Genomic DNA, 72,089 nt, shown 5'->3' with positions numbered 1-72,089 from the left:
TTGATGATGTTGTCAGATGATGACGTTGCACTGAGAAATAAGTAGTTCGGTCAAAGTTCACCGTGTCCGCTTATCAGAATGCGTACAGACTTTATGTCACGTGTAGTATAAACAAATTGTTAATCAACAGCCATTGTGGTAAACAATGAAATGTATCATCGATTATGTGAGGACCTATATTTGATTTTACTTTTCTGTTTATTATATCATAAAACTTATGAAGGAATCATCTTTTTCTCGTTGATTATTAATGTATGACTATAGGAATTACTTGAAATTACTTAGGAAGCAAGTAACTGTTATACGATGATTAGAGGACTTATACAAATGCACATATATCATATTAACCTGAAATCATAAACACTGAATTTTATCTGTCTTATTCTATTAATAAAGGTATTTTAGGCTGAAGTGTCAGTGCTCTCAGTATTTTGATTTATATATATATAAAAAAATTCTTTTCGTGTTCATCTTAAAATACAATGAACTTATCATCTCAGAAAATATGTTCATAGCTCATATTTGGTACAACAGTGATATTTCAGGAGGTTTATTCCAGAACCACATTTAAAAAAAAGATGAATGTTAATAAAGGTTTTAATAATTGTCTGTCATTTCTCATTAGTTTGATAGAGTCTTCCTGCCCACGTTAGTTTGAATGGGTTTATAAAAGCTGCAGGATTTATCATTTTCAATTCCTCATTAGCTTTATTTCGTGCGATTGCCTTTTTATTTTATCAGGTTTTCCATTCCATAAATACACATGTAATAATACTGAATTGAGTTGGCTTACCTGGATCGGGTAAAGATATGAAAAGATGGTTCCATTGAGAGATAAATGAAGAATTGATAATGTGCAATTTAATCTGATCTTGTCTAAATTCCGTTTTGGTATTTCAAGGAGATATTTTTAAAATCCTAGCAAATTAAATTTTCACTTTCCCGACTGTAACTTACTGTATAGTTGTTCATTCAGCAAAATACACCCCCCGCTATTATTAGCAACTACACAGTAAGTTCAGGTAAAAATGAGTCTGCATTTATATTTCTTGCTACCCATCCAAATCACATATCAACATACATTTTAAATCAAGACATTTTACAAATCATTAAGTTCCTAAATAGACTCTTTTAAAATCTGAACCGTCGAGTATAAGTAAAGTATCATCAGCATACTCTGGTATAACAAAATAGGTCAATTTTCAACATTTACACCTTTTAAATCTTCACATATATATATAGCAGTAAGTTTTATAACTTTAGTCCAAAGAATCATCTGTGATTTTATTGCTTGTTTCAGGTATCAGAAGTCATCACGGAGGCTTACAACGCCATCTTGTCTGCTAACCAACTCCTAGGTAACACGGACGAAACGTTCTGTATCGATAACGAGGCTCTGTTCGACATCTGCCACCGGACACTGAGACTTACGGCCCCAAGCTATGGGGACCTTAACCATATCGTATGTAACACCATGGCAGGTGTGACGTCTTCTATGCGCTTTCCTGGTCAACTTAACACGGATCTTCGCAAATTAGCTGTCAATATGGTTCCTTTTCCTAGGCTCCATTTTCTAATACCTGGATTTGCTCCTTTGACGTCACGAGGATGCTTGCGGTTCCGCGCGCATTCCGTAGCTATGCTAACTCAAGAGATTTTTGGGAGTAAAAACATTATGGCGGCTTGCAACCCCAGTCATGGGCGATATCTTACTGTATCAAGTATATACAGAGGTCGTCTATCTATGGCGGAAGTTGAACAAGAAATGATGAGCCATAAAAACAAACATTCCAATAACTTTGTCGAGTGGTTACCAAGTAATATCCAAATGGCTGTATGTGACGTGCCGCCAACAAATCTAAAAATGTCGGCTACATTTATCGCAAACAATACTTCTATTCAGGAATTGTTCTTACGGATATGTAAACAGTGTAACAGAATGTACCGTAAACGGGCCTACGTACATCTGTACACCGGAGAGGGTATGGACCAATCGGAGCTCATAGAGGCCGAGTCTAACATCAACGACTTGGTGTCCGAGTATCAACAGTACCAGGAGGCATCGTGTGATGCAAACGACCTGTCGGACGAGGAGGAATAATGAAAACGACCAGTCGGACGGGGATGAATGATGAAAACGACCTGTCGGACGAGGAGGAATAATGAAAACGACCTGTCGTATGAGGATGAATGATGAAAACGACCTGTCGCAGGAGGATGAATGGTGAAAACGACCAGTCGGACGGGGATGAATGATGAAAACGACCTGTCGGACGAGGAGGAATAATGAAAACGACCTGTCGTAGGAGGATGAATGATGAAAACGACCTGTCGAAGGAGGATGAATGATGAAAACGATCTGTCGTAGGAGGATGAATGATGAAAACGATCTGTCGGACGAGGAAGAATAATGAAAACGACCTGTCGTAGGAGGATGAATAATGAAAACGACCATGCAGACGAGGAGGAATAATGAAAATGATCTGTCGGACGAGGAGGAATAATGAAAACGACCTGTCGGACGAGGATGAATGATGAAAACGACCTGTCGGACGAGGAGGAATAATGAAAACGACCTGTCGTTGGAGGATGAATGATGAAAACGACCTGTCGTAGGAGGATGAATGATGAAAACGATCTGTCGGACGAGGAGGAATAATGAAAACGACCTGTCGTAGGAGGATGAATAATGAAAACGACCATGCGGACGAGGAGGAATAATGAAAATGATCTGTCGGACGAGGAGGAATAATGAAAACGACCTGTCGGACGAGGATGAATGATGAAAACGACCTGTCGGACGAGGAGGAATAATGAAAACGACCTGTCGTTGGAGGATGAATGATGAAAACGACCTGTCGTAGGAGGATGAATGATGAAAACGATCTGTCGGACGAGGAGGAATAATGAAAACGACCTGTCGTAGGAGGATGAATAATGAAAACGACCATGCGGACGAGGAGGAATAATGAAAATGATCTGTCGGACGAGGAGGAATAATGAAAACGACCTGTCGGACGAGGATGAATGATGAAAACGATCTGTCGTAGGAGGATGAATGATGAAAACGATCTGTCGGACGACGAGGAATAATGAAAACGACCTGTCGTAGGAGGATGAATAATGAAAACGACCATTCGGACGAGGAGGAATAATGAAAATGATCTGTCGGACAAGGAGGAATAATGAAAACGACCTGTCGGACGAGGAGGAATAATGAAAACGATCATTCGGACGAGGAAGAATAATGAAAACGACCTGTCGGACGAGGATAAATAATGAAAACGACCTGTCGGACGAGGATAAATAATGAAAACGACCTGTCGCACGAGGATGAATGACGAAAACGATCTGTTGGACGATGAGGAATAATGAAAACGACCTGTCGGACGAGGATGAATAATGAAAACGATCTGTCGGACGAGGATGAATGATGAAAACGACCTGCCGGACGAGGAGGAATGTGAAAACTATCTGTCGGAGGAGGATGAATGATGAAAACGATCTGTCAGACGAGGATGAATTATTAAAACGACCAGTCGGACGAGAAGGAATAATGAAAACGACCTGTCGGACGAGGATGAATGATGAAAACGACCAGTCGGACGGGGATGAATGATGAAAACGACCAGTCGGACGGGGATGAATGATGAAAACGACCTGTCGGACGAGGAATAATGAAAACGACCTGTCGTAGGAGGAGGAATGATGAAAACGACCTGTCGTAGGAGGATGAATGATGAAAACGATCTGTCGTAGGAGGATGAATGATGAAAACGATCTGTCGGACGAGGATGAATGATGAAAACGATCTGTCGGACGAGGAGGAATAATGAAAACGACCTGTCGTAGGAGGATGAATAATGAAAACGACCTGTCGTAGGAGGATGAATAATGAAAACGACCATTCGGACGAGGAGGAATAATGAAAATGATCTGTCGGACAAGGAGGAATAATGAAAACGACCTGTCGGACAAGGAGGAATAATGAAAACGATCATTCGGACGAGGAAGAATAATGAAAACGACCTGTCGGACGAGGATAAATAATGAAAACGACCTGTCGGACGAGGATAAATAATGAAAACGACCTGTCGCACGAGGATGAATGACGAAAACGATCTGTTGGACGATGAGGAATAATGAAAACGACCTGTCGGACGAGGATGAATAATGAAAACGACCTGTCGGACGAGGATGAATGATGAAAACGACCTGCCGGACGAGGAGGAATGTGAAAACTATCTGTCGGAGGAGGATGAATGATGAAAACGATCTGTCAGACGAGGATGAATTATTAAAACGACCAGTCGGACGAGAAGGAATAATGAAAACGACCTGTCGGACGAGTAGGAATGATGAAAACGACCTGTCGGACGGGGATGAATGATGAAAACGACCAGTCGGACGGGGATGAATGATGAAAACGACCTGTCGGACGAGTAGGTATGATGAAAACGACCTGTCGGACGGGGATGAATGATGAAAACGACCAGTCGGACGGGGATGAATGATGAAAACGACCTGTCGGACGAGGAATAATGAAAACGACCTGTCGTAGGATGAGGAATGATGAAAACGACCTGTCGTAGGAGGATGAATGATGAAAACGATCTGTCGTAGGAGGATGAATGATGAAAACGATCTGTCGGACGAGGATGAATGATGAAAACGATCTGTCGGACGAGGAGGAATAATGAAAACGACCTGTCGTAGGAGGATGAATAATGAAAACGAACATGCGGACGAGGAGGAATAATGAAAATGATCTGTCGGACGAGGAAGAATATAGAAAACGATCTGTCGGACGAGAAGGAATAATGAAAACGACCTATCGGACGAGTAGGTATGATGAAAACGACCTGTCGGACGGGGATGAATGATGAAAACGACCAGTCGGACGGGGATGAATGATGAAAACGACCTGTCGGACGAGGAATAATGAAAACGACCTGTCGTAGGATGAGGAATGATGAAAACGACCTGTCGTAGGAGGATGAATGATGAAAACGATCTGTCGTAGGAGGATGAATGATGAAAACGATCTGTCGGACGAGGATGAATGATGAAAACGATCTGTCGGACGAGGAGGAATAATGAAAACGACCTGTCGTAGGAGGATGAATAATGAAAACGACCATGCGGACGAGGAGGAATAATGAAAACGATCTGTCGGACGAGGAGGAATGATGAAAACGACCTGTCGGACGAGGAGGAATAATGAAAACGATCTGTCGGACGAGGAGGAATACTGAAAACGACCTGTCGGACGAGGATGACTGATGAAAACGACCTTTCGGACGAGGATGAATGATGAAAACGACCTGTAGGACGAGGAGGAATAATGAAAACGACCTGTCGTGCGAGGATGAGTAATGAAAACGACCAGTCGTACGAGGATGAATAATAAAAACGACCTGTGACGGACGAGGAGGAATAATGAAAACGATCTGTCGGACGATGAGGAATAATGAAAACGACCTGTCGGACAAGGATGAATGATGAAAACGATCTGTCGGACGAGGAAGAATAATGAAAACGACCTGTCGGACGAGGATAAATAATGAAAACGACCAGTCGGACGGGGATGAATGATGAAAACGACCTGTCGGACGAGGAGGAATAATGAAAACGACCTGTCGTAGGAGGATGAATGATGAAAACGACCTGTCGAAGGAGGATGAATGATGAAAACGATCTGTCGTAGGAGGATGAATGATGATGAAAACGATCTGTCGGACGAGGAAGAATAATGAAAACGACCTGTCGTAGGAGGATGAATAATGAAAACGACCATGCAGACGAGGAGGAATAATGAAAATGATCTGTCGGACGAGGAGGAATAATGAAAACGACCTGTCGGACGAGGATGAATGATGAAAACGACCTGTCGGACGAGGAGGAATAATGAAAACGACCTGTCGTTGGAGGATGAATGATGAAAACGACCTGTCGTAGGAGGATGAATGATGAAAACGATCTGTCGGACGAGGAGGAATAATGAAAACGACCTGTCGTAGGAGGATGAATAATGAAAACGACCATGCGGACGAGGAGGAATAATGAAAATGATCTGTCGGACGAGGAGGAATAATGAAAACGACCTGTCGGACGAGGATGAATGATGAAAACGACCTGTCGGACGAGGAGGAATAATGAAAACGACCTGTCGTTGGAGGATGAATGATGAAAACGACCTGTCGTAGGAGGATGAATGATGAAAACGATCTGTCGGACGAGGAGGAATAATGAAAACGACCTGTCGTAGGAGGATGAATAATGAAAACGACCATGCGGACGAGGAGGAATAATGAAAATGATCTGTCGGACGAGGAGGAATAATGAAAACGACCTGTCGGACGAGGATGAATAATGAAAACGATCTGTCGTAGGAGGATGAATGATGAAAACGATCTGTCGGACGACGAGGAATAATGAAAACGACCTGTCGTAGGAGGATGAATAATGAAAACGACCATTCGGACGAGGAGGAATAATGAAAATGATCTGTCGGACAAGGAGGAATAATGAAAACGACCTGTCGGACGAGGAGGAATAATGAAAACGATCATTCGGACGAGGAAGAATAATGAAAACGACCTGTCGGACGAGGATAAATAATGAAAACGACCTGTCGGACGAGGATAAATAATGAAAACGACCTGTCGCACGAGGATGAATGACGAAAACGATCTGTTGGACGATGAGGAATAATGAAAACGACCTGTCGGACGAGGATGAATAATGAAAACGACCTGTCGGACGAGGATGAATGATGAAAACGACCTGCCGGACGAGGAGGAATGTGAAAACTATCTGTCGGAGGAGGATGAATGATGAAAAACGATCTGTCAGACGAGGATGAATTATTAAAACGACCAGTCGGACGAGAAGGAATAATGAAAACGACCTGTCGGACGAGGATGAATGATGAAAACGACCAGTCGGACGGGGATGAATGATGAAAACGACCAGTCGGACGGGGATGAATGATGAAAACGACCTGTCGGACGAGGAATAATGAAAACGACCTGTCGTAGGAGGAGGAATGATGAAAACGACCTGTCGTAGGAGGATGAATGATGAAAACGATCTGTCGTAGGAGGATGAATGATGAAAACGATCTGTCGGACGAGGATGAATGATGAAAACGATCTGTCGGACGAGGAGGAATAATGAAAACGACCTGTCGTAGGAGGATGAATAATGAAAACGACCATGCGGACGAGGAGGAATAATGAAAACGATCTGTCGGACGAGAAGGAATAATGAAAACGACCTGTAGGACGAGGAGGAATAATGAAAACGACCTGTCGTGCGAGGATGAGTAATGAAAACGACCAGTCGTACGAGGATGAATAATAAAAACGACCTGTGACGGACGAGGAGGAATAATGAAAACGATCTGTCGGACGATGAGGAATAATGAAAACGACCTGTCGGACAAGGATGAATGATGAAAACGATCTGTCGGACGAGGAAGAATAATGAAAACGACCTGTCGGACGAGGATAAATAATGAAAACGATCTGTCGCACGAGGATGAATGACGAAAACGATCTTTTGGACGATGAGGAATAATGAAAAGACCTGTCGGACGAGGATGAATAATGAAAACGATCTGTCGGACGAGGATGAATGATGAAAACGACCTGCCGGACGAGGAGGAATGTGAAAACGATCTGTCGGAGGAGGATGAATGATGAAAACGATCTGCCAGACGAGGATGAATTATTAAAACGACCAGTCGGACGAGGAGGAATAATGAAAACGACCTGTCGGACGAGGATGAATAATGAAAACGATCTGTCGGACGAGGAGGAATAATGAAAACGATCTGTCGGACGAGGATGAATTATTAAAACGACCAGTCGGACGAGGAGGAATAATGAAAACGATCTGTCGGACGAGAAGGAATAATGAAAACGACCTATCGGACGAGTAGGAATGATGAAAACGACCTGTCGGACGAAGAGGAATAATGAAAACGATCTGTCGGACGAGGAGGAATGATGAAAACGACCTGTCGGACGAGGAGAAATGATGAAAACGATCTGTCGGACGAGGAGGAATACTGAAAACGACCTGTCGGACGAGAATGACTGATGAAAACGACCTGTAGGACGAGGAGCAATGATGAAAACGACCTGTAGGACGAGGAGGAATAATGAAAACGACCTGTCGTGTGAGGATGAGTAATGAAAACGACCAGTCGTACGAGGATGAATAATAAAAACGACCTGTGACGGACGAGGAGGAATAATGAAAACGATCTGTCGGACGATGAGGAATAATGAAACCGACCTGTCGGACAATGATGAATGATGAAAACGATCTGTCGGACGAGGATGAATAATGCAAATGATCTGTTGGGGACGAGGAGGAAAAAAAATGAAAACAACCTATCGGACGAGGAGGAATAATGAAAACGACCTGTCGGACGAGGATGAATAATTAAAACGACCAGTCGGACGAGGATGAATAATGAAAACGACCGGTTGGACGAGGAGGAATGATGAAAACGATTTTTCGGACGGGGATGAATGATGAAAACGACCAGTCGGACGGGGATGAATGATGAAAACGACCTGTCGGACGAGGAATAATGAAAACGACCTGTCGTAGGAGGAGGAATGATGAAAACGACCTGTCGTAGGAGGATGAATGATGAAAACGATCTGTCGTAGGAGGATGAATGATGAAAACGATCTGTCGGACGAGGATGAATGATGAAAACGATCTGTCGGACGAGGAGGAATAATGAAAACGACCTGTCGTAGGAGGATGAATAATGAAAACGACCATGCGGACGAGGAGGAATAATGAAAACGATCTGTCGGACGAGAAGGAATAATGAAAACGACCTATCGGACGAGTAGGAATGATGAAAACGACCTGTCGGACGAAGAGGAATAATGAAAACGATCTGTCGGACGAGGAGGAATGATGAAAACGACCTGTCGGACGAGGAGAAATGATGAAAACGATCTGTCGGACGAGGAGGAATACTGAAAACGACCTGTCGGACGAGAATGACTGATGAAAACGACCTGTAGGACGAGGAGAAATGATGAAAACGACCTGTAGGACGAGGAGGAATAATGAAAACGACCTGTCGTGGGAGGATGAGTAATGAAAACGACCAGTCGTACGAGGATGAATAATAAAAACGACCTGTGACGGACGAGGAGGAATAATGAAAACGATCTGTCGGACGATGAGGAATAATGAAACCGACCTGTCGGACAATGATGAATGATGAAAACGATCTGTCGGACGAGGATGAATAATGCAAATGATCTGTTGGACGAGGAGGAAAAATGAAAACAACCTATCGGACGAGGAGGAATAATGAAAACGACCTGTCGGACGAGGATGAATAATTAAAACGACCAGTCGGACGAGGATGAATAATGAAAACGACCGGTTGGACGAGGAGGAATGATGAAAACGATTTTTCGGACGGGGATGAATGATGAAAACGACCAGTCGGACGGGGATGAATGATGAAAACGACCTGTCGGACGAGGAATAATGAAAACGACCTGTCGTAGGAGGAGGAATGATGAAAAACGACCTGTCGTAGGAGGATGAATGATGAAAACGATCTGTCGTAGGAGGATGAATGATGAAAACGATCTGTCGGACGAGGATGAATAATGAAAACGATCTGTCGGACGAGGAGGAATAATGAAAACGATCTGTCGGACGAGGAGGAATAATGAAAACGATCTGTCGGACGAGGAGGAATAATGAAAACGATCTGTCGGACGAGAAGGAATAATGAAAACGACCTATCGGACGAGGATGAATGATGAAAACGACCTGTAGGACGAGGAGGAATAATGAAAACGACCTGTCGTGCGAGGATGAGTAATGAAAACGACCAGTCGTACGAGGATGAATAATAAAAACGACCTGTGACGGACGAGGAGGAATAATGAAAACGATCTGTCGGACGAGGAGGAATAATGAAAACGATCTGTCGGACGAGGATGAATAATGAAAACGATCTGTCGGACGAGGAAGAATAATGAAAACGACCTGTCGGACGAGGATAAATAATGAAAACGATCTGTCGCACGAGGATGAATGACGAAAACGATCTTTTGGACGATGAGGAATAATGAAAAGACCTGTCGGACGAGGATGAATAATGAAAACGATCTGTCGGACGAGGATGAATGATGAAAACGACCTGCCGGACGAGGAGGAATGTGAAAACGATCTGTCGGAGGAGGATGAATGATGAAAACGATCTGCCAGACGAGGATGAATTATTAAAACGACCAGTCGGACGAGGAGGAATAATGAAAACGACCTGTCGGACGAGGATGAATAATGAAAACGATCTGTCGGACGAGGAGGAATAATGAAAACGATCTGTCGGACGAGGATGAATAATGAAAACGATCTGTCGGACGAGGAGGAATAATGAAAACGATCTGTCGGACGAGAAGGAATAATGAAAACGACCTATCGGACGAGTAGGAATGATGAAAACGACCTGTCGGACGAAGAGGAATAATGAAAACGATCTGTCGGACGAGGAGGAATGATGAAAACGACCTGTCGGACGAGGAGAAATGATGAAAACGATCTGTCGGACGAGGAGGAATAATGAAAACGACCTGTCGGACGAGAATGACTGATGAAAACGACCTGTAGGACGAGGAGAAATGATGAAAACGACCTGTAGGACGAGGAGGAATAATGAAAACGACCTGTCGTGTGAGGATGAGTAATGAAAACGACCAGTCGTACGAGGATGAATAATAAAAACGACCTGTGACGGACGAGGAGGAATAATGAAAACGATCTGTCGGACGATGAGGAATAATGAAAACGACCTGTCGGACAATGATGAATGATGAAAACGATCTGTCGGACGAGGATGAATAATGCAAATGATCTGTTGGACGAGGAGGAAAAATGAAAACGACCTATCGGACGAGGAGGAATAATGAAAACGACCTGTCGGACGAGGATGAATAATTAAAACGACCAGTCGGACGAGGATGAATAATGAAAACGACCGGTTGGACGAGGATGAATGATGAAAACGACCTGTCGGACGAGGATGAATAATGAAAATGACCTGTCGGACGAGGATGAATGATGAAAACGACCTGTCGGACGAGGAGGAATGACGATTGTTCCCTTAACGCGTTTCATTCTGCATTGTTTGTTGTGTGTAATGACCATACTGTTAAAAACATTTTTATAATGGAATCATAACCTTACTGAATTCCTGGCAATGAATATAACGAGAAAACTATATATATAGCGTAGAACATTTCTACTTTCACTTTAAGCAAAATGACGTGACTTCGGCTGTATACATCTCGTCTTCATTCTCCGTTACCGGTAGAGTCACATAAACGGCATTGAAGTTAAAATGTCAAACGAAATATCAATGTAAGATTAACAATCCCTTATGACGGATGCAGTTAAGATGAAAGATAGACAAAGAGTTACCTCCCCTGACGATGATTTATAGATGGTACATAATACAGAAAAATATTCAAAGACTGTATTTAAGAATCTGAGAATTAAATGAATTTTAGATTTTTGCTGAAATAACCCAGAAAACATGAAGGAATAGAACGAATGCATGTACATGGCCTTCTATATAGCTGACCTACTATCTAACTGACCTACTGATGACCTGACCTACTATGTACCTGACCTACTGTGTACCTGACCTACTATGTACCTGACCTACTCTGTACCTGACCTACTATGTACCTGACCTACTATGTACCTGACCTACTCTGTACCTGACCTACTCTGTACCTGACCTACTATGTACCTGACCTACTAATGACCTGACCTACTAATGACCTGACCTACTATGTACCTGACCTACTATGTACCTGACCTACTTTGTACCTGACCTACTATGTACCTGACCTACATGTACTCTGTACCTGGCCTACTATGTACCTGGCCTACTATGTACCTGACCTACTAATGACCTGACCTACTAATGACCTGACCTACTTTGTACCTGGCCTACTATGCTTTCCGGCAAACTTTATTTTTTTCTCGTATTCTTTATTTATTTCACTATAGCTGTAACATATACATTTGTACAATGCATGAGACAGCTAGTTGCATTACTGTCCCATTTCCGATTAGGAATTATGACGTCACAAACGAAAGCTTAGAGTCGTCAGAAATGTCATTGCTTTACCTAACGGAAAGCTCCAATAAGTAAATTATAAGATAACGTTAACGTTGATTTGGTATCTTTATTACGTGTCAAGCAAGAACATTTAAACACATAAGGATTAGCATATACACCATATTGACCTAACACTCACAAGTCTACGTAAGGGACGTGGTACCATTTGACAATGGTTGGATCACCACAGGTATTGAACTTTTAAGCCAAGATTTCGAGTCATTATTTAGGATACATTTAAAATCTGATTTACGATGAAAAACACTTCATGAACTATAAAAAACTACATTAAAATTGTACCATTTTTAAATAATTCTACGACAAGTTTTCGAATGATTATCTATTGGTATTCTTTAAAACTGATGCAATTATTGAATGATGTTTTAGATTTCTGTTTTTATTTTTATAATTGTCGATATTTTTGTGCTTTTCTCATTGTCTTCTCATTTGTTTGCAATTTGATATTATTTATAATATAATTGTAATCAAAATGTGATAGCATTTATAATATAACTGGAAGTTTTATAAACAGTTATAGCTGGTTTTCTTTTACCTCTTTACATGCGATTTAACATGATATACCAATTAATTAAATACGAAAACAGGAAACTACACTATAGCCTGGCAATCGGTACAGGGAGTGCCATGATTACCCTTGTTCAGACTTCGGCGGTTCTAAGTCAACTTTTCATAAGATTTACCTACATTTCAGTTCATCAAGCTGCCAGCTTCCTGAATTTATTGCATCAATACTTTTTTATCATTCACAACGTCTTTTGAAACTGAAAAAGTTGACTACAAAACCACAAAACATGGAAATCGGCAAAAACAATCAGTAGATAACCACAGCTTTATGTAAAAGGCGCGTTTAAGCTTTCTTCGTTATAGACAGCATTTGCCATTACGTGTTTTTTTTTATCTTATTTCATCTACAAAATAATGTATATTTTTTGCGTTTAAAGGATAACACAGCACATAAAATTCATGTCTACTTCCGGTTCTTGTTTCTTAATCAGGGGCGATGACTCCTCGACCTTCTTCCCATTCACGATCTTTGGTGGCTCCTCTCTGACCTGAGAAAGACAATATATTTGTGAAGTATAGACAGTCTAGTATGTAATGCTACATGTATGCAACACATTGGGACTAGTGTGGTTTTTCAGAAAGAATAATACTTTTGGTATTTTTATACCTCACCGATAAGTCACAGTCGTTATTGGTCGAGAGACGTCACGCGTGAGGGCGACAAAACATCGTGTATCCCATAGTCTCGCATTCCCCAGACTCTCGCCGCCAAACGAGACCAGCCAAACGAGAGTCTGGTCCGGTTCTTATTTCCATTTTGTGATTTCAAAACGAGGCTTCCCGAAAAATCGATAAAGCTTTTCTTTGGCTAATAGCTACATACCCACAAATATGACGGATACAGAATTTGAAAAAAACGTTGTTAGCCACACTTAAACAACAAAAATTAAATTTTCAGTTAAAAAGAATACAAATGACTTTTCTTCAAGATATTGTTATGCACAAAGAAGATACATTATACTTTTCGTCTGCTGCCGTCCATATTTGTTTACCGTTTCAGCGCGCCCTCTACCGTTCGCCAAATTCAAACACGAACCGGACCAGTCTCTCATTCAGGGCGGCGAGAGTCTGGGGAATACGAAACTATGTATCCCATCGTCATGTTCAAAAATCATGTTGTCGTTCGTGTAACGGAACTCTCCCAGGTATTCCGATAACAAACAAAATGGACGAAAGACGATGCTTCCGTCTGCCTTTGACCTACGAAATTACTAATAGTTTTATGATAAAAGACATAACACAATTACACTCGATGTAATGTTTATATGATGTAACATGCTAAAGGGAGTTGATTTGGGCTGAAAGATACGGTTGGTCTAACTTATGATTTAACAATAACTAGCCTATAACGTCAGCTCAACAGTGTTTGAGCAAACATCTTAAATTCTAGCCATTACGTTATACTTGTATTCTTGCGCTAGAAAAACTTTATTTTTTCGGTATAATAAACAATTTACTGCCCTGGCGATAACGATACATGACACTCAGTTTACCCGCGGCAAGTCATATATTTATAAATATGACATGCCTTGGGTAAACAAAGCGCCATGTGTCTCCCTACCGCCAGGGCAATAAATGTATAATATCTTCTTAGTGTCTTTTTCATGCATATTACACATTTACATTTGCTTATCAGATAACCAGTATCTACATTATGTAAGCTTTCGATTTTTATCGAATAGCTCGTCATTAATTCAAATAAAAAATGTGTAGCGGGGTTGGACTGGGTCGATCATCGGTGACCAGGTAGCTCAGTCGGTAGAGCACTCAGCTAATGTTCTGAGGGTCCCGGGTTCGAATCCCGGTCTGGCCGCTACATTTTCTCCTCTCCTGTTACAAATGTATCACTGGTCTTTTCAAAGTCAATAGTCTTATTGGTTTGATTGGAATAACGTCCTATTAATATTCATGGTCATTTAAGAACGTGCTATGTTAATTTGAGAAGAAAAGAAAAAAACATGGAGTACCAGAAGAAAAACCACCGATCAGCAGCCAGTACCTTGCAACCGTCCCATGTGGAATCCTAACTCACTGCCCACAGTTGGATGGTTTGTGTGGTAATATGTCAGGGCGTCATTTAAAATCACTCGGTCACCATCGCAAGGAATTGTAACATATATCATAAGTTTGGAAGTGTGTTTAACCTAGATTTCAGCGGATAGACATATATGTAACTACAGTATAGATATCCAGCTCATTCTTTCGCGTTCAAAGTAAAATTAAAATAAGTCTTTTGTATTCGAGGTTGTAATTTTCACATAGCTATTTTATTTGTGAATATTAAAGATATTGGTCTGAATGCAGATGACTTTTTTTGGAGTATTTCTTTCGGGCATTCTATTGGTTCCTTTGTCCTTCACATGGTTTATTTCACAGGGTACCGACCCCTCTAAACCTCCAAACTTATAATATGTTACAGTTCCAGGTTTCATCGCGGCTCCCCCAACTAAATAATGTTTACCTCTGTCCCAACTTGTTCTTCAATTGTAACACTTTCATTGGGCGTTCCGTCCTGGCTATCGTCTGCTTCTTGTTGCCCAGGGATCTCCTGCTGTGAATGCTCTGTTACGGGGTCTACTTCCTCTACGGGCGGCACCACTTCATCAGCGGTCTCCACATATGCCTTTTGAACGCTAGCCTCGGGTTTTGTCTCCAGAATAGCAGGCTCCTCTGTAACAGTCACGGTAACCGTTGCATCTTCTGCTTCTGGTATTTCTACCTTTTCTTCAACAGTTTGGACGTCTTGGACAGTTTCATCGCATACCGAGTCTTGTTCTTGTTGTTGATTGTTTATGTCTCCATCTTCCGGATGCTGTTCAGAATTGGCTATTTCCTCTTCTGCCACTGCTGACTCATCAACCATCTTAACCTCCTCCTCCTCTAAAATGACATCCTTATCAGAATTGTCTTTGTTCTTCTTCTTCAGGAATCCGAAAGGCATCTATAAAGTGAAACAATTTATATGCAGAAATCGAATCTCTGTTTTGTTGTCTGTTAAGCATCCTAGCTATTACAACTATAGAAAATAAAAAAAAGTTTCATTTGAGAGCTTTCATTTAAAGAGTTCGTCTCGATTTGTGTAAAAAATAATAAATTACCATGACAAATAAATTGGAACGAGCCAATTGAAATTTTGAACTTATATAAATCTGTAATGAATAATGTGAGAGTATATAGGCAAAACACTCGGAACTCGGTTTAAAGTTATACATGAGATGAATTTGCCAAGGTGATACCCCAGTATTTGTTTTACAGTGTAAACCTATTGATAACTACCTCCTCTGGGTGTACGTTTTCCTGATCCTCGGTGTCGATAAGGGGAGGTAAATCATCCACGTAGTGCAAGTCGTCAGTGACAGCTAATGATAATGTGGAGTCGAAGTCCGACTCTATGAGGGGCCGCTCGTCTACCGGCACAACTGTTTGTTCTGTATGGGAAAAATGGGATTTAGTCTATAACATACAAAAACAAAAACATGTTCAGTTCAAATATATATTCTTAACATTAAATTTACATTTATTGTGTGTGTTCGCTATATAACGTTATCAACGAAGGACTTTGTATGGTTTAGTCCCTTTTTGGCCCCGAAATTCATTGGATTTTTAAACTAAGTGTAAAGATATGAAAGTATTTGCCCCTGTTAAAACTTCTTATGTGTACTTGAACATAACTGATATGATTAGAGGTGCGTTTGCTTCTGACTCGTAAATTCTTGTGTAGCTTGACAATTTTGGCAAAATATCCCCAAAATTGTACATTTTAGGAAAACAAGTATACAGAGTTAAGAATACATTTATGTCACCAAATAACCATGCCGTGATGCTTACTAGGCGATAGCAAGTACATTGTGTACAAGTAACGCTTATTTGACAAGAGTCAACTTTACAAAAGCATAGACATTGAGTCCTTTTTGACATTTTCATGCAAATGGCGTTTGTAAATTATATCATGAAACATGTACAGAACCCTGTTTATTTGTTTTACTTAAATATCATTGATTTTTATTTGTTTTCCGACTTTCTGGTTGGCAGATACTTTTTCTTCATACACCATGACGTCAAATTAGAGACGTCGACGTTGCGTATTGATTTTAAAAAAATAGTACGTTTAAACTATTTTATGCTATCGTGTAGTCTGAAAAAATTAATTATAACCATTGATGTAACTATTTTTTTAACTCCATCGGAATATGAAATAAATTTGTTTGCAAACTTTTGTGAGAACCCGCTATACGGATTCACACACTTTGCAAACAAAATTAACTGCATGTGTCCATACGTCAGGGTCACATACATGTATATGACCGTCATTAAAATATGTACTACATCTATCTACAGTATATGTCCACACGTACTACATCTATCTACTCTAAGTGTCCACACTACACTATCTATTAGTGTCCACCTACTAAGTGTCTCACTCTACATCTATCTACTCTAAGTGTCCACACGTACTACATCTATCTACTCTAAGTGTCCACACGTACTACATCTATCTACTCTAAGTGTCCACACGTACTACATCTATCTACTCTAAGTGTCCACACGTACTACTATCTACTCTAAGTGTCCACACGTACTACATCTATCTACTCTAAGTGTCCACACGTACTACATCTATCTACTCTAAGTGTCCACACGTACTACATCTATCTACTCTAAGTGTCCACACGTACTACATCTATCTACTCTAAGTGTCCACACGTACTACATCTATCTACTCTAAGTGTCCACACGTACTACATCTATCTACTCTAAGTGTCCACACGTACTAAGTCTATCTACAGTATATGTCCACACGTACTAAATCTATCTACAGTATATGTCCATACGTACTACATCTATCTACAGTATATGTCCACACGTACTACATCTATCTACTCTAAGTGTCCACACGTACTACATCTATCTACTCTAAGTGTCCACACGTACTACATCTATCTACTCTAAGTGTCCACACGTACTACATCTATCTACTCTAAGTGTCCACACGTACTACATCTATCTACAGTATATGTCCACACGTACTAAATCTATCTACAGTAGTATATGTCCACACGTACTAAATCTATCTACAGTATATGTCCACACGTACTAAATCTATCTACAGTATATGTCCACACGTACTAAATCTATCTACAGTATATGTCCATACTAAATCTATCTACAGTATATGTCCATACGTACTAAATATATCTACAGTATATGTCCATACGTACTAAATCTATCTACAGTAATGTCCACACGTACTAAATCTATCTACAGTATATGTCCACACGTACTAAATCTATCTACAGTATATGTCCATACGTACTAAATCTATCTACTGTATATGTCTATACGTACTAAATCTATCTACAGTATATGTCCACACGTACTAAATCTATCTACAGTATATGTCCATACGTACTAAATCTATCTACAGTATATGTCCATACGTACTAAATCTATCTACAGTATATGTCCATACGTACTAAATCTATCTACAGTATATGTCCATACGTACTAAATCTATCTACAGTATATGTCCATACGTACTAAATCTATCTACAGTATATGTCCATACGTACTAAATCTATCTACAGTATATGTCCACACGTACTAAATCTATCTACAGTATATGTCCATACGTACTAAATCTATCTACTGTATATGTCTATACGTACTAAATCTATCTACAGTATATGTCCACACGTACTAAATCTATCTACAGTATATGTCCACACGTACTAAATCTATCTACTGTATATGTCTATACGTACTAAATCTATCTACAGTATATGTCCACACGTACTAAATCTATCTACAGTATATGTCCACACGTACTAAATCTATCTACTGTGTATGTCTATACGTATTAAATCTATCTACAGTATATGTCCACACGTACTAAATCTATCTACAGTATATGTCCACACGTACTAAATCTATCTACTGTGTATGTCTATACGTATTACATCTATCTACAGTATATGTCCACACGTACTAAATCTATCTACAGTATATGTCCGCACGTACTAAATCTATCTACTACATGTGCATTAAATCTATATACTCGTTGTTTAATTCACATATAAAATAATTAAAGTCTATTGTGAAAAAGGTTTTGTGTAAGACAAAGAAATAAAAACGACTACTACAGCTATGTTACAGTATATACAGTATCGACTACCTACACTTTGGGTTCGGAGTGTATATCTACAGCAGATGGTAAGTGTTAACATCTGCTGGAAATGCTATGAGTCATATATCACGTGAACGAAAAGTATTTGCAGTAAAGCATTGTCGCTTAGTACTGGTCGGAAGCATATATGCTGCTGCATTGGAAATAAATCTATCTTTCTTCACTCACTCTCATTAACAGTTATATATGTTGTTCTCTTTCTTTTGAACTGTAATAAAAATAAAATTTCACATATTTTTATACTAGGCCAAAAAAATGATGTCTCTTTAGTTTTACATTGGCAAAAACATATGGTCGGTAGGTCGTTTTTAAGTGTCTTTTACTCTAGTGTAATGGCCAGAACCGGAGTCCGAGATCGAAATCTCGACTTTTAATTATGTTTTGTTCGTTTTGTTCGTAGAAAGTGGGAAAAAAATTAGGGTCGAGGAGTAAAAAATTAGGGTTGGTCATGTAACCCTAAACAGACATGTATTTTGTTTTTCTAATATAGACCTTGAAATCGTCTTTTTATTATAGACTTTGATATCATCTTTATATTATAGACCTTGACATCGTCTTTATATTATAGACCTTGACTTCATTTTTATATTATAGACCTTTACATCGTCTTTATATTATAGACCTTGACATCGTCTTTATATTATAGACCTTGACATCGTCTTTATATTATAGACCTTGATATCATCTTTATATTATAGACCTTGATATCGTCTTTATATTATAGACCTTGACATCGTCTTTATATTATAGACCTTGACATCGTCTTTATATTATAGACCTTGACACCGTCTTTATATTATAGACCTTGATATCGTCTTTATATTATAGACCTTGATATCGTCTTTATATTATAGACCTTGACATCATCTTTATATTATAGACCTTGATATCGTCTTTATATTATAGACCTTGACATCATTTTTATATTATAGACCTTTACATCGTCTTTATATTATAGACCTTGACACCATCTTTATATTATAGACCTTGATATCATCTTTATATTATAGACCTTGACATCGCCTTTATATTATAGACCTTGACATCGTCTTTATATTATATACCTTGATATCGTCTTTATATTATAGACCTTGATATCATCTTTATATTATAGACCTTGACATCGCCTTTATATTATAGACCTTGACATCGTCTTTATATTATATACCTTGATATCGTCTTTATATTATAGACCTTGATATCATCTTTATATTATAGACCTTGACATCGTCTTTATATTATAGACCTTGACATCATCTTTATATTATAGACCTTGACATCGTCTTTATATTATAGACCTTGACATCGTCTTTATATTATAGACCTTGATATCATCTTTATATTATAGACCTTGATATCGTCTTTATATTATAGACCTTGACATCATCTTTATATTATAGACCTTGACATCGTCTTTATATTATAGACCTTGACATCATCTTTATATTATAGACCTTGACATCATCTTTATATTATAGACCTTGATATCGTCTTTATATTATAGACCTTGACATCGTCTTTATATTATAGACCTTGATATCGTCTTTATATTATAGACCTTGATATCGTCTTTATATTATAGACCTTGACATCGTCTTTATATTATAGACCTTGACATCATCTTTATATTTATAGACCTTGACATCATCTTTATATTATAGACCATGATATCGTCTTTATATTATAGACCTTGATATCGTCTTTATATTATAGATCTTGGCATCATCTTTATATTATAGACCATGATATCGTCTTTATATTATAGACCTTGACATCGTCTTTATATTATAGACCTTGAAATCGTCTTTATATTATAGACCTTGACATCGTCTTTATATTATAGACCTTGATATCGTCTTTATATTATAGACCTTGACATCGTCTTTATATTATAGACCTTGATATCGTCTTTATATTATAGACCTTGATATCGTCTTTATATTATAGACCTTGACATCGTCTTTATATTATAGACCTTGACATCATCTTTATATTATAGACCTTGACATCATCTTTATATTATAGACCTTGATATCGTCTTTATATTATAGACCTTGACATCGTCTTTATATTATAGACCTTGACATCGTCTTTATATTATAGACCTTGACATCGTCTTTATATTATAGACCTGGACATCATCTTTATATTATAGACCTTATTATCGTCTTTATATTATAGACCTTGACATCATCTTTATATTATAGACCTTGATATCGTCTTTATATTATAGACTTTGATATTGTCTTTAAATTATAGACTTTCATATCATATTTATATTGTAGACCTTGACATCGTCTTTATATTATATACCTTGACATCATTTTTATATTATAGACCTTGACATCATTTTTATATTATAGACCTTGATATCGTCTTTATATTATAGACCTTGACATCGTCTTTATATTATAGACCTTGATATCGTCTTTATATTATAGACCTTGACATCATCTTTATATTATAGACCTTGATATCGTCTTTATATTATAGACCTTGACATCGTCTTTATATTATAGACCTTGAAATCGTTTTATATTATAGACCTTGACATCGTCTTTATATTATAGACCTTGATATCGTCTTTATATTATAGACCTTGACATCGTCTTTATATTATAGACCTTGACATCATCTTTATATTATAGACCTTATTATCGTCTTTATATTATAGACCTTGACATCATCTTTATATTATAGACCTTGATATCGTCTTTATATTATAGACTTTGATATTGTCTTTATATTATAGACTTTCATATTATATTTATATTATAGACCTTGACATCGTCTTTATATTATATACCTTGACATCATTTTTATATTATAGACCTTGATATCGTCTTTATATTATAGACTTTGACATTGTCTTTATATTATAAACCTTGATATCATATTTATATTATAGACCTTGACATCGTCTTTATATTATATACCTTGACATCATCTTTATATTATAGACCTTGACATCATTTTTATATTATAGACCTTGACATCGTCTTTATATTATAAACCTTGATATCATCTTTATATTATAGACCTTGACATCGTCTTTATATTATAGACCTTGACATCATCTTTATATTTTAGACCTTGATATCGTCTTTATATTGTAGACCTTGACATCGTCTTTATATTATAGACCTTGACATCGTCTTTAGATTATGTGACGTCACATTTTGACGGGACTGAATGACTTAACATTTAACGAAAGATGAAAGTTCGAGGTCAAGATAGAAAAAGTTCCATCAGAAATCGAACAGATTCCCGTTAATACGACAGTAGTTATCGGTCAGTATGTGCGCCAGTTGCAGGATAAAATGATTTATTAAGGCAAAAAAAACCAGTTGTTTAAGGTCATTTTTTCAACAGTTAAAATCGTTCCCTTCGGTGTTGGGACCAATCCTATAAACAGTACATCGAGTCGATATTAAAGATGAATTTCACTTTATATATATATGAACATATATGTTACTCTGATTTAAAGTTATATGTACTACTCACGAAACGAGATAGGCCTTTAATATGTTATCCATCACCAACAGTTACTAACATTTGGAAAATTACAGTACTTTCAATGCATTTGATTTACAAGTACAAATAAGAGCAGAAAAGCCAAAATCATTATATGTACACTATAGTGAGTAGCTACAGTCAGACCATGAAGCCACATTGTGGTATACAATTTCATTTCACTTTTTACACAGTTAGTAGTAATTGTAAAGTGACTTCTGGAGGAAAGTTTCCATCTAAACATACACAAGGTATAAAAACAAAAAAATTACGGTACATAATATCTGTGTTGTAACTAACGTTTATAATGCATCTGAAGCCATTTGAATGATTTTCACCGCTTAATTCATCAAACATTATGGTTTTCAACAGATTAATGAAGAAAAATTACCATGCCAAAATTTTTACACAGTTACGGCACATATAACTTAAATCATATTATTACAGACTCCCTAGTGTGTTAAGTTGGTACTTTTATCATCAACCTAGAATATAGGGGAGTTAAACAGATTAGGAAAATATATAGATTTGGCTTTAAAGCGACGAATTTCGAATTCAAATTAATTAATACTATCATTTGCAAGGTTTTGAAATGTGCAATATGAAATTATTGATATTATGTCTTATGAAATGGTATATATACATAATTGATCACACAATATATATGTTATGTTATCCAAATTGTAGTTATATGTTTGTCCAGAACTGTCTCCATTGTTATATTGTATATGTACATGTATAAGTCAACTCTCCAATGTGTAAAAAACAAGGAAATAAAATAATCTGAAATCTGATCCCAATACCTTTGGAAAAGAGTTCGGGCCAAGTGAGCTAATAAACTAGCCCGTAATTTATGTATAAAGATAAAAGTTCGCATCTCGTTATCAATAACGACAAAATTAGGTAAACTGTCAACCACATTTTTATGTAACTAGTATTTACATATACTAGTGTGTCAGTTGTCAGTATTAGGCTTTCGCTTCACTGAAAACTAATTACCAACTGTATACTATCAGGCTTATATAACACCACCTTAACATTTTGAGGAGTTGCTTCCTTTCGGGATGTCTATTATGACGTCATTGAGATATGACAAAATGCTTTTTAATTTGTAAACCTATGACTTATTTAGATGTTACTAGGGTTAATACAGTTTAGCGTTCTTACCGAGTATGGAGGTAAATTATAACTACTGTAAGGAAAGTCATGGAACAAGTACGGGTACAAAACGGAGCTTTGGATGATCGTAATCAGTAGTAGCAGACATAGGATACCAGTAGGTTCAATGTCGGGAGAAGCCCTTAATTCTAACTCGAATGCAACTTTAAGGGACTTTTTTGATGAATGAAAAATAGCAATGTATATTTTACGGAAACTCCACAAGGTCTAGATTAGCATGCCATCGCTGCCAGGTCTTTCTTGCATTTATTGCTTAGGAGTTAAAGATGACAAGAACTCGATACCATACATATATGATGTGGTTTTGTTTTTACGTGAAAGGAAGTAGTGCATAAGAGTATCAGAGAGGAAATGTGCAAGGTGATCATAGCGAAATACGAGGCACACATCATAGGGATAGAGAAAACCGATCCCCTTAAAATGCGGAGAAACCAGCGCACGGCGGATAGCAAATGAGAAAAAGAAGTAACAAAAACTACAGATATTTACCATGCAATGTCTACATGAAATACGAAATGTCAGAAAGGATGGGAAGGAAACGAAAGGAACATAATTTTGTACCCTATAAAATTCCGGAATAATGTCAACGATATTTAGCAAAATAGGACTGCAAAGTATATCGGAAGTTTAATTATTAGGTAAAACGGGTCAGAAGAACAGTGAAAGCAGGCAACGAATGGACCAAAAATCGACCAATCAGTTCAGGATTTTGCGAAATCAAGAAAACTGTTTTCAAAGATTTTAGAAATTTTAAAACAAATGCCGCACTCAATATGGTATACATTAGAATCGATCTAACAAAGTAGCAGATCGAGAACGAGAATCATCTAAGGTAAGAAATGATGAGGATATAAGAGGGTTTATATGCACGATTCGTGGACCATCATGGAACAGACATATTGTTGGCCTGGAGAAGCCAAGATTACACCAAGACTAATAGATAAATATAGATATTAGCTCTACGTTTTGGCTGTAAATTAGAACGAAAACATGTACATGGTCCCATACAAAATCCACAAAGTACCTACAAAGTTTAGAATAGATCTTAAATATATTATTATTTTAGATATGTATAAAGATGCATCTTTTGCCTGCGTCCATAATTATTCTCCTAAGTGTATCTATTCCCAATATTTACACATAGAGAGAATGTTCTATAGCAACAAAGCGTGAAAAATACCAGAAAACACGTCAACGTAGAATGTCTGCTAACCCACCACCATCAACAAACATTGCATTATTACCTCAGACGGAAATCCACAACAGCCAGTCCTACAAAAGTTGTCACTTTAATTGTGGTGTATATGTCTAAGTTAGACAGGTATGGGAAACAGCTGTGAGCTGCTGATAATTATTAATTTACTTCCACATTCAGCGATCAATATATGCTAACTAGGATGAAAATATCCACATACAACTTATACATGTAATTTTTAAAAAAAAAATCCTATTTTGGTTAATTATACAGTAGATACGTTAGTGTGATTAGTAGAAAGTAATGGACTACCTTGTACTACGTTAGTATGATCTGTAGAAAGTAATGCACTACCTTGTACTACATTAGTATGATCAGTAGAAAGTAATGGACTACCTTGTACTACATTAGTATGATCAGTAGAAAGTAATGGACTACCTTGTACTACGTTAGTGTGATCAGTAGAAAGTAATGCACTACCTTGTACTTCGTTAGTGTGTGCTTAGTAGAAAGTAATGGACTACCTTGTACTACATTAGTATGATCAGTAGAAAGTAATGGACTACCTTGTACTACGTTAGTATGATCAGTAGAAAGTAATGCACTACCTTGTACTACATTAGTATGATCAGTAGAAAGTAATGGACTACCTTGTACTACGTTAGTATGATCAGTAGAAAGTAATGCACTACCTTGTACTACGTTAGTATGATCAGTAGAAAGTAATGGACTACCTTGTACTACGTTAGTATGATCAGTAGAAAGTAATGGACTAATTGTACTACGTTAGTATGATCAGTAGAAAGTAATGGACTACCTTGTACTACGTTAGTATGATCAGTAGAAAGTAATGGACTACCTTGTACTACGTTAGTATGATCAGTAGAAAGTAATGGACTACCTTGTACTACGTTAGTATGATCAGTAGAAAGTAATGGACTACCTTGTACTACGTTAGTAGTATGATCAGTAGAAAGTAATGGACTACCTTGTACTACGTTAGTATGATCAGTAGAAAGTAATGGACTACCTTGTACTACGTTAGTATGATCAGTAGAAAGTAATGGACTACCTTGTACTACGTTAGTGTGATTAGTAGAAAGTAATGGACTACCTTGTACTACGTTAGTATGATCAGTAGAAAGTAATGGACTACCTTGTACTACGTTAGTATGATCAGTAGAAAGTAATGGACTACCTTGTACTACGTTAGTATGATCAGTAGAAAGTAATGGACTACCTTGTACTACGTTAGTGTGATTAGTAGAAAGTAATGGACTACCTTGTACTACGTTAGTATGATCAGTAGAAAGTAATGGACTACCTTGTACTACGTTAGTATGATCAGTAGAAAGTAATGGACTACCTTGTACTACGTTAGTATGATCAGTAGAAAGTAATGGACTACCTTGTACTACGTTAGTGTGATCAGTAGAAAGTAATGCACTACCTTGTACTACGTTAGTATGATCAGTAGAAAGTAATGGACTACCTTGTACTACATTAGTATGATCAGTAGAAAGTAATGCACTACCTTGTACTACGTTAGTATGATCAGTAGAAAGTAATGGACTACCTTGTACTACGTTAGTATGATCAGTAGAAAGTAATGGACTACCTTGTACTACGTTAGTATGATCAGTAGAAAGTAATGGACTACCTTGTACTACGTTAGTATGATCAGTAGAAAGTAATGGACTACCTTGTACTACGTTAGTATGATCAGTAGAAAGTAATGGACTACCTTGTACTACGTTAGTATGATCAGTAGAAAGTAATGGACTACCTTGTACTACGTTAGTATGATCAGTAGAAAGTAATGGACTACCTTGTACTACGTTAGTATGATCAGTAGAAAGTAATGGACTACCTTGTACTACGTTAGTTGATCAGTAGAAAGTAATGGACTACCTTGTACTACGTTAGTATGATCAGTAGAAAGTAATGGACTACCTTGTACTACGTTAGTATGATCAGTAGAAAGTAATGCACTACCTTGTACTACGTTAGTATGATCAGTAGAAAGTAATGGACTACCTTGTACTACGTTAGTATGATCAGTAGAAAGTAATGGACTACCTTGTACTACGTTAGTATGATCAGTAGAAAGTAATGGACTACCTTGTACTACGTTAGTATGATCAGTAGAAAGTAATGGACTACCTTGTACTACGTTAGTATGATCAGTAGAAAGTAATGGACTACCTTGTACTACGTTAGTATGATCAGTAGAAAGTAATGGACTACCTTGTACTACGTTAGTATGATCAGTAGAAAGTAATGGACTACCTTGTACTACGTTAGTATGATCAGTAGAAAGTAATGGACTACCTTGTACTACATTAGTATGATCAGTAGAAAGTAATGGACTACCTTGTACTACGTTAGTATGATCAGTAGAAAGTAATGGACTACCTTGTACTACGTTAGTATGATCAGTAGAAAGTAATGGACTACCTTGTACTACGTTAGTATGATCAGTAGAAAGTAATGGACTACCTTGTACTACGTTAGTATGATCAGTAGAAAGTAATGCACTACCTTGTACTACGTTAGTATGATCAATAGAAAGTAATGGACTACCTTGTACTACGTTAGTATGATCAGTAGAAAGTAATGGACTACCTTGTACTACGTTAGTATGATCAATAGAAAGTAATGCACTACCTTGTACTACGTTAGTATGATCAGTAGAAAGTAATGGACTACCTTGTACTACGTTAGTATGATCAGTAGAAAGTAATGGACTACCTTGTACTACGTTAGTATGATCAGTAGAAAGTAATGGACTACCTTGTACTACGTTAGTATGATCAGTAGAAAGTAATGGACTACCTTGTACTACGTTAGTATGATCAGTAGAAAGTAATGGACTACCTTGTACTACGTTAGTATGATCAGTAGAAAGTAATGGACTACCTTGTACTACGTTAGTATGATCAGTAGAAAGTAATGGACTACCTTGTACTACGTTAGTATGATCAGTAGAAAGTAATGGACTACCTTGTACTACGTTAGTATGATCAGTAGAAAGTAATGGACTACCTTGTACTACGTTAGTATGATCAGTAGAAAGTAATGGACTACCTTGTACTACGTTAGTATGATCAGTAGAAAGTAATGGACTACCTTGTACTACGTTAGTATGATCAATAGAAAGTAATGCACTACCTTGTACTACGTTAGTATGATCAGTAGAAAGTAATGGACTACCTTGTACTACGTTAGTATGATCAGTAGAAAGTAATGGACTACCTTGTACTACGTTAGTATGATCAGTAGAAAGTAATGGACTACCTTGTACTACGTTACGTTAGTATGATCAGTAGAAAGTAATGCACTACCTTGTACTACGTTAGTATGATCAGTAGAAAGTAATGCACTACCTTGTACTACGTTAGTATGATCAGTAGAAAGTAATGCACTACCTTGTACTACGTTAGTATGATCAGTAGAAAGTAATGCACTACCTTGTACTACGTTAGTATGATCAGTAGAAAGTAATGCACTACCTTGTACTACGTTAGTATGATCAGTAGAAAGTAATGGACTACCTTGTACTACGTTAGTATGATCAGTAGAAAGTAATGCACTACCTTGTACTACGTTAGTATGATCAGTAGAAAGTAATGGACTACCTTGTACTACGTTAGTATGATCAGTAGAAAGTAATGGACTACCTTGTACTACATTAGTATGATCAGTAGAAAGTAATGGACTACCTTGTACTACGTTAGTATGATCAGTAGAAAGTAATGCACTACCTTGTACTACGTTAGTATGATCAGTAGAAAGTAATGCACTACCTTGTACTACGTTAGTATGATCAGTAGAAAGTAATGCACTACCTTGTACTACGTTAGTATGATCAGTAGAAAGTAATGCACTACCTTGTACTACGTTAGTATGATCAGTAGAAAGTAATGCACTACCTTGTACTACGTTAGTATGATCAGTAGAAAGTAATGCACTACCTTGTACTACGTTAGTATGATCAGTAGAAAGTAATGCACTACCTTGTACTACGTTAGTATGATCAGTAGAAAGTAATGGACTACCTGTACTACTTAGTATGATCAGTAGAAAGTAGCACTACCTTGTACTACGTAGTATATGCAGTAGAAAGTAATGGACTACCTTGTACTACGTTAGTATGATCAGTAGAAAGTAATCGACTACCTTGTACTACGTTAGTATGATCAGTAGAAAGTAATGCACTACCTTGTACTACGTTAGTATGGTCAATAGAAAGTAAAGGACTACCTTGTACTACGTTAGTAGGTAATACTTGTCTATGGTATGTAACTACTGTCCATGGTTTAGAGGGTTACAGTCGTCTGCTTAGTGAGGACATTCACATAGGTACCAATACGTAAAATTCAATGACGTAATATGTGCCATAATTGGATTAAAACTTTTACATGTTATTTTTCTATTGAACTCTACAAGGTTTGATGAATTCAGCTGCGAAAATCATTCAAATGGACAGACATACATGAATGATGCAGTAAATCTATAGTTAGCTCTTATTTGTTCATGTAAAATTAAATTCTATGCATTGCAAGTACATCTATTCTATTTTTCAAAATATTGCGAACTTTTGGTGTTGAATTTTTATTTGTAACTATGAAAATTACGACAAATATAATTTCCGACTCGCATGTTACATGAGTAGAAAATACAAAATAGAAAACAACGTAAGAAAAAAATCGACCTTAAAGAAAGCAATCTTATCAAATCCTTTTTAATTATAACTTTGTCATGCGAATAGCGGTTGTAAATTGTATCGTGCAAATATGGCTTAGGCCCCAAAAAATAATATTTTTGTTTAAGATTACCCGACCGACCCTAATTTTTTCTCCAGGCCCTATTTTTTTCCGCTTTTCTAGGATTTTTTTTTGAATTCGGGATTTCCATCTCAGACTCCGGTTCCGGCCATTATTTTAGAGTAAAAGACATACTTAGAAAAACAACAACAAAAAAAACCATCCCGACCTACCGACCCTATTCTTTTGCCAATGTAACCCTAAACAGACATATTTTTGTGCCGTTATAGGAAGGACTCGGCACAAAATGTGTATGCTTTTGTATAGTCGAATCTGGTCAAACAAGCGCTCCTTGTAAATGGTATAGACACTGGTAAACATATAATGGAATGGTTATTTGGTGACATAAATATGTACTTAATCCTGTCGACTTGCTAAATTGAATGTACAATCCACATTTTGCCAACATTTACAAACAACGCAACGATCTACGAGTCACAGACACTTTTTATCAGCTAAGTTATGTTGAAGTACGACATTAGAAGTGATTTATGTTGAAGTACGACCTTAGAAGTGATTTATGTTGAAGTACGACCTCAGAAGTGATTTATGTTGAAGTACACCTTAGAAGTGATTTATGTTGAAGTACGACCTTAGAAGTGATCTATGTTAAAGTACGACCTCAGAAGTGATTTATGTTGAAGTACGACCTCAGAAGTGATTTATGTTGAAGTACGACCACAGAAGTGATTTATGTTGAAGTACGACCTCAGTAGTGATTTATTTGAGTATTTATGTTGAAGTACGACCTCAGAAGTGATTTATGTTGAAGTACGACCTTAGAAGTTATCTATGTTGAAGTACGACCTTAGAAGTGATTTATGTTGAAGTACGACCTTAGAAGTGATTTATGTTGAAGTACGACCTTAGAAGTGATTTATGTTGAAGTACGACCTCAGAAGTGATTTATGTTGAAGTACGACCTTAGAAGTGATCTATGTTGAAGTACGACCTTAGAAGTGATTTATGTTGAAGTACGACCTTAGAAGTGATTTATGTTGAAGTACGACCTTAGAAGTGATTTATGTTGAAGTACGACCTCAGAAGTGATTTATGTTGAAGTACACCTTAGAAGTGATTTATGTTGAAGTACGACCTTAGAAGTGATTTATGTTAAAGTACGACCTCAGAAGTGATTTATGTTGAAGTACGACCTCAGAAGTGATTTATGTTGAAGTACGACCTCAGAAGTGATTTATGTTGAAGTACGACCTTAGAAGTGATTTATGTTGAAGTACGACCTCAGAAGTGATTTATGTTGAAGTACGACCTTAGAAGTGATTTATGTTGAAGTACGACCTTAGAAGTGATTTATGTTGAAGTACGACCTTAGAAATTATCTATGTTGAAGTACGACCTTAGAAGTGATTTATGTTGAAGTACGACCTTAGAAGTGATTTTTGTTGAAGTACGAAACCTCAGAAGTGATTTATGTTGAAGTACGACCTTAGAAGTGATTTATGTTGAAGTACGACCTCAGAAGTGATTTATGTTGAAGTACGACCTTAGAAGTGATTTATATTGAAGTACGACCTCAGAAGTGATTTATGTTGAAGTACGACCTTAGAAGTGATTTATGTTGAAGTACGACCTTAGAAGTGATTTATGTTGAAGTACGACCTCAGAAGTGATTTATGTTGAAGTACGACCTTAGAAGTGATTTATGTTGAAGTACGACCTCAGAAGTGATTTATGTTGAAGTACGACCTCAGAAGTGATTTATGTTGAAGTACGACCTCAGAAGTGATTTATGTTGAAGTACGACCTCAGAAGTGATTTATGTTGAAGTACACCTTAGAAGTGATTTATGTTGAAGTACGACCTCAAAAGTGATTTATGTTGAAGTACGACCTCAGAAGTGATTTATGTTGAAGTACGACCTCAGAAGTGATTTATGTTGAAGTACGACCTTAGAAGTGATTTATGTTGAAGTACGACCTTAGAAGTGATCTATGTTGAAGTACGACCTCAGAAGTGATTTATGTTGAAGTACGACCTTAGAAGTGATCTATGTTGAAGTACGACCTTATACATCTCACCACCACTGGGGAACCTTTGTCCCTTCACACTTCCTGATCTAACGGTACACGGTACTCACCATGGTTACATCTCACCACCACTGGGAACCTTTGTCCCTTCACACTTCCTGATCTAACGGTACACGGTACTCACCATGGTTACATCTCACCACCACTGGGGAACCTTTGTCCCTTCACACTTCCTGATCGTAACGGTACACGGTACTCACCATGGTTACATCTCACCACCACTGGGGAACCTTTGTCCCTTCACACTTCCTGATCTAACGGTACACGGTACTCACCATGGTTACATCTCACCACCACTGGGGAACCTTTGTCCCTTCACACTTCCTGATCAAATACACGGTACACGGTACTCACCATGGTTACATCTCACCACCACTGGGGAACCTTTGTCCCTTCACACTTCCTGATCTAACGGTACACGGTACTCACCATGGTTACATCTCACCACCACTGGGGAACCTTTGTCCCTTCACACTTCCTGATCTAATACACGGTACTCACCATGGTTACATCTCACTACCACTGGGGAACCTTTGTCCCTTCACACTTCCTGATCTAACGGTACACGGTACTCACCATGGTTACATCTCACCACCACTGGGGAACCTTTGTCCCTTCACACTTCCTGATCTAACGGTACACGGTACTCACCATGGTTACATCTCACCACCACTGGGGAACCTTTGTCCCTTCACACTTCCTGATCTAACGGTACACGGTATTCACCATGGTTACATCTCACTACCACTGGGGAACCTTTGTCCTTCACACTTCCTGATCTAACGGTACACGGTACTCACCATGGTTACATCTCACTACCACTGGGGAACCTTTGTCCTTCACACTTCCTGATCTAACGGTACACGGTACTCACCATGGTTACATCTCACCACCACTGGGGAACCTTTGTCCCTTCACACTTCCTGATCTAATACACGGTACTCACCATGGTTACATCTCACCACCACTGGGGAACCTTTGTCCCTTCACACTTCCTGATCTAACGGTACACGGTACTCACCATGGTCATATCACTACCGCTGGGGAACCTTTGTCCCTTCACACTTCCTGATCTAACGGTACACGGTATTCACCATGGTTACATCTCACCACCAATGGGGAACCGTTGTCCCTTCACACTTCCTGATCTGACGGTACACGGTACTCACCATGGTCATCTCACCACCACTGGGGAACCTTTGTCCCTTCACACTTCCTGATCTAACGGTACACGGTACTCACCATGGTTACATCTCACCACCACTGGGGAACCTTTGTCCCTTCACACTTCCTGATCTAACGGTACACGGTACTCACCATGGTTACATCTCACCACCACTGGGGAACCTTTGTCCCTTCACACTTCCTGATCTAACGGTACACGGTACTCACCATGGTTACATCTCACCACCACTGGGGAACCTTTGTCCCTTCACACTTCCTGATCTAACGGTACACGGTACTCACCATGGTTACATCTCACCACCACTGGGGAACCTTTGTCCCTTCACACTTCCTGATCTAACACACGGTACTCACATGGTACATCTCACCCTTCACATTCCTGATCATACACGTACTCACCATGGTTACATCTCACCACCACTGGGGAACCTTTGTCCCTTCACACTTCCTGATCTAACGGTACACGGTACTCACCATGGTTACATCTCACCACCACTGGGGAACCTTTGTCCCTTCACACTTCCTGATCTAACGGTACACGGTACTCACCATGGTTACATCTCACCACCACTGGGAAACCTTTGTCCCTTCACACTTCCTGATCTAACGGTACACGGTACTCACCATGGTTACATCTCACCACCACTGGGGAACCTTTGTCCCTTCACACTTCCTGATCTAACGGTACACGGTACTCACCATGGTTACATCTCACCACCACTGGGGAACCTTTGTCCCTTCACACTTCCTGATCTAACGGTACACGGTACTCACCATGGTTACATCTCACCACCACTGGGGAACCTTTGTCCCTTCACACTTCCTGATCTAACGGTACACGGTACTCACCATGGTTACATCTCACCACCACTGGGGAACCTTTGTCCCTTCACACTTCCTGATCTAACGGTAACCGGTACTCACCATGGTTACATCTCACCACCACTGGGGAACCTTTGTCCCTTCACACTTCCTGATCTAACGGTACACGGTACTCACCATGGTTACATCTCACCACCACTGGGGAACCTTTGTCCCTTCACACTTCCTGATCTAACGGTACACGGTACTCACCATGGTTACATCTCACCACCACTGGGGAACCTTTGTCCCTTCACACTTCCTGATCTAACGGTACACGGTACTCACCATGGTTACATCTCACCACCACTGGGGAACCTTTGTCCCTTCACACTTCCTGATCTAACGGTACACGGTACTCACCATGGTTACATCTCACCACCACTGGGGAACCTTTGTCCCTTCACACTTCCTGATCTAACGGTACACGGTACTCACCATGGTTACATCTCACCACCACTGGGAAACCTTTGTCCCTTCACACTTCCTGATCTAACGGTACACGGTACTCGCCATGGTTACATCTCACCACCACTGGGAAACCTTTGTCCCTTCACACTTCCTGATCTAACGGTACACGGTACTCACCATGGTTACATCTCACCACCACTGGGAAACCTTTGTCCCTTCACACTTCCTGATCTAACGGTACACGGTACTCACCATGGTTACATCTCACCACCACTGGGGAACCTTTGTCCCTTCACACTTCCTGATCTAACGGTACACGGTACTCACCATGGTCATATCACTACCACTGGGAAACCTTTGTCCCTTCACACTTCCTGATCTAACGGTACACGGTACTCACCATGGTTACATCTCACCACCACTGGGAAACCTTTGTCCCTTCACACTTCCTGATCTAACGGTACACGGTACTCACCATGGTTACATCTCACCACCAATGGGGAACCGTTGTCCCTTCACACTTCCTGATCTAACGGTACACGGTACTCACCATGGTTACATCTCACCACCACTGGGGAACCTTTGTCCCTTCACACTTCCTGATCTAACGGTACACGGTACTCACCATGGTTACATCTCACCACCACTGGGGAACCTTTGTCCCTTCACACTTCCTGATCTAACGGTACACGGTACTCACCATGGTTACATCTCACCACCACTGGGGAACCTTTGTCCCTTCACACTTCCTGATCTAACGGTACACGGTACTCACCATGGTTACATCTCACCACCACTGGGGAACCTTTGTCCCTTCATACTTCCTGATCTAACGGTACACGGTACTCAACATGGTTACATCTCACCACCACTGGGGAACCTTTGTCCCTTCACACTTCCTGATCTAACGGTACACGGTACTCACCATGGTTACATCTCACCACCACTGGGGAACCTTTGTCCCTTCACACTTCCTGATCTAACGGTACACGGTACTCACCATGGTTACATCTCCACCACCACTGGGGAACCTTTGTCCCTTCACACTTCCTGATCTAACGGTACACGGTACTCACCATGGTTACATCTCACCACCACTGGGGAACCTTTGTCCCTTCACACTTCCTGATCTAACGGTACACGGTACTCACCATGGTTACATCTCACCACCACTGGGGAACCTTTGTCCCTTCATACTTCCTGATCAAACGGTACACGGTACTCACCATGGTTACATCTCACCACCACTGGGGAACCTTTGTCCCTTCACACTTCCTGATCTAACGGTACACGGTACTCACCATGGTTACATCTCACCACCACTGGGGAACCTTTGTCCCTTCACACTTCCTGATCTAACGGTACACGGTACTCACCATGGTTACATCTCACCACCACTGGGGAACCTTTGTCCCTTCACACTTCCTGATCTAACGGTACAACGGTACTCACCATGGTTACATCTCACCACCACTGGGGAACCTTTGTCCCTTCACACTTCCTGATCTAACGGTACACGGTACTCACCATGGTTACATCTCATCACTACCGCTGGGGAACCTTTGTCCCTTCACACTTCCTGATCTAACGGTACACGGTATTCACCATGGTTACATCTCACCACCAATGGGGAACCGTTGTCCCTTCACACTTCCTGATCTAACGGTACACGGTACTCACCATGGTTACATCTCACCACCACTGGGGAACCTTTGTCCCTTCACACTTCCTGATCTAACGGTACACGGTACTCACCATGGTTACATCTCACCACCACTGGGGAAACCTTTGTCCCTTCACACTTCCTGATCTAACGGTACACGGTACTCACCATGGTTACATCTCACTAACGCTTGGGAACCTTTGTCCCTTCACACTTCCTGATCTAACGGTACACGGTATTCACCATGGTTACATCTCACCACCAATGGGGAAACCTTTGTCCCTTCACACTTCCTGATCTAACGGTACACGGTACTCACCATGGTTACATCTCACCACCAATGGGGAACCTTTGTCCCTTCACACTTCCTGATCTAACGGTACACGGTACTCACCATGGTCATATCACTACCACTGGGGAACCTTTGTCCCTTCACACTTCCTGATCTAACGGTACACGGTACTCACCATGGTTACATCTCACCACCACTGGGGAACCTTTGTCCCTTCACACTTCCTGATCAACGGTACACGGTACTCACCATGGTTACATCTCACCACCACTGGGGAACCTTTGTCCCTTCACACTTCCTGATCTAACGGTACACGGTACTCACCATGGTTACATCTCACCACCACTGGGGAACCTTTGTCCCTTCACACTTCCTGATCTAACGGTACACGGTACTCACCATGGTTACATCTCACCACCACTGGGGAACCTTTGTCCCTTCACACTTCCTGATCTAATACACGGTACTCACCATGGTTACATCTCACCACCACTGGGAACCTTTGTCCTTCACACTTCCTGATCTAACGGTACACGGTACTCACCATGGTTACATCTCACCACCACTGGGGAACCTTTGTCCCTTCACACTTCCTGATCTAACGGTACACGGTACTCACCATGGTTACATCTCACCACCACTGGGGAACCTTTGTCCCTTCACACTTCCTGATCTAACGGTACACGGTACTCACCATGGTTACATCTCACCACCACTGGGGAACCTTTGTCCCTTCACACTTCCTGATCTAACGGTACACGGTACGGTTACATCTCACCCATGGGAACCTTTGTCCTTCACATTCCTGATCTAACGTACACGGTACTCACCATGGTTACATCTCACACCACTGGGAACCTTTGTCCCTTCACACTTCCTGATCTAACGGTACACGGTACTCACCATGGTTACATCTCACTACCACTGGGGAACCTTTGTCCTTCCCACTTCCTGATCTAACGGTACACGGTACTCACCATGGTTACATCTCACCACCAATGGGGAACCTTTGTCCCTTCACACTTCCTGATCTAACGGTACACGGTACTCACCATGGTTACATCTCACCACCACTGGGGAACCTTTGTCCCTTCACACTTCCTGATCTAACGGTACACGGTACTCACCATGGTTACATCTCACCACCACTGGGAACCTTTGTCCCTTCACACTTCCTGATCTAACGGTACACGGTACTCACCATGGTTACATCTCACCACCACTGGGGAACCTTTGTCCCTTCACACTTCCTGATCTAACGGTACACGGTACTCACCATGGTTACATCTCACCACCACTGGGGAACCTTTGTCCCTTCACACTTCCTGATCTAACGGTACACGGTACTCACCATGGTTACATCTCACTACCACTGGGGAACCTTTGTCCCTTCACACTTCCTGATCTAACGGTACACGGTACTCACCATGGTTACATCTCACCACCACTGGGGAACCTTTGTCCCTTCACACTTCCTGATCTAACGGTACACGGTACTCACCATGGTTACATCTCACCACCAATGGGGAACCTTTGTCCCTTCACACTTCCTGATCTAACGGTACACGGTACTCACCATGGTTACATCTCACCACCAATGGGGAACCTTTGTCCCTTCACACTTCCTGATCTAACGGTACACGGTACTCACCATGGTTACATCTCACCACCACTGGGGAACCTTTGTCCCTTCACACTTCCTGATCTAACGGTACACGGTACTCACCATGGTTACATCTCACCACCACTGGGGAACCTTTGTCCCTTCACACTTCCTGATCTAACGGTACACGGTACTCACCATGGTTACATCTCACCACCACTGGGGAACCTTTGTCCCTTCACACTTCCTGATCTAACGGTACACGGTACTCACCATGGTTACATCTCACCACCACTGGGGAACCTTTGTCCCTTCACACTTCCTGATCTAACGGTACACGGTACTCACCATGGTTACATCTCACCACCACTGGGGAACCTTTGTCCCTTCACACTTCCTGATCTAACGGTACACGGTACTCACCATGGTTACATCTCACCACCACTGGGGAACCTTTGTCCCTTCACACTTCCTGATCTAACGGTACACGGTACTCACCATGGTTACATCTCACCACCACTGGGGAACCTTTGTCCCTTCACACTTCCTGATCTAACGGTACACGGTACTCACCATGGTTACATCTCACCACCACTGGGGAACCTTTGTCCCTTCACACTTCCTGATCTAACGGTACACGGTACTCACCATGGTTACATCTCACCACCACTGGGGAACCTTTGTCCCTTCACACTTCCTGATCTAACGGTACACGGTACTCACCATGGTTACATCTCACCACCACTGGGGAACCTTTGTCCCTTCACACTTCCTGATCTAACGGTACACGGTACTCACCATGGTTACATCTCACCACCACTGGGGAACCTTTGTCCCTTCACACTTCCTGATCTAACGGTACACGGTACTCACCATGGTTACATCTCACCACCACTGGAAAACCTTTGTCCCTTCACACTTCCTGATCTAACGGTACACGGTACTCACCATGGTTACATCTCACCACCACTGGGAAACCTTTGTCCCTTCACACTTCCTGATCTAACGGTACACGGTACTCACCATGGTTACATCTCACCACCACTGGGGAACCTTTGTCCCTTCACACTTCCTGATCTAACGGTACACGGTACTCACCATGGTTACATCTCACCACCACTGGGGAACCTTTGTCCCTTCACACTTCCTGATCTAACGGTACACGGTACTCACCATGGTTACATCTCACCACCACTGGGGAACCTTTGTCCCTTCACACTTCCTGATCTAACGGTACACGGTACTCACCATGGTTACATCTCACTACCACTGGGGAACCTTTGTCCCTTCACACTTCCTGATCTAACGGTACACGGTACTCACCATGGTTACATCTCACCACCACTGGGGAACCTTTGTCCCTTCACACTTCCTGATCTAACGGTACACGGTACTCACCATGGTTACATCTCACCACCACTGGGGAACCTTTGTCCCTTCACACTTCCTGATCTAACGGTACACGGTACTCACCATGGTTACATCTCACTACCACTGGGGAACCTTTGTCCCTTCACACTTCCTGATCTAATACACGGTACTCACCATGGTTACATCTCACCACCACTGGGGAACCTTTGTCCCTTCACACTTCCTGATCTAACGGTACACGGTACTCACCATGGTTACATCTCACCACCACTGGGGAACCTTTGTCCCTTCACACTTCCTGATCTAACGGTAACACGGTACTCACCATGGTTACATCTCACCACCACTGGGAACCTTGTCCTTCACACTCTATCTAATACCTGTTAATCCTGGGAACCTTTGTCCCTTCACACTTCCTGATCTAACGGTACACGGTACTCACCATGGTTACATCTCACCACCACTGGGGAACCTTTGTCCCTTCACACTTCCTGATCTAACGGTACACGGTACTCACCATGGTTACATCTCACCACCATGGGGAACCTTTGTCCTTCACACTTCCTGATCTAACGGTACACGGTACTCACCATGGTTACATCTCACTACCACTGGGGAACCTTTGTCCCTTCACACTTCCTGATCTAACGGTACACGGTACTCACCATGGTTACATCTCACCACCACTGGGGAACCTTTGTCCCTTCACACTTCCTGATCTAACGGTACACGGTATTCACCATGGTTACATCTCACCACCACTGGGGAACCTTTGTCCCTTCACACTTCCTGATCTAATACACGGTACTCACCATGGTTACATCTCACCACCACTGGGAAACCTTTGTCCCTTCACACTTCCTGATCTAATACACGGTACTCACCATGGTTACATCTCACCACCACTGGGGAACCTTTGTCCCTTCACACTTCCTGATCTAACGGTACACGGTACTCACCATGGTTACATCTCACCACCACTGGGGAACCTTTGTCCCTTCACACTTCCTGATCTAACGGTACACGGTACTCACCATGGTTACATCTCACCACCACTGGGGAACCTTTGTCCCTTCACACTTCCTGATCTAACGGTACACGGTACTCACCATGGTTACATCTCACCACCACCACTGGAGAACCTTTGTCCCTTCACACTTCCTGATCTAACGGTACACGGTACTCACCATGGTTACATCTCACCACCACTGGGGAACCTTTGTCCCTTCACACTTCCTGATCTAACGGTACACGGTACTCACCATGGTTACATCTCACCACCACTGGGGAACCTTTGTCCCTTCACACTTCCTGATCTAATACACGGTACTCACCATGGTTACATCTCACCACCACTGGGGAACCTTTGTCCCTTCACACTTCCTGATCTAACGGTACACGGTACTCACCATGGTTACATCTCACCACCACTGGGGAACCTTTGTCCCTTCACACTTCCTGATCTAACGGTACACGGTACTCACCATGGTTACATCTCACCACCACTGGGGAACCTTTGTCCCTTCACACTTCCTGATCTAACGGTACACGGTACTCACCATGGTTACATCTCACCACCACTGGGGAACCTTTGTCCTTCACACTTCCTGATCTAACGGTACACGGTACTCACCATGGTTACATCTCACTGCCAATGGGGAACCTTTGTCCTTCACACTTCCTGATCTAACGGTACACGGTACTCACCATGGTTACATCTCACCACCAATGGGGAACCTTTGTCCTTCACACTTCCTGATCTAACGGTACACGGTACTCACCATGGTTACATCTCACCACCAATGGGGAACCTTTGTCTTTGCCCATTCACACTCCTGATTTAACAGTACACGGTACTCACCATAGTTATTTCTCACCACCATCGGGGAACCTCTGCCCCCTTCACATTTCCTCGCCTTCTTCTTCTCCTTGACTGAAAAAAATACGATATGATAGAGATGAAGGTAAATGGACAATACGTCTGTGATAGCATGTTGTATCATCTGCCAAACTGGGGATAACGTAACGCATTGATATAACAGAACATGAACCAGGAGAATGGATTCCCAAGCTCAGGAAAGAAATTCATTCTCTCAGCACATGTAGTTTGAAGGTAGTACTAAATATTTCAAAAGTTTTGGGAATTAGAAATCCCAATCCCTGTTTTTATCTCACGTATTATAATGCTCGGTGGTTTGAGACTATAGTTGCATCGACACCAATATAAGATAATGTAAAACCGATGGATGTGAAAAATTATGAATATGATCTAAGATTCAAAATAATCTGAAATCATATCAGAAATATAAGGTACACAAATGGTTTTGATAGGGGAGATCAACAATTGCTATTTTCCTAGCAGTGTATCTATAGTAATTGGACTTTTTTTTACTTTGTTAAAACAACTAAAGTTGAAAGTTAAGTAGCTGTGCGCTCTTATTTCCATTGTTTGTCTAATTAAACAATTAATCTTACCATTTCTAGTTCTCCTTTTCTTCCTGTTTCTACGCCTTCCTCCTACAAACACCCCACGAGACTCAGCATCGCCTAGTATCACTTGGTTAAGTGCATTTTGGATCTTAAGTTTGAGGGGTCGGTGCATACTATTGTTCACGGGTCTGTTGGCGAGGTTATTAGAGTAGCTGCATACTGTCCCTGGAACAAAGAGTGATATTTACATTTCCGTTTTCTCTTTATTATATAACCTTACCAACTGCGAAATCGTTGACACCTGCGTAAACGCAGTGGTTGCCGCGCAAGAATACATGTACACCAACCGGAACACTGACTTCCGCAAGTAGTGTGAATCTGTATGAAAAATCTTCAATATATAACATGTATGAATGTAATAGAAATCTTAAATTTATATAAGTGAATTAAAAAACAACAAATATTGTGCATATGGGTGAAAAAAGATAAAGTTAATGTGGAACTATATTTTGTGTAATCTCCGAATTCGACAACATTTCCCGCCAAATTGAAGCCAGCTGTTCCGGGATTATATCAATTGACCGGCTGTTCCAACAATTGTATAACATTGAAAAAACACAGTTTTATTTGATTTAAACACTTAATTTAAATGAAATGGTCGATCGAAATGTAAATATTAGGAATGATTTTCACTGTTTGTTGTTTACTGGTGTGTAAACTGCATTTTTGTACAGATATTTCATCATCACGTGCTAATTATTAAAAAACATAGAGAGATGAGTACAAAAGGATATCAAACAATGTTGGATAAAATGACAGACGATGATTTATGATGGAGAGATGAGTACAGTAAAATATTAAACAATTAGAGGTGAAATGATGGACGATACTTTATTATGGAGAGGTGAGTACATTAGGATATCAAACGATTAGAGGTGAAATGATGGACGATGATTTATTATGGAGAGATGAGTACAGTAGGATATCAAACGATTAGAGGTGAAATGATAGACGATGATTTATTATGGAGAGGTGAGTATAGTAGGATATCAAACGATTAGAGGTGAAATGATGGACGATGATTTATTATGGAGAGGTGAGTACATTAGGATATCAAACAATTAGAGGTGAAATGATAGACGATGATTTATTATGGAGAGGTGAGTATAGTAGGATATCAAACGATTAGAGGTGAAATGATAGACGATGATTTATTATGGAGAGGTGAGTATAGTAGGATATCAAACGATTAGAGGTGAAATGATGGACGATGATTTATTATAGAGAGATGAGTACATTAGGATATCAAACGATTAGAGGTGAAATGATGGACGATGATTTATTATGGAGAGGTGAGTATAGTAGGATATCAAACAATTAGAGGTGAAATGATGGACTATGATTTGTTATAGAGAGGTGAGTATAGTAGGATATCAAACGATTAGAGGTGAAATGATGGACGATGATTTATTATGGAGAGGTGAGTATAGTAGGATATCAAACGATTAGAGGTGAAATGATGGACGATGATTTATTATGGAGAGGTGAGTATAGTAGGATATCAAACAATTAGAGGTGAAATGATGGACGATGATTTATTATGGAGAGGTGAGTATAGTAGGATATCAAACGATTAGAGGTGAAATGATGGACGATGATTTATTATGGAGAGGTGAGTACAGTAGGATATCAAACGATTAGAGGTGAAATGATGGACGATGATTTATTATAGAGAGGTGAGTACAGAAGGATATCAAACAATTAGAGGTGAAATGATGGACGATGATTTATTATAGAGAGATGAGTACAGTAGGATATCAAACAATTAGAGGTGAAATGATGGACGATGATTTATTATGGAGAGATGAGTACAGTAGGATATCAAACGATTAGAGGTGAAATGATGGACGATGATTTATTATGGAGAGATGAGTACAGTATGATGTCAGACAATGAGAGGTGAAATGAAAGACGATGGTTTATTATGGAGAGATAAGTACAGTATGATGTCAGACAATGAGAGGTGAAATGAAAGACGATGATTTATTATGGAGAGGTGAGTACATTAGGATATCAAACGATTAGAGGTGAAATGATGGACGATGATTTATTATGGAGAGATGAGTACAGTTGGACAATGAGAGGTGAAATGATAGACGATGATTTATTATGGAGAGGTGAGTACATTAGGATATCAAACGATTAGAGGTGAAATGATGGACGATGATTTATTATGGAGAGGTGAGTACAGTAGGATATCAAACGATTAGAGGTGAAATGATAGACGATGGTTTATTATGGAGAGGTGAGTACAGTATGATGTCAGGCAATGAGAGGTGAAATGAAAGACGATGATTTATTATGGAGAGGTGAGTACAGTTGGATATCAAGCAATTAGAGGTGAAATGATAGACGATGATTTATTATGGAGAGATGAGTACAGTATGATGTCAGACAATGAGAGGTAAAATGATAGACGATGATTTATTATGGAGAGGTGAGTACAGTTGGACAATTAGAGGTGGAATGAAAGACGATGATTTATTATGGAGAGGTGAGTACATTAGGATATCAAACGATTAGAGGTGAAATGATGGACGATGATTTATTATAGAGAGATGAGTACAGTAGGATATCAAACAATTAGAGGTGAAATGATAGACGATGATTTATTATGGAGAGGTGAGTACATTAGGATATCAAACGATTAGAGGTGAAATGATGGACGATGATTTATCATAGAGGTGAGTATAGTAGGATATCAAACGATCAGAGGTGAAATGATAGACGATGATTTATTATAGAGAGATGAGTACAGTAGGATATCAAACCATGAGATGTAAAATGATAGACGATGATTTATTATGGAGAGGTGAGTACATTAGGATATCAAACGATTAGAGGTGAAATGATAGACGATGATTTATTATGGAGAGGTGAGTACATTAGGATATCAAACGATTAGAGGTGAAATGATGGACGATGATTTATTATGGAGAGGTGAGTACATTAGGATATCAAACGATTAGAGGTGAAATGATAGACGATGATTTATTATGGAGAGGTGAGTACAGTAGGATATCAAACAATTAGAGGTGAAATGATGGACGATGATTTATTATGGAGAGGTGAGTACATTAGGATATCAAACGATTAGAGGTGAAATGATAGACGATGGTTTATTATTGAGAGATGAGTATAGTAGGATATCAAACAATGAGAGGTGAAATGATAGACGATGATTTATTATTGAGAGAGATACACTGTAAGTGTATCATCAGAATATCACGGTGATGTATGTTATCATACATATATATTTCATTATGATAACACTATAGTTGATGACTTAACAGCATATCAGTTTTTTATAACAATTATTCTGTATACACACTGACTAGTTTAATGTTCAAATAGTGAAGGCGTTTTTTTAGGCATACATTTTAGAACAAATATCAATGTACCTGATTTTAACGTTTAGAAGAAATGACGATTGTGTCTGTATTCTGTTAACCATATATTAGCACGAATAATAAAAAGGTAGACTGCTTAAGATATGAGACTGTTACGTCGTTATCAAAGTAGACAAACATATACAAAGGCCATAATTACACACATACATATAAACACTAGAGGGATGGGCAGACGTGTGCCCAGAAGATGATGTAAGTAAAGCTACTTATGTCAGCCTCGGCGTCTGAGCCCACTCTTGATAGACTACCGGAATAATCTCGTCCGACAATATGGTAGGGTATAACCAACACAGTGGAGTAGGACAGGGGGTGAGGAGTGATCATTCCTGGGATTCACTTGTACAATGTATGTATGTCGCTACGTACAGATTACTATAACAATAAACATATCTATATGCTGCATCGTAACTTCAAAGAGAAAAATAGAACAGCTCAATGAATTCCTATAATTTGTAGGGAAATATATCAAGGAAAGGAACAAAACTTTTTAAGCACATTATAATAACAAACATTAAGGAATAAATGATATTGCAACAGTGTTGTTATGGCAGACATTTAGTGCGAATGGTAACAATAATGTTATCATAATATTTTATGCCAACGTAATGGTTTTGGAGACAATAGGTATACGATGAAAATATGGTTGTGGAAACCAGAGATGATAATCATATTGACTTGTCACTATACAGGGAAACAGGGCCCAGTGATTTGTGAAAGGGAGTCAGGTAGGGCATTGGGAATTACTTTTCTTGGATTTAAAAATCAAGAAATTAAAAAAAAAGAGAAGTGTTGATGTAAAAGAGGAAAGATAGCAAACAAGTGAGCAGTATTGGATGACAAGAGGCCCATTGGTCTTAACGGTGACCTGAGTACAGAATGAAACAAACACTATAAACACTATCTATATTGGCTCATCGGGACCTTGCAGCCAGTCAGTGATTTTCTAAATTTGACTTTTTAATCTATGAAGATTATTTGGAAATAATTTAGAAGAAGGTTTTTCGAAATGTCAGACTTTTTTACCCTGTTTGGCCACAACCCCCTGATCCCTGTGGGTCGACCAGGAACAATATGGATATGTTAAAATGCAATATCTCAGGCTTATTATTCTAACCCAGTTTGACTCATTTCCTATAAAAATTGAGCAAATAATGTTCATAAATATGTTGTTCCAATAGTAAGCTATAGTATATTTGACCCCCTCCCCAGGGGAAACTCTGAGATCCCAGGAACATGAAATTCACAATTTTTGTAAAGGGCCTTAAGACCTTTCAACCTTGTTCCATAAAATCTGTGAATTCAGAAGAAGATTTTTGAAATTTTAGCTATTTTGACCTCTTTTGGCCCCACTCCTCTAGCCAGGACCAATATGCATATTATGTTAAAATGTTATCTCCGGTTAATAATTCTAACCCAGATTGACTCATTTCCTATGAAAACTAAGCAAATAATGTTCATAAATGTGTATTCCCTATTTAATCTGTAGTATACTTGACCGCTCCCCACGGGGAAACGTGAGACTCCAGCGTCATATGATTCACATTTTTTGTAAAGGACCTTAAAATTTTTCCATCTGTGTAGAGTAACGGATTCGATTCTGCTATTTCCAGAACTTCAGACGAAGATTTTTGAAGTTTTGGCCTATTTGACTTCTTTTAGCCTAACCCCTAAGGCCCCTGGGTGTCAGTCATGAAAAAATTGTTAATGTGACTCAATGACCATCTCATAGGGACAGACATAGACACGACTACACATACAGTACATTAATAGAGCAGAAGAGCACGTGAAAGTCTCTTACACAGTCCTACATAACTGACAGGCGCTGCAGCATGGCAAGCACGTGTTTAGGGGCCCCAATGGGGGAATAATTGACTCATCTTATAACCGACAGATTAGAATACCAAAATAAGAAAATACAGATATTTATCGTTATCTAACTTCATTTGTATAAAATAACCTGTCTCTTGAAATGAAATACATTCACAGGTCATAATTTTGATCTGCATGATTTTCAATAAAAAACATATTAATATTACAGAATATTCAAAAACTTAATGTTTGTACCACAAAATATGTTACGAAACAATTATGTTATACATTGTATTATGCTATCCCCTGTAAATTAAAATACGGTGAGTCATTACTTTTTCTTGTGTGTTTCGATTTCCCAAACTTGGTAAGAGACGATCGGGATTAAGGTCAGAGATCCTGAATTGATAATAAACATTCCATACAATACTCAACCATTAATTCAGTCTCTAACGACAATGACAATCTTTATACTGTTTGATAAGAATACAGTAGTGTACATCGGACCTACCTGCAGCCGGCCTGATGAGTTTTTGAAGTAGTCCCTGAAACTGAGTGTTGTATCTCTCCAGCAGTATGCTGTGTACTCGGATCTCATTCATACTTCATCCTATCTCGCGAGATTTTGGCATCTGTAAGTAATCTGCATTGCACGTGCTTTACCGGCGGGAAGTCTGACTATTGTATTAGTCACCAAAATGAGGCACATGTAATGTATTGTTTACTGACAAAGACAATCACTGGATTTGGTTAATTGTTTCTCATCCAATGTTACTTAAATTGTAATACGAGTATATATGGAAAGAATTAAAAGCGGTCGGTATATGCTCCTGGTTTGGCTTAGATGGAATTTCATATCAGAAAGTGTGTTATTTTTATTCAAACGTTTCGTGACGGTAGTATTTAGATTTTAATAGTTTCCATGGACATCTCTTTGAGTCATTTTTAATTCAAACGCTGAATGATCTGACCACTTCGATGAAATTTACAAATCAGTAATGAAAAAAAATGAATGTCCAAAAAAATTAAATTTATGTTAAAGTGTGATCCTCTATACGGTTTGAAATCATGATTAAACGACGGGTATTTGCAGACTAAAAATATCTGAGAGCATGTCTTGGTAATAACACATTATCAGGGTTGGCAGCTAGGTCACGTGATCTACAGCACCCCACTTCACTTAATAAGCGATTAAAAAGTACATTTAATCTAACTAACACGTTACATACTGTGTACGACAATATTTCGGAAATGTTTTTCTTTCATTTAACATATCACTCATTGCCAACACTTACATGCAACTGGAGTAATCCGTGAAATCATCGTCAAATTTAAACTACTAGCTGCAATATTGTAGCTCAAAAGACTTTAAGATAAAAAATGGTGTCATAGTAAGCCGTGTACGTATATTCGTTCTACCCAAACAACTAGCTACCCGTGTCTAAAATGCCTTTGAAATATGATATGGATAAGCGAGGTTGTTAACAGTAATCTCAAATTCTCTGTCAGTCAAAATTAGATAATTACTTAAACAAACGGTAGAACCGGTTGTTATGACTAAACAAAGTGACCATATGCATGTTGTGATCAAAGTATGTTTGTGGCATAGTGTTATTGTTACGATTAGATTGATGTCAAATGATTAATGTTTCTGAAGACCAATGCGGCCTATAATGAAAAATAAAAATATTCTAATAAACAAAGCTTATCTAGCATTGACACTTCATAATAAGGATACATGAATCTGCATTCTAACATTTATTGCATCAATCTATACGTACTGTATCCTCGATAAGGGTTAACTTCATAACTTACAACGATGTTGTGGTAATTAACCAACATTTGTAAAGTGCTGTCCAGATACTTGCTAATTTGACCGTAGTTTTATCATCAATATCTTCGGACCATCAATGGCGGATCCTTCACAAGATTATATGTTACAATTAGTATTTAGTTCAATATATAAAGTTTTAATTATTTTATTATGAAATTTCACATTTCGTTATTGTGTTTTATAAGACCGATATCAACATACACTGTACATGTAATGCTCGGAAACATAGTCAGTTTGTATTTTTTATTTCATAGAATGTACAGGATTTACTTATAAATGGTCAATACACGTGTGAATTTGTATACAGTGTTTGATGCATGGATTGACATGGTTGACTGACTCCTAAACAGATGTTAAAGTGTGCAAGTTTTTACCTGTTTTTTTTTTTTTTTTTTTTTTAAAAATAAATGTTTATTTATAATAAGCATAACAACAAAATACACATCTGTCCTCTCACAGGAGGAGACTTATTCGTCGTTCGCACTTTCAATCACGCACATACCTTACGTTCATAAATGGTATTATGTAACCTTAAATGTAAGGGAGATAATAGACTAACCGGAAGTTCATATTTTCACGTGGGCGTACATCTCCCACACGTGGCCGATAATACACGTGGAAATATTATCAGTGTTTGGATGGTCACACGTGTTTAGTCTCTTTACAATACTGCTATTTTTGGTAAGTACACAATTTTTTTACATTTTTAATTGCTGTTGCTGAATCCATACTATCACAGCCAGGGACCTGGGAAGTACGTTTGCATTGCCGTGTAAAACTTTTACAATGAAGGCCTAATGTGTAAACAACGACTCATTTCAGTTCCAGTGTCGGTCTCAAGCCTAACAAAAATCGGCCTAAAATATACTTTACCGACACTATAATAGGATCATAACATATAACGGATGCAACAGACTTCCAGGTCTCTTTGTATACAGTATACGTATGAATTCAAGTTATTTCAGCGTTTAAACAATTTTCATCTGATTATGTCATTGATAAAGCAATGATAGTTGCACATTATACGTCATATCTTAGATAACTATAATTAATGCAAACTACGTAGATAATTAGATAAATAATATAATTATTTTTCTAAATAATCAATGAGATGTATATGTCAAATATTAATTTAGTACGTTTTTGTGTACTTCTGTTTATACCTGTATATATATATATTAAGTAGCATGCACCAATGTCATGTACATGTACCTGGTACCTTACAATTGTTATGTACTAGGCCTATACCAAAAAGAATGTATTTTGTATATTTTGTATGCTGATTTGTTGTTATTATTACTTTTCAGTGTCCAAAGAGGAATATTATACATTGTGGATTTTATTAAAAGTGATTGTTTGAAATTTTCCATGGATCTGAAGAAAGAATAGTTAAAAGAAGAGAAAAAACAAAAACAAAGCTGCTGAACACTTCAGAAGATAGATTTCCCTAAAGGACATGGACATTTTTTTTTTTAAATTGTGTGTCATTTTTTTTTTCATAATTAGTGATTAACTAATATGTTTATTTGTTTTTAGTTTTTACACTTATTGTTGAAGGTGTTTGAGAAATTTAGTATAAAAGGTTAGATCTGCCATAAACATATTATAAATATCTAGACTCTTTTGTCTTTTTTCACTGACATAAAAAGATTTATATATTGTGTACCCTGCTAATGCTAGCATAAAGTTAAATTGTTTCATTTTTTTGTTTCCCGGTTTGTATCCAATAACCAAATATTTTAATTTTCTAATATTTATAATTATTCCTAATTTATGCATATTGATTGTTAGGGTATTCCAAAATGTTTCTACATGGGCGCGCACTCGATGAAAAAATGTAAGTTATCATCAATCTTATTACAATATGGACACAAGTCTGAATTTTCTATCCTCCATCTCTTCAGATTTTTTCTAGTTGGAATAATATTATGAATCAATTTCCATTTGAAGATTTTCAATGCATTATCATGCAAGTTTTTGAAGATGAATTTAAAATTTTCATGGAAATCTTTATTCCCAGCATGGAATTGATTTTTCCACTTTTCTATCAGACTTGGGTTTTCTTTTTTAGATTTACACCCGGTCCACCCCAACTGCGAATGATAAATATTATGAAGTTCCTTACCGTCAATCGATTGATTTGTAACACAGCGAGAAATTCTGTACCGTGTAGCGATAAACGCTAACACTCTACCGACACAACGTGGCTATTTTTAGACTCCGAGTACTGTCGCCAAATCCACAGGTAAATCGCGGGGCGCTCTGGCTACATCAGCTATACCAAACACAATCGTAAATGTTACAAATACCGTAAAATCTTGTGTTACTTACACACCAGTGTACTTTGCACATGTATTTTTTCTTATGGCTTTAAATACTGAAAAAAATCTACTATCGGTATATTTTGCGCATTCAAATTTTGGGGAAAACGATGTCCGGGGAACCACAAATTCAGTGTTATAAAGGTGGTAATTTCATTGCAAAACATTCACAATAAATGCTTGACAACTTGCACAAAAAGTGTTGTATTTAGAAGAAATAACATAATATAATTGCACTGTGCTTGTTTTCTTTTATTGGCCACCGTAACTGAAACAGTGAAATATATCTTGCAGAACATGTCAAAAACATTGGCAGTCCGCCGTATTCGATCCGTACACATGTCAATGTCTGGAGATATTACACATGAATAGTTATCAGAACTATTTGAAAATATTATAATTTAGTTACTTTAATATTGCCACAATAAGTTTTAAGTGTGTTTGAGATCATTAACAAACTTTAAAGAGCATTCCGATAGCATTTACGTTGGCTTGCAATAATCACATCGTGAGTGAACTCACTATCTGTACGGCACCAGATCCAAGCTGATGGCTAATTATATATAACAGTACGGTTAAAATGCCACTAACCTTCTAGCTTGTCAGTTTTGCTGTAATAATATTACAAACCACTTATTGAAAATCCTAAATATAGGACAGTTTAGGACTCGTCTTATAAATCCCACTAGCCCGAGATGACTCTTTGCACACGGCCTGCAGCCGGGACATGTTATGGCGGTTCCCTACGTAATGAGCATAGCTAGATCTATAAGGAGTTTCATATGCAGTTTTACTAGAAATATGAAGATTTGTTAAAATATCTAAAATAAAGAAATACTAGTCAAGTGAATTTTTATGCAATTTGAAGAATATTTGTTTTGTTTTTAAGTAGATACAGACGCATTGTTGATGATATATAGATCGGTTAAGCTAACTAGCCATTCAGTTTCGTTAAGCTGGATGAGAGGCCCGAGCGTAGCATCCAGTACCAGTTTACCTGTGGATTTGGCGACAGTACTGGAGTCTATAAATAACTACACTCATTCAATACATCGATACAAGTCAGCGGTAGAGCGGTAGGGGTTTATATACACGCATCGTTCGCAGTTGGGGTGGACCGGGTGTAATTAAGGTGTTATATATAAATTTATTAGTATACCCATTTAACATTTCAATTTCATCTTTATTTACTTCCACTGTTTCTAGTTCCAATTTCTCAACCCATGATTTTGGTATAGATTTTTTTTATTTTCATGAGTTCAGCAATCCAATTAGCTTTACTTATTAATTTTGAATAAATGGTGGCATCATTTAGTTTTCCAGCTTCATCACATAAGTCTTTTATTGTTATTATACCACTGTCTATCCAGTGTTTAAATATAATAGATTTACCCCCGCATGTGATGTTGGCATTACCCCATATTATTTCATTTTGAATACTTGTAGGTACTTGTATATTATTTGTATTTATATTCTTAAATTTTACCCACGAGTCAAGAATATTTTTGTAAAAGGATGGAATTTCTTCTATGTTTTGTACCATTCTTAGAGATTGTATTCGCATTCTGAAGATTAATAATTTCTTTCCAAATTTGTCAAAATGAAATTTTGGTATAACTGTCCAGTTTGAAGATTGATTTGTTGTATCAAAAAACCTGTTTACCCATGTTATTCTTAACATTTCAATGTGTGTTTCAATATCTCTTATTTTCAAACCTCCTTCATCTAATTCATTTATCATTACTTTTCTTTTTATTTTATCTGGTTTATCATCCCATAGATATCCATATATAATTTTTTCTAAAGCCTTAACCTGTTCAGTCGTTACATGCTGCACTGTTGCTAGGAATGTTATTTTCGGTATTATCAATGCATTTATTATAGTTGTTTTTCCAATTAATGTGAGTTTTCTTTTTTTCCAATTTTTTATCAGGTAATTAATAGAGTTAATGTTTTTTTCCCAGTTAATCTGTTCCACTTCTCTTTTTTTAGTACCAAATATCACGCCAAGAGACTTTATATTATCTCGTGTCATCTTTATCCCATATACATCTTTTTTATTTTTGTTTTTGCCTAACCAAAGACCTTCAGATTTTTCTTTATTCAACTCAAGTCCAGAATGCATACCAAAGTATTCAATTTCTTTTATTGCATTTTTTATATCATTTGATTTTAAAAACAGTGTTGTATCATCTGCCAACTGTGAAATTTTCATTGTTTTTCCTTTAATTGTAACTCCTTTAATGTTGTTGTTATTTCTTATTTTAATTGCCATTATTTCAACTGATATTACAAAAATCAAACAACTTAATGGACAACCTTGTCTTATTCCTCGAGATATTTTGTATGAATCTGATATGAAGTTGTTGTTTGAAATACACCCATATATATCGTAATACAGTGTGCGAACCCAGGATATGAAAGATTCTCCAAAACCAAAATATTTTAGCGCATTAAGCATAAAATCCCATTCGATGGTATCAAAAGCTTTTTTAAAATCCAAAAATATGACTGCACTATCTGTTTCAAATTTTTCTGCATAATCTATTATATCTTGTATTTGCCTTATATTAAACCCAATAAATCTGTTTTTGATGTATCCATTTTGATCAGAGTGTATAATGCTTGGCATAATTTTTTTCAATCTTTGTGCTAGCACATATGCTGCAATCTTATAATCTATATTAAGTAAAGTGATTGGCCTCCAATTTTGTAAAGAAGTTTCATCTCCTTTTTTGTAAATTAAAGAGAGTAGGCCTATTTTCTGTGACTCTGACATTTCACCATCACGATATGCTTCATTTAATGCATCTATTACTAGATCTCCTATAATACTCCAGAAGTGCTCATAGAATTCTACAGTAAGGCCATCCAGACCAGGGCTTTTATTTTTTTCATATTTTTAATAGCAAATGTACATTCAATTTTTGTTAGGACTCCATCACACTGGACTTTTTCAGCTTCATTTAGTGTACGTTGAATATTTGTATTTTCCAGATACCTCTTTATGGATTCTTTTTTGGGATTTTTACTTGTGTATAAGTCTTCATAAAACAGGCGTATGACATCAAGAATTTTGTTTTCATCAGTTACTAAGTTATTATCTTTATCTCGAACTTTATGTATGACTTTTTTGGCCTGTCTTTGTTTTTCTAAGCCCAAAAAGTATTTATTTGTTCTCTCCCCCTTAGTTATGTATTGACATCTAGATCTTATTTTTTCTCCTTGTGCTTTATGGTCATAATATGCTTCTATTTCCTTTTCTAATTGTTTAATCTGTTCATCATTAATTTTATCTGGTGCATTTTCATTTATTTCATAAAGCTTTGTAAGTTTTTCTTCTAGATATGTAACATCATCTTTTCTTTGTTTACTTTGTTTTTTACAGAAATTTATTGTAGCTTCCCTTATTAGAACTTTAATATAGTCCCATGTTTGTCTTTTATTTAGGTTACCCCTTTGGCATTCTCTTTCTGCTATTTTAATAACATTTTTTATTTTTTTATTGTAATTATTATCTGTAAGTACACTGTTATTCATTTTCCAATTTCCCTTTCCCCGATTTTCGCCTACATTTATTAGTTTAAGTGATACAGCCATATGGTCAGTTGATCGTATCTGTGCTGGCCTTATGTCACATGACTTTATCCTATTTATGAAATCTTTTGTTATCAGCCAGTAGTCTAATCTGCTTGCTTCCCTTCCATTTTTTCGTCTCCAACTAAATTGCATAATCTTTGAGTTTTTTTCGCGCCAGATATCAATAAGTTTAAAAAATTTCATTAAATCTGTTAAACCGAAAACAGGTTTTCTAATTTTGGCATTCCTTGATTTTCTGTCGATTGGCTTCAGGGTTTCATTAAAATCACCCCCTATTATATTTATACCTACACTTATTTTATTCATGTTTTCTTTTAATTTTAAAAAAAATGTATTTCGCTTAACCGGATCATTTGGTGCATAAATATTTGTTACGGAGTATATATTATTATTTATTTTTAAGACTAACATTAAAATTCTCCCATCGTCAGACTTGTATTGGTCTATTAAAGTATATTGTACATTTTTATTAATATATATTGAAACACCCCTGCTATCACTTGTCCAAATGTTATGATAGATTTGTCCTTCATACTCTTGTTCTAGCAAGGGAAATAACTCTTGTGTATAGTGAGTTTCTTGTAGAAAAACCAGGTCACATTTTTGTTGCTTTATGTATTGTATTAACCGTTGTCTTTTTGAACCATCTCTCAAACCCTGTGCATTCAAGGAGATAAAATGTAGATTTTTTATGCTATCCATAATATTATTTGTTTGTTTGATTTATAATTGTTATTTTTTGTTTTCAAATATATACATACTATTGATGTTGTTTGTGTACAGTCATATGAGTGTGATAAATGTTTACATGAATTTTGTTTTTGTGACCTATACCAATGATTATACATGTTCATATACAACTTTATACATTCTGTATATTTTACATACATATTACTTATATACATGTAGATATGCATGCCAATAATATTTTTAACTTCATTTTTATACATGATATCTTTTAAACTCTCTTTCTTAATATGTGTCTCACATACAACAGTTACACTCTCATACACACAGTTTACAGACTCATACTTGTACTGATACACATACGTTTCATTTTTTATTAAGTACATGTATATGTTGTATTGGAAAAATATTTTCATTGAGGATCTACATGTTTTTATATAGGCATACATTCTCTTTACATATACATATGTATACCTAAACATATCCTTTACATATAGGATTCTGAATTTTTGCATATGATGTAGTATTGATTGTACATGCCAAAATTCATAAACAGTTTGTGCATTCATACCTGTTTTGATGATTTGGTGTAACTTACTTTGATCATAACAATATGTTTTTATTAAGCAAAAAAGTATAGTATACATACTTTCAACCATACTAGTACTTGTGATTCTGAATTTTTTTTTTTTTTTTTTTTTTTTTGCGCTATACATTTTTGGATATACATTTGGACTATCAATTCAGAACTCAAAGGTACACTTGTATTTTCACATCCATGCATGTTTTTGTAAATGTACACTTCTAAACATTGCATGTAAGAATATAGTTTTACAGCATGCATGCATATTGATTTTTTACAATTTAATATACATAGTATTATATTGATAATAAGTTTTTGTGTTATTATTATACAGATAGCATATATACTTATATAAATGCATTTATATGCTTTACTCAAACATGCATATATGCATCCTGTGGTGCACATCAAGCTTATACAAAACAAAAACCTGAATATGCATTTAAAATTGAATAAGTCATAATGAATATTATTTCTTTTTTCTTTGATTTCACTATATTTTTTCATATTACACATATATATGCATATGAGAAAAAATGAATTTATTGTTTCTTTGATCTTAATAATATTGTGAATATAACATATGTATTCACATGTACATGTACCTACATATATTGTACATTTGCGTAGGTCATTACATACTAAAAGTGTTTGTAATAAGTATACGTGAATTATAACTTTAATGTAAGTAGAACACATCATGTTTGTTTTTCATTTTTAATTTTGTTTGAATACATTCACATACATTCTTCTGTATGCATGTATCTCTGTTGTTCGTTTAACAATAAATTCTTGTTTAATACAAGTTTTATTTGTTATTGAACTTTTTTCACTAATTGATTTAGACACTGACATTGTTTGAAAACAATTACTTGGGTGAGTGCTTTGTACCATTTTCATTGTCCCTGTGTACCTGCACATGCACCTGCAATTTTGTTTTTTTCTTAGGGGAACCATCCAGTGGAGTGGGTGGTGTTCTACCCTCTTGTTTCTTATTGGTATTGGAGTTTTTTGGAGTGTCTTTACTCAAGATCATAAATTCTTCAAGAGAAAAGCGATTGACTTTCCCTTTGGACCGTTTTGCTTTTCTCTTTGTACGCTTCTTTTTGGAACTCGCGCGCGAGGGAGTCACATCCGTCTTTATCGCATCATCATCGGATGAGTCACTGTCTCTGTTACCATCTGTACACGTACATGTACTTGAGTCCTCATCATGATCATGATCAGTTACTGATCCTTCACGATCAGTTTCTGTATGCTCTTGTCGCGATCCGCTTTCCCCCGGGGGAGACGGTTTTACTTCTTCATAGTTTCCAGAGAATGCGTTTGAATTTGTGGTCTGAAGAAGGGAAGGACAGTCTATCATTCGATGCCCTGGCATATTGCATTCCCGACAAACCCATGAATTGGTACAGTCTCTCGTCACATGGCCAGTTTGTAAACACTTCTTACAGTTCAAATTATTAGGATCAGATATCGTTTGGCGTGTATCTGATTTCGGCTGTTCAGCATGGAAAACCGTTGCGTTGTATCTGCCGATTTTCATATTTCTTGGGAGGGGGGTGTTAAGTTTGTCTGTTATTACAATTCTATCCCCTGTGTCACAATTCGTAAGTTTGTTATCGACTCTCAGTTTTTCTCTGTACATCGATTTTATTACACACTTGTACATGGTAAGAGCTCTCTTGATTTGCCCATCATCGGCTGAAAGGGGTACATTTGAGACACGAATTCTGCTTGTGTTCTCTGGATTGTTATCAGGGCGTCTGGGGTTGGTGGCAAGCAATTGGACTAGCTTTTTACGAATTACAATACCTGTAGTCAGCAGCTTTGTCCGATCCATGATATTGTCCACGTACACCCTCCACATTTTCCCTGTTCGTTGTAGGCCACATATGTGGTTTGCCTCAATCTTCTCTCCGATAGATTTGTAAAGTTCCTGGTGCGTTAGCCAGTCCTTGCGTTGGGGTTGCGTCAATCCAAAGATTTCTCTTTCCATGATGAAAATTGGCTTTGCTGACCCATATCCTTCCGGTATAATGGTTTCTGGTTCAGAAAACAACAACATTGGCAAAAGTTCTTTCGTTTAACTCACTTCCCGCCATATTGTCCATTGTCTGAGAAAATTCCAGCGATATTTTCCAATTTCTTTAAAACTGGAATTGTTCACCACTTATTTTTTCAGAAATCTACTTTCTGAAAAATGAACTACAGCTTGTAGTCTGCCTATATCAAGAAAAGTAGCACTTTTCGTAGTATTTTTCAATAAAATACCCGATACATTTGAGTGTAGAGAAAAAACCCGTCACCTTGGTTCAGGGGCGATAACTCTCCTTTTTACCTGTTACTGGTATACATGTGATGAATGGTGTGATATGGATGAACGCACATATGCAAATTTATCTTTTGTTTGGTTTGATTTTATCAATTTTTAAGGACCTGCCAGGTTTGCTGGTGGAGGAAAGCCGGAGTACCCGGAGAAAACCCCCGATCAGCGGTCAGTACCTGGCAACTGCCCCACATGGGATTCAAACTCGCGACCCAGAGGTGAAGGGCTTGTGGTAATATGACCACTCTGCCACCGTGGCACCAAAAAAATTTTGTTATAAAAAATTGTTTTGAAACATTTCTGAAATTGTATTGACACTCCCAGCTGTACTCAGGTTTACCTAACTGGTTTATATTGAATGACAGTCCAAAAATGATCACATTTAAACCAAGCAGCGGTTCATACGATGAAATATAACACAAAAATAAAAGACTTCAGTATATACAGCAGCGATGACTGAGGGCCTTAATACCATCACTCCCTCTCCGTAAGCTAATGGCCGACATTACACATGGTTATAGTTACAAATGTATATGGTTTGGTGCTTGGAACTTTTTCTGTCGCTTGATACATCTATCTGATCTATAAGGTTTAATGTAAATACCGGTACTATAACCCAAAGATTTATTCATGAAAAAAGGAGTGAGGGTGATTCGGTAGACTGGTCACCAGTCTCTAGAATATTAAAAAAAAATATTGACTTGATTATTTTTGTCTCTTCTACGTGCCTGATTCTAGATTAAGTTTCAAACTAGGGGAGGGGGATTATTTAGTAAAGAACTCTGCTGAGAAAGTCTTATCCACAACTTAGGGTCTGGTGGCCAGTCTAGTGATTCGGTTTCGCTTTTCTGGAGGATTTTGTAGTATGGCGTAATTTGCTATCGGAGGATGCGCGTTTGAATTACACTAGTTCTCAGCAGTGTAATTCAGAAGGCACAAGACATGGAATTTCTGGTCGCATATAACGGTCGAACTAGTCATTTCGAATACAGAAAGTGAGACAATGTACAGACAATTGTGTGTTTCGTCCTGAAACAAGCTTAATATACTACCGAAAATAAAGTGCAATCAACAGTTTTGTTTAATTGACTGTCAAACATTAATGTGGATTATGAGCGTTAGAAAAGCGAAATACGATACTATTATAAAAGGAAACAAACTTTATTTATGAAGTGTGTAAAATTTACAAAGAAAGACTCGACGTGACGCAGTGTAAAACAAAGAACGACTCGATGTGAAAAAGAATCAATGTTATTTAATCGCAAAATAAACGTTTTGTTTGCATACTGCATGTTGATGTTCCCTGTTAAATCCTTTGCAGGAACAGAATTAATGATGCCATCAATGTGCTAACAGATGCAGACGTATGATCAGCCAAGGATGTCGTGCCTGTTAAAAGCAAGCCAAGTCAATGTGTGACCATTTACAACATAGATATAGACAATACATGCTTAAAATCTTACTATACAAGGTTTATTTTGGTGCGAGACTTAGGAAAGCCAAGACTATGATGACGAGGCTATGCCAAGTCATCTCGGCTATCTGTTTCGACCACCAAAATAAATCTGGTATTGTCAGATACTACATGTAACCATGTATTCTGTTTATCCTGCAACTATTTCTAAAATTAAGTCCGTTCCACTACGATAAGAATGATACTGATAGTGTTTTAAAATCACATATACAAATTATTAATGAAGTGAAAACGAATAAATAAATTCAATATGTTGCTAATACATACCTTCATCTATCCCAGTGTCCAGAAACTCTCTCTTCTCATACTTCATATAATTTAAACGTGTAATATCTAACGATTATACTTTACCAAATAATTGAGAATTATGATATAGCACAGAGTGCACTTTAGATAAACTGCAACGTTTCAAAAATGACGTCATTCTAATGTTATGCGATGATAAATTTCAACCCAGTTACTTTTAAAGAAACCTTTCTTCATAGTACCTGGCAAAACACATTCGACCTCCACTTCTAGGTACTTATAAATTCCAAAGCAAGGATCTTCTCCGAAGAGTTCATTAGCGGCAGTGATTGTACACTGTGTCTGACCCTCACACCACCCTCTGACCACACTAAGAGAGCTTGGGGAGCGACATGTTGTGGTGTTGTGAAGCCGCTCCAGACCATAATACGGGTGAACACATACGACGGTCGATGTCCGACCGTAGTTAGCATAGGTCACGTGGAGAACTTTCCCGGGCTGGTCATGACAACCAATGATGTGGCTCTTTAGTTCACAGATAAAACCATACTCTACAGCAAAACCAAAAAATAAATCATATAATACCCTATGTTTCATAATTTGGTGACTTGTTTATGTAGCAAAACAGCGAAATGAATCTTCACTGTTAACATAGTTTACGCAAGAAAATATGCATTTGTTTGCTATGGTAACCTCATCTTAGGCCATCGATATATATTTCCTTATGTTATTAATGTTTTTAAGAAACTTTATATTTGTTTTGGAAAGATAAAGGACCTTTAAAGCGCACCCATATTTGGGACCGACTTACCAGCTGTACAGTGTACCTCTTGGCCGACATCGTTGAAGAACCTTGCGATACATCCCCCACAGTAATCCGGTTGACATCTGGTGGTAAGGTCAGAATGACAGAAAACCGTGTCTTCGCCAGCTAAACACGGATTGGTACAGTTTGTGTACAAGTGTTTTCTTGCTGGACAGACTGAAAATAAACAAAGATGTAAAAGTCTTAATATTTCTTTTTCTGCTGAGCAAGCCGACAGCAAATGTATTTTACAATATTGTTTTAAAATACAGGTCATTTTTGTCATTTTATTTCTGTCGGATAGACTCGAATAAATGCATGCATTTTTCTGTTGGATAGTCTATTAATAAATCTATACGTTTTACAATAGTGAAGATGTATTTACATTTTGAAAAATATAACTTAATTTTAACATATCTGGTAAATAAATAATAATTCAATGTTCACATAAAACAAACGTACCTGTATCTAGTCCCGTGGTAAATGTATGGCACAATAGAAAGGTGAAGATATTTAAAATCTTCTGACCGCGTACGGAGTCCATTTTGTTTACTCATAAATTACACTCTTGTGTAAAGGTCGACCAAGCCAGTTTCAAAATACCCTTAATTATCGATAACTTGCTGTTTTCAGAAAATCCAAATCGAAAGTGAAATATGTTAGCGAATAGTAGAAAATCGCATAATGAAAGCGGATGTCAACTGCATATACCTGTTTTGTTTGATAATGGTAACAGTTAATCGAAATGTAGTGATGACAAATTTATACTCATTGGTAATAGCGGGTATATGTAGTACATCGTCAGCCTAGGGCAAAGAGATTGACCCTTTTCAATGACTAGCCATTGTTTTAACGTTTTTGTATAGAATAGCGTGAAGCTAAGCGGTGCTTTAAGTCATTTGTGTTGTACCGAATGTATTGTCACTCACATTACATTATCAACAACTACAATCGCGAGTCACCCATACATACACGACAAATTACGATTTTTCGATTACTGTGAGTGTCAATGATAAATGCAGGTGCAGTCTTAGGTATACAAAGTATTAGCGTTTTTCTTTTTCGATAAAATGCACCAAAAAACATTTATTTATATTGTATCTTGAGAATACAGAGCATCAAAATGCATTTTATACCCCAAAAAATCGCCTGTTTTATTATTAATATGTGTGAATTTGAAATATGTGCTCAGTTTTGAGTAATTTTATTTCTTTTCCGAGGTGAGAGTTGGGAGCAATTACTACATTATAAAATGGTATTGTTTATTGTGGGATTTACTGGCATTTCGGTACATTGTACATGAATACAGTGTCACGAATCATGGCCACCTCCGTGTCATGATCAGGTCAGTTATAGCCTTTTTACAGAAAAAAGTTCAAAGAATAAAATGTGTATTCACAAATATTAAAAAAACATAGATGTATACTTCAGCTTCTTCTCACATTGATTCATACGCAGTCTGGATGATATTGAATTAAAATAATCTATAAATTTTTATCAATCACGTTTTTCTCATTTCTCGGCACGAGCGCATCGGAAGGACCACTTTTTGGGAATAGGATTACAGTTGTACTTTACTACACTGGATAAAATGAGCCATAGTAAAAGTTTGTTCTCTGATACGCTCTATGCAAAAGGTAGATTTTAAGACGGAAAAACCACCACTAAAAGTCGCAAATCGCACGACGAGGCAACTTTGTGGTTATTTAATGAATTATCTACTGTATTTGGCACACTACTTTTCTCCCAAATAAGGTCATTTATATATCATATTTGAAGTATATGTATTCAGAAACTTCATATTTTGATATTTATTTTTGGATTTTGAAAAAGGTCACATTTACATATTTTATTGTAGGTCGAAATGGGCCGATATGCGCCGTACCCCTTTACCGAATGGAAGTTACACAAGTATATAATGCTTAGATATATGTACTGTATAAGGCTTTATCAAGTACACACACGTGATTTTATTCTACGCGTGTACACATGATTATTGTCATATCTGTTACGTCATTATTCAGTGTGTACTAATACAAAACGAAAGTAAAACCGATATGCGCCGTACCCCTTTACCGAATGGAAGTTATCAAAGTATATAATGCTTAGATATATGTACTTTATAAGGCTTTATCAAGTCATATCTGTTACGTCATTATTCAGTGTGTACTAATACAAAACGAAAGTAAAACCGATCTTGAATTTCTCTGAAATACACGACAACCTATGAACGCCCACTAAACCATTTATATATCCTACACCACCAATGTCATGACGGGACTATCTAACGATTCACGCGCATCGGAAAATGCTCTGGAACATAATTGCCGGCCAGAGTGGCCTGTGTGGACCTGCGTTGCGGCTAATGTATGTGGACTGACCAGCACCACACTGTGGTTCCTGGTCTTACTGCCTCAGGTGTATAAGAACTTCCGTCGGAAGTCAGTTGTAGGACTAAGCATCCTTTGGGCAACTGCTAACTTCACAGCGTCTCTTGTTAACATTTTCTTCGTGTTTCTTTACGCCAGTCTGCCCGTGTATTCATCCATCAATGCTGTGTATATGCCAATTCTGGAGTTCACCATTCTTGTTCAGTTCTGGTTCTACAATTCGGAGTTTTCACAGAAAGCCAAATACTGTTACGCCTCTGGTTGTGTGGTCGTTTGGGGGACCATTATTACAGTACAGCTCACCGCAAGAAGGTTTGCGGAGATGCAAATGGATAGCCATCGCTCTGTGGTGTGTGGAGACTTTACCGCAGGTATAGACCGCTTTTATGACATTACCAAACACACTCGATGTGACCCACGACTGCTAGCTTACCCTTGCTAATGTTTAATCTTTCCGATAAGTTTTTTTTTGATACAGATACCTGGGAGTTATAAATACATACAGGGTGTCCCATAAATTATGTTACACTTTCAAAGTTTAATGATTTGTTTAATATAAAACGTAAAGTATCAAGATTTCATTTGCAAAAAAACCTGAAATCATACATTTTTTCTTTGTTGATATGTTAAAAATAAAGGCGATTGAAATAAAACCACACACGAAAGATAATACGTCAATACACCATGCAATGTTGCGTTCAGCAATATTTAGGCATATTGTGGATAATTTTCAATATGACTGCTACCCTTAAAGTTGTATTTCTTGTAATTTTCACCATCACAAACTTTCATACAACATACAATGTGTGAATATGGATGCTTAAATATGATGGTTCACATCCATGAAAGCATCAATATACTATTGACATAGCGGTAAATGTCGCTAAATATTTTTTATCACACCTTTTAAAAGAACCGTCACAGTCAACGCTATTTGTTTCCAAAGCCACTCCTGGTTGTAAGTCCTGTTTAGAGATTGTATTGTAGTTACGTGTATTATGGTGGATATTGATGATACAAGCATACTATCTTCCATTTTGAACTCTTTTTCCTCATAATAAATCTTGGGCTATGAGGATCTGATTTTGCATAGTCGATGACTGAACCAATGACTGACCGCTATGGGGGACTACAAATAGATGAAATTCAGGAATGCTTTTTTAAAATGGATATTAAGTCATAACGTAGTTGGTGGGTTTAAACCATATTTGGTCAGAAGCTAATCAGATTTTGGCAAAGTGACACTCTTGAGAAATAGTGTGAAAATAAATGATGAAATTAAATGGTTTTTCTATGGATAATAATGAGAAATAATCAATTAAACCATTTTTTTTTAAATTTCTTTCTACTTTGAAAAGAAGTTTTGTGTCCGTTGCAATATCCAGGTGAGCTATTCAGGCCCTATTTGGTTTTCGTCGTCCAGAGAGAGTATAGTGCTATTCTTGCGACAAAACATATGTAAAAATATCACAGTACAAAACAGGTAAAATATATATGAGATGCTATAGATACATGATAATTTAGTTGAAAAAAACATCTGCATGTTAAACAAAAAAGGTTAAGACACTGAAGTGTAATGTACATAAATGCTAATATAGCAAAGTGTAAAAATTTACAAAGGTTGTATGGTATAAATTACAAGGCAGGTAGATTCCAAAGGGAAAACAACTCATCCTATATGGTGTGTACTGCAGGAGCAAATCTGTGTATCCCAGGTGTGAAGCAGTCTGCGAAACGAAATGACATTCATTTGGCCAGAACTGTTTCTCAATAAGATTATAAAAAAAACTTCTTTCTTCTCAACAAGATTTTGTAAAATATGAGGAGAAATATCATGACTGAGCTAAACGAAGTGCCCGGAGTATGTCAGGTTATGAGGAATGCAGGTAATTTTCGCTGCTAGGCAGTATCCTGCATGTTAAAAGATTTATAGAAAATTTGTTGTCGCTGCTAAGGATCCAGTCCTCAAGAGCTCTGCTTAAGAAATAGCCATAAAGGCCTGCTCCTGATTAAAAAATAGACTTAAAATATTCACCTAATTGGTTATGAATAAGTCTTTCAAAAATTTTTGACATAGAAGGTAAAATACTTACAGGCCTGAAGTTACTCTTATCCATAGGGTTGTTTTTCTTAAAAATCGGTAAAATAATTTTCTGATCATTAACACATTTGTTAGATAAAAAAGGCTTTATAGTAGGCCAAAAATCCTTAGAGGCTGGGCCTCCACCACATCGTTCCTGGAAATAGAGCCATACAGACTGTCTACGGAGTTTAACTATAAATTTCTTTGCTTTCTGTAGGCTTCCCAGTTAGCAGGTGTTTTCATGCGGATGTATCTATTACGCAACATAGTTTTCTTAAAAGCAGCCCTTCTAAGATTACTGTTTAAAAACGGAGGTCTATTTAAACGAGGTTTGCGTTCTTTAATAGGTATATGCTCATCAACTACTTCCCTCAATAATTTATCATGAGCCCAGTAGACATCCTCAGTATCATCAAACACATATGCCACATGGAAAGGTACATTAGATAGATCTGAGTTAAAAACATTCTGTTCAAAGTTTTTAAAACTACGGAACTTACTTTTAACCGTAGGCAAGCATGGTGCTGTGCCTTTTATAACAATTCCAATAAGATTGTGGCAGTCACTAAGACCACAGTTAAAATTTATAGGCTTAAAACAGAAACTAGGACAATTAGTTAGGATGACATCAACTAGTGAAGGGATACTATCCTTCATAGCTTCTGTAATTTTATTTGTCAGGTCAAACATGTCACAGAAATTAGACAGTGTTTTACCTTTATTTTCATTTAGGCAATCAAAGTTTAAATCACCTAAAATCATAAAATTGTCATTCTTTGTAGATACACGATCAATAAATAAAACGGCATCGTTCATAAAATCGTTATCGTGCATAGAAGGGCGTTTGTATGTGCCAATAAAAGCCCACTTCCTCAACTGTATGGAACACTCAATAACGATGGATTCCACATCTCTGAGTTCCAGATCATTACGTCTACGTGAAGGGAGGTCAGCACGAACGTAGGCCATGAGTCCTCCTCCGTGTGCATTTCGGTCTCTCCTAAAGCACCGATAACATGGCACATCGAAACACGATTGTCTAAAGGTGTCATCTAGTTTGGACTCGCCAATAAATAAAATATCGCACAGTGAGTTTTGTCTTACGATGGATTTACATGTAAATCCAGAATCGTTCAGGAATGACGTTAAATCAAGTTGCTATTGTGTTTTCATAGTCCTCCACTAAGTATCTTTGTTGTATAAATCCTTCGTTTATTTTCGTTATTTTCTGTTTTTTATTGTGCTTGTATTGATAGCAATTCTTTTGTTTGTTTTGAGAAATTTCTTCTAGTCTCATCATTTGATTTCGTCCAAAGTTTCCTAACTCTTTCTGACAGCCTTACTTTACACACTGCATGGTGTATATTAGTTTATTGTCTTGAACACTTTATTGACAAAGAAGTCCTAGCCATCACAAGCGTTCAAGGTAGTCCTAGCCATCACAAGCGTTCAAGGTAGTCCTAGCCATCAACACGTGTTCAAAGTAGTCCTAGCCATCACACGTGTTCAAGGTAGTCCTAGCCATCACACGTGTTCAAAGTAGTCCTAGCCATCACACGTGTTCAAGGTAGTCCTAGCCATCACACGTGTTCAAGGTAATCCTAGCCATCACACGTGTTCAAGGTAGTCCTAGCCATCACACGTGTTCAAGGTAGTCCTAGCCATCACACGTGTTCAAGGTAGTCCTAGCCATCACAAGCGTTCAAGGTAGTCCTAGCCATCAACACGTGTTCAAAGTAGTCCTAGCCATCAACACGTGTTCAAGGTAGTCCTAGCCATCAACACGTGTTCAAGGTAGTCCTAGCCATCAACACGTGTTCAAGGTAGTCCTAGCCATCACACGTGTTCAAGGTAGTCCTAGCCATCAACACGTGTTCAAAGTAGTCCTAGCCATCACACGTGTTCAAGGTAGTCCTAGCCATCACACGTGTTCAAGGTAGTCCTAGCCATCAACACGTGTTCAAGGTAGTCCTAGCCATCAACACGTGTTCAAGGTAGTCCTAGCCATCAACACGTGTTCAAGTAGTCCTAGCCATCAACACGTGTTCAAGTAGTCCTAGCCATCAACACGTGTTCAAGGTAGTCCTAGCCATCAACACGTGTTCAAGTAGTCCTAGCCATCAACACGTGTTCAAGTAGTCCTAGCCATCAACACGTGTTCAAGGTAGTCCTAGCCATCAACACGTGTTCAAGGTAGTCCTAGCCATCAACACGTGTTCAAGGTAGTCTTAGCCATCAACACGTGTACAAAGTAGTCCTAGCCATCAACACATGTTCAATGTAGTCCTAGCCATCAACACGTGTACAAAGTAGTCCTAGCCATCAACACGTGTACAAAGTAGTCCTAGCCATCAACACGTGTTCAAGGTAGTCCTAGCCATCAACACGTGTACAAAGTAGTCCTAGCCATCAACACGTGTACAAAGTAGTCCTAGCCATCAACACGTGTTCAAGGTAGTCCTAGCCATCAACACGTGTTCAAGGTAGTCCTAGCCATCAACACGTGTTCAAGGTAGTCCTAGCCATCAACACGTGTTCAAGGTAGTCCTAGCCATCAACACGTGTTCAAGGTAGTCCTAGCCATCAACACGTGTTCAAGGTAGTCCTAGCCATCAACACGTGTTCAAGGTAGTCCTAGCCATCAACACGTGTTCAAGGTAGTCCTAGCCATCAACACGTGTTCAAGGTAGTCCTAGCCATCAACACGTGTTCAAGGTAGTCCTAGCCATCAACACGTGTTCAAGGTAGTCCTAGCCATCAACACGTGTTCAAGGTAGTCCTAGCCATCAACACGTGTTCAAGGTAGTCCTAGCCATCAACACGTGTTCAAGGTAGTCCTAGCCATCAACACGTGTACAAAGTAGTCCTAGCCATCAACACGTGTTCAAGTAGTCCTAGCCATCAACACGTGTTCAAGGTAGTCCTAGCCATCAACACGTGTACAAGGTAGTCCTAGCCATCAACACGTGTTCAAGGTAGTCCTAGCCATCAACACGTGTTCAAGGTAGTCCTAGCCATCAACACGTGTACAAGGTAGTCCTAGCCATCAACACGTGTTCAAGGTAGTCCTAGCCTAGCCATCACACGTGTACAAAGTAGTCCTAGCCATCAACACGTGTACAAAGTAGTCCTAGCCATCAACACGTGTACAAAGTAGTCCTAGCCATCAACACGTGTACAAAGTAGTCCTAGCCATCAACACGTGTACAAAGTAGTCCTAGCCATCAACACGTGTACAAAGTAGTCCTAGCCATCAACACGTGTACAAAGTAGTCCTAGCCATCAACACGTGTACAAAGTAGTCCTAGCCATCAACACGTGTTCAAGGTAGTCCTAGCCATCAACACGTGTACAAAGTAGTCCTAGCCATCAACACGTGTTCAAGGTAGTCCTAGCCATCAACACGTGTTCAAGGTAGTCCTAGCCATCAACACGTGTTCAAGGTAGTCCTAGCCATCAACACGTGTTCAAGGTAGTCCTAGCCATCAACACGTGTTCAAGGTAGTCCTAGCCATCAACACGTGTTCAAGGTAGTCCTAGCCATCAACACGTGTTCAAGGTAGTCCTAGCCATCAACACGTGTACAAAGTAGTCCTAGCCATCAACACGTGTACAAAGTAGTCCTAGCCATCAACACGTGTACAAGTAGTCCTAGCCATCAACACGTGTACAAAGTAGTCCTAGCCATCAACACGTGTTCAAAGTAGTCCTAGCCATCAACACGTGTTCAAGGTAGTCCTAGCCATCAACACGTGTTCAAAGTAGTCCTAGCCATCAACACGTGTACAAAGTAGTCCTAGCCATCAACACGTGTTCAAAGTAGTCCTAGCCATCAACACGTGTTCAAGGTAGTCCTAGCCATCAACACGTGTTCAAGGTAGTCCTAGCCATCAACACGTGTTCAAGGTAGTCCTAGCCATCAACACGTGTTCAAGGTAGTCCTAGCCATCAACACGTGTTCAAGGTAGTCCTAGCCATCAACACGTGTTCAAGGTAGTCCTAGCCATCAACACGTGTTCAAGGTAGTCCTAGCCATCAACACGTGTTCAAAGTAGTCCTAGCCATCAACACGTGTTCAAAGTAGTCCTAGCCATCAACACGTGTACAAAGTAGTCCTAGCCATCAACACGTGTTCAAGGTAGTCCTAGCCATCAACACGTGTACAAAGTAGTCCTAGCCATCAACACGTGTACAAGGTAGTCCTAGCCATCAACACGTGTTCAAGGTAGTCCTAGCCATCAACACGTGTTCAAGGTAGTCCTAGCCATCAACACGTGTTCAAGGTAGTCCTAGCCATCAACACGTGTACAAAGTAGTCCTAGCCATCAACACGTGTACAAAGTAGTCCTAGCCATCAAACACGTGTTCAAGTAGTCCTAGCCATCAACACGTGTTCAAGGTAGTCCTAGCCATCAACACGTGTTCAAGGTAGTCAAAGTAGTCCTAGCCATCAACACGTGTACAAAGTAGTCCTAGCCATCAACACGTGTACAAAGTAGTCCTAGCCATCAACACGTGTTCAAGGTAGTCCTAGCCATCAACACGTGTTCAAGGTAGTCCTAGCCATCAACACGTGTTCAAGGTAGTCCTAGCCATCAACACGTGTTCAAAGTAGTCCTAGCCATCACAGCCATCAACACGTGTTCAAGGTAGTCCTAGCCATCAACACGTGTTCAAAGTAGTCCTAGCCATCAACACGTGTACAATGTAGTCCTAGCCATCAACACGTGTACAAAGTAGTCCTAGCCATCAACACGTGTACAAAGTAGTCCTAGCCATCAACACGTGTACAAAGTAATCCTAGCCATCAACACGTGTCAAGGTAGTCCTAGCCATCAACACGTGTTCAAGGTAGTCCTAGCCATCAACACGTGTTCAAGGTAGTCCTAGCCATCAACACGTGTTCAAGGTAGTCCTAGCCATCAACACGTGTTCAAGGTAGTCCTAGCCATCAACACGTGTACAAGGTAGTCCTAGCCATCAACACAACACTGTACAAGGTAGTCCTAGCCATCAACACGTGTTCAAGGTAGTCCTAGCCATCAACACGTGTTCAAGGTAGTCCTAGCCATCAACACGTGTTCAAAGTAGTCCTAGCCATCAACACGTGTACAAAGGTAGTCCTAGCCATCAACACGTGTACAAAGTAGTCCTAGCCATCAACACGTGTACAAAGTAGTCCTAGCCATCAACACGTGTACAAGGTAGTCCTAGCCATCAACACGTGTTCAAGGTAGTCCTAGCCATCAACACGTGTACAAGTGTAGTCCTAGCCATCAACACGTGTTCAAGGTAGTCCTAGCCATCAACACGTGTACAAGGTAGTCCTAGCCATCAACACGTGTACAAAGTAGTCCTAGCCATCAACACGTGTTCAAGGTAGTCCTAGCCATCAACACGTGTTCAAGGTAGTCCTAGCCATCAACACGTGTACAAGGTCTAGCCTCCAAGTCCTAGCCATCAACACGTGTTCAAAGGTAGTCCTAGCCATCAACACGTGTACAAAGTAGTCCTAGCCATCAACACGTGTACAAAGTAGTCCTAGCCATCAACACGTGTACAAAGTAGTCCTAGCCATCAACACGTGTTCAAGGTAGTCCTAGCCATCAACACGTGTTCAAGGTAGTCCTAGCCATCAACACGTGTTCAAGGTAGTCCTAGCCATCAACACGTGTTCAAGGTAGTCCTAGCCATCAACACGTGTTCAAGGTAGTCCTAGCCATCAACACGTGTTCAAGGTAGTCCTAGCCATCAACACGTGTTCAAGGTAGTCCTAGCCATCAACACGTGTTCAAGGTAGTCCTAGCCATCAACACGTGTACAAGGTAGTCCTAGCCATCAACACGTGTACAAGGTAGTCCTAGCCATCAACACGTGTTCAAAGTAGTCCTAGCCATCAACACGTGTTCAAGGTAGTCCTAGCCATCAACACGTGTACAAAGTAGTCCTAGCCATCAACACGTGTTCAAGGTAGTCCTAGCCATCAACACGTGTTCAAGGTAGTCCTAGCCATCAACACGTGTTCAAGGTAGTCCTAGCCATCAACACGTGTTCAAAGTAGTCCTAGCCATCAACACGTGTTCAAGTAGTCCTAAGTAGTCCAGCCATCAACACGTGTTCAAGGTAGTCCTAGCCATCAACACGTGTTCAAGGTAGTCCTAGCCATCAACACGTGTTCAAGGTAGTCCTAGCCATCAACACGTGTTCAAGGTAGTCCTAGCCATCAAACACGTGTTCAAGGTAGTCCTAGCCATCAACACGTGTTCAAGGTAGTCCTAGCCATCAACACGTGTTCAAGGTAGTCCTAGCCATCAACACGTTCAAGGTAGTCCTAGCCATCAACACGTGTACAAAGGTAGTCCTAGCCATCAACACGTGTACAAAGTAGTCCTAGCCATCAACGTACAAGTGTCCTAGCCAAAACGTGTCCTAGTCCTAGCCAACAACACGTGTTCAAGGTAGTCCTAGCCATCAACACGTGTTCAAGGTAGTCCTAGCCATCAACACGTGTTCAAGGTAGTCCTAGCCATCAACACGTGTTCAAGGTAGTCCTAGCCATCAACACGTGTTCAAAGTAGTCCTAGCCATCAACACGTGTTCAAGGTAGTCCTAGCCATCAACACGTGTTCAAGGTAGTCCTAGCCATCAACACGTGTTCAAGGTAGTCCTAGCCATCAACACGTGTTCAAGGTAGTCCTAGCCATCAACACGTGTTCAAGGTAGTCCTAGCCATCAACACGTGTTCAAGGTAGTCCTAGCCATCAACACGTAGCCTATCCATCAACACGTGTTCAAGGTAGTCCTAGCCATCAACACGTGTTCAAAGTAGTCCTAGCCATCAACACGTGTTCAAGGTAGTCCTAGCCATCAACACGTGTTCAAGGTAGTCCTAGCCATCAACACGTGTTCAAAGTAGTCCTAGCCA

General features: G+C 38.7%; 3 protein-coding genes and 1 non-coding gene across 5 annotated transcripts in view; 2 read left to right on the top strand and 2 right to left on the bottom strand.

Moving 5' to 3' along the window:
• LOC138336182 (tubulin beta-1 chain-like) overlaps nucleotides 1-2,101 on the top strand; it is an 8,296-nt gene extending 6,195 nt beyond the window's left edge. The window contains exon 2 of the mRNA XM_069285527.1: nucleotides 1,301-2,101. Coding sequence (XP_069141628.1) covers nucleotides 1,301-2,101 — 801 coding nt within the window. The remainder of the gene's footprint in view (nucleotides 1-1,300) is intronic.
• Nucleotides 2,102-13,018: 10,917 nt separating this feature from the next.
• Nucleotides 13,019-47,478, bottom strand: LOC138336165 (probable serine/threonine-protein kinase kinX). Its single transcript, XM_069285505.1, has 6 exons — nucleotides 47,324-47,478; nucleotides 41,579-41,758; nucleotides 40,965-41,036; nucleotides 16,049-16,200; nucleotides 15,234-15,713; nucleotides 13,019-13,260 (listed from the first exon to the last, which is right to left on the bottom strand). The coding sequence occupies exons 1-6, from the start codon at nucleotides 47,412-47,414 to the stop codon at nucleotides 13,144-13,146; spliced, it is 1,092 nt and encodes a 363-aa protein (XP_069141606.1). The 5' UTR covers nucleotides 47,415-47,478; the 3' UTR covers nucleotides 13,019-13,143.
• Nucleotides 14,513-14,585, top strand: Trnai-aau (transfer RNA isoleucine (anticodon AAU)). The gene has a single exon. It is a non-coding gene; the product is annotated as a tRNA-Ile (tRNA).
• Nucleotides 47,479-59,399: 11,921 nt separating the features above from the next.
• On the bottom strand, nucleotides 59,400-61,452 carry LOC138336781 (latrophilin-like protein 1). 2 transcript variants are annotated; one of them, XR_011210464.1, is made up of 4 exons: nucleotides 61,154-61,452; nucleotides 60,698-60,868; nucleotides 59,908-60,437; nucleotides 59,400-59,555 (listed from the first exon to the last, which is right to left on the bottom strand). XR_011210464.1 is itself a non-coding variant. In XM_069286345.1 (4 exons), the coding sequence occupies exons 1-4, from the start codon at nucleotides 61,233-61,235 to the stop codon at nucleotides 59,473-59,475; spliced, it is 645 nt and encodes a 214-aa protein (XP_069142446.1). In that variant the 5' UTR covers nucleotides 61,236-61,449; the 3' UTR covers nucleotides 59,400-59,472. The 2 variants fall into 2 exon arrangements, 1 of the variants encoding a protein (XP_069142446.1); XM_069286345.1 differs by having other exon boundaries at nucleotides 60,129-60,437; nucleotides 61,154-61,449.
• Between the last annotated feature and the right edge of the window lie 10,637 nt (nucleotides 61,453-72,089).

The sequence above is a fragment of the Argopecten irradians genome, chromosome 12 (assembly GCF_041381155.1).
Source record: "Argopecten irradians isolate NY chromosome 12, Ai_NY, whole genome shotgun sequence".
Classification (NCBI taxonomy): domain Eukaryota; kingdom Metazoa; phylum Mollusca; class Bivalvia; order Pectinida; family Pectinidae; genus Argopecten; species Argopecten irradians.
The sequence above is the reverse complement of the archived record's forward strand: the minus strand, read 5'-3'. Positions and strand labels throughout refer to the sequence as shown.

What these genes read in the sequence shown, in the direction of transcription:
- LOC138336165 (XM_069285505.1), bottom strand. Translation starts at nt 47,414, where the DNA reads ATGAATGAGATCCGAGTACACAGCATACTGCTGGAGAGATACAACACT. An exon ending in AAAACGTACACCCAGAGGAG is followed by an intron (nt 15,714 to 16,048) that starts GTAGTTATCAAT and finishes TTCACTTTATAG; the next exon opens with ATGCCTTTCGGATTCCTGAA. An exon ending in AAGAACAAGTTGGGACAGAG is followed by an intron (nt 13,261 to 15,233) that starts GTAAACATTATT and finishes TGTCTTTCTCAG; the next exon opens with GTCAGAGAGGAGCCACCAAA.
- LOC138336781 (XM_069286345.1), bottom strand. Translation starts at nt 61,235, where the DNA reads ATGGACTCCGTACGCGGTCAGAAGATTTTAAATATCTTCACCTTTCTA. An exon ending in TACCACGGGACTAGATACAG is followed by an intron (nt 60,869 to 61,153) that starts GTACGTTTGTTT and finishes GTTTATTTTCAG; the next exon opens with TCTGTCCAGCAAGAAAACAC. An exon ending in AGAGGTACACTGTACAGCTG is followed by an intron (nt 60,438 to 60,697) that starts GTAAGTCGGTCC and finishes GTTTTGCTGTAG; the next exon opens with AGTATGGTTTTATCTGTGAA.